The 60,948-nt window shown below is 32.9% G+C and overlaps 5 protein-coding genes across 5 annotated transcripts; 1 reads left to right on the forward strand and 4 right to left on the reverse strand.

Moving 5' to 3' along the window:
* Positions 1-17,048: 17,048 nt before the first annotated feature.
* LOC122578169 (ATP-citrate synthase alpha chain protein 1-like) lies at positions 17,049-21,226 on the reverse strand. Its single transcript, XM_043750072.1, has 12 exons — positions 21,050-21,226; positions 20,781-20,895; positions 20,072-20,248; positions 19,336-19,497; positions 19,159-19,239; positions 19,025-19,076; positions 18,824-18,938; positions 18,390-18,471; positions 18,005-18,202; positions 17,665-17,781; positions 17,445-17,561; positions 17,049-17,347 (listed from the first exon to the last, which is right to left on the reverse strand). Exons 2-12 carry the CDS (start codon positions 20,877-20,879, stop codon positions 17,276-17,278), a joined length of 1,272 nt encoding a protein of 423 aa, XP_043606007.1. The 5' UTR covers positions 20,880-20,895; positions 21,050-21,226; the 3' UTR covers positions 17,049-17,275.
* A 3,930-nt stretch (positions 21,227-25,156) lies between these two features.
* Positions 25,157-30,492, reverse strand: LOC122578431. The gene is made up of 9 exons (XM_043750392.1): positions 30,334-30,492; positions 28,347-28,709; positions 27,645-27,678; positions 27,227-27,454; positions 27,043-27,132; positions 26,862-26,927; positions 26,668-26,759; positions 26,492-26,539; positions 25,157-25,425 (listed from the first exon to the last, which is right to left on the reverse strand). Exons 2-9 carry the CDS (start codon positions 28,676-28,678, stop codon positions 25,317-25,319), a joined length of 999 nt encoding a protein of 332 aa, XP_043606327.1. The 5' UTR covers positions 28,679-28,709; positions 30,334-30,492; the 3' UTR covers positions 25,157-25,316.
* A 6,327-nt stretch (positions 30,493-36,819) lies between these two features.
* On the reverse strand, positions 36,820-37,350 carry LOC122610940 (ankyrin repeat-containing protein NPR4-like). Its single transcript, XM_043783890.1, has one exon. The coding sequence runs from the start codon at positions 37,348-37,350 to the stop codon at positions 36,820-36,822; it is 531 nt and encodes a 176-aa protein (XP_043639825.1).
* An 8,287-nt stretch (positions 37,351-45,637) lies between these two features.
* LOC122578726 (CRS2-associated factor 2, chloroplastic) lies at positions 45,638-54,813 on the reverse strand. Its single transcript, XM_043750746.1, has 6 exons — positions 54,119-54,813; positions 52,955-53,082; positions 47,479-47,704; positions 46,678-46,805; positions 46,437-46,581; positions 45,638-46,158 (listed from the first exon to the last, which is right to left on the reverse strand). Exons 1-6 carry the CDS (start codon positions 54,738-54,740, stop codon positions 45,758-45,760), a joined length of 1,650 nt encoding a protein of 549 aa, XP_043606681.1. The 5' UTR covers positions 54,741-54,813; the 3' UTR covers positions 45,638-45,757.
* A 3,667-nt stretch (positions 54,814-58,480) lies between these two features.
* LOC122580390 (axial regulator YABBY 4) lies at positions 58,481-60,018 on the forward strand. The gene is made up of 6 exons (XM_043752660.1): positions 58,481-58,599; positions 58,696-58,839; positions 58,950-59,124; positions 59,336-59,384; positions 59,528-59,603; positions 59,699-60,018. Exons 1-6 carry the CDS (start codon positions 58,498-58,500, stop codon positions 59,786-59,788), a joined length of 636 nt encoding a protein of 211 aa, XP_043608595.1. The 5' UTR covers positions 58,481-58,497; the 3' UTR covers positions 59,789-60,018.
* The last annotated feature ends 930 nt before the right edge of the window (positions 60,019-60,948 follow it).

Consider the following 60,948-nt stretch of genomic DNA (forward strand, 5'->3'; position numbering starts at 1 on the left):
TTTAAAAAGGATTCTTTATTTATATTTTTAATAAGGTGATAAAATGGAATATGTGGAAGAAAACGAGGAGTTAAAGGACAAAACATTCTGTTGTCAATTTGTCGATGCCTCACGCCTTTTTGGAATATTTATCATTATTATATTTATATTGATATTTTATAACGTTATAATATATAATATTTATATTCTATAGGTTTTTTATTTCGTTATATTGGCCCAAAACTAATTACGACTCCCACAACAGCAAAGGTATTTTTGTTCCTCGATTATTCTCCACTTTCTGTAAAGATAATAATAATATAGAATATTATTTAATCTTGATCAATAATAAATAATCCATGTCTTCCAAGTTTAATAAATTTAGGGTGTAAATCAGTGCATAACAAACATCATATTTTTATGTAAAATGTCAATTTTGTTTAAATAACATCTTCACTTTTGTTAATATCTGCATACCCGGCCCACATCTACAATTGTATAGTAGTAAAATTGATTCTGGTTAATTTAAAATGGATTATACTTCTTCACGAAATGATATATCAAAATAAGTGATGGATTTGTTAAATTTGGTCTTTATATTTGATGGATTTGACGATTTTTTCATATATATTGTTGGAAAATGCTAAATGAAACTCTTAAGGCTTCACTTAACGTGCATAAAAATGTTTTACAGTTTCATATCAAAAGTCCATCCCTGATTTTTATGGTAACTGTACAACTAATTAATGCACCTTAACAAAAGCCCGTAGAGCTTTGTTTAAGGGCTTTCGTTTAGCAAAGACCATTGTTTCACTCATTTTAAAAAACAAATAATTTGTTGATTAATTTAGTATGGAAAACCCTTTTTTTTCATTAATAAATTTATTTGACTTAAAAGATTTAGAGATATTACTTGTCATCAAGAACTTAGATTCGTTGTTCAGAAAATAACTAGAGGATTCTACTCCATATATCGGTGGAAAAAACCTACATAAGAGATGACATGGGAGACACATATTGATAAAACGACCACCACCATAATCATCTCCGACCACCACCATGATCCTCCGGCGACGACAACCATCTCTGGCGAGACTTACACATGTGTAATTTAAGTACAATTTTTTTTAGGTAGATCACTCATCACCGGTCACCCCCTATGACCTATCACCCTCAATGACCTATCACCTCCACCAGCTTTGGTTTATGAATATTCTTAAGGGTGAAGTCTGCTCCGAATTATAATTTTTATTCAACTTACACATGTGTAAGTTGTACTTACTTACACACGTGTAAGTCTCGCCCGAGATGTCGCCGGAGATGAATATGGCCGGAGATGTCGCCGAAGATGATCAGTGGTGATTAGATCTGATGAAAATGGACGGTCTAGATAAAGTCCCTAAAAGTCCTTAAAATAAGGAGTCCCTAATCTAACCTACCCCAAAGGCCATATAAGCATTTATATCACTTTGCAAATCAATCTTAATTTTACTTTACATATTTCTTTTTTTTCTTTTGTGTTACGCCCGTTTTATATATATAAAGAAAACTTCATTTAACTTATGATAGATAAATATGTATTCAGATGATACATATTTATTCGACAATGCCGAATAATAATTTATATCAAACGACACAATGGAAAAATTAGAAATTTCGGCATGACCTCATCGTAATATCAACAATCCATAACTGATATTTTAATCCAAAGAACCTGTTTATAAAGAACCAAATTACTTGACATGACTCAGATTAACGACCACATTACCAATTTAAAGTAATCGACACATTAAATTCGTAAAATATGGGCTAGTAATGTAACAAGCATAATATACTCGACTGTAATTTAAAGATAACACATGTGTAAACCTTCTACAAGTGCTCATTCATGGCCATGGCTTCTCTGGACTCATCCTTTAAGGTTGTTCGCCACTAAACGCTAAATGCATAAGCACCTACAGCATTATAATTAAAGGAATAAGCACATCACTTAGTGAATATATAGAATGTAAACATATTAATCTTCTGCATTATATAAACTGCGTGTATATATATTAACCTTCTGCATTATATAAACTGTGTGTATATCGTACTGCGTTAGATAAACTGCCGATAGTCTGCAACTATAATCTGCTAGCTATTCAGTTTTATGGACCAGACTACATATATATAGCCAACCTCCATATAACCAACTCTGACTCTGCCTGCTAAAATAGATTCATTGTAACAAACTATAAGAAAGTAAATAATGCAGCTCTTTGCATCAAGGATTAACTGCTTCTACATCGTCAAACCACATATATCCATAAAATCTGCACGTTAGCCTGACGTATCCAAATTAACAATACACAATCACATAACACTTAAAAGCATGTGTGATTACACAACAAACACACTTGCACAACCAAAACATCTACATACACATAACAACATGACTATACACAATTTTACGATCATATAACAATTAAAGCACGTGTGGTTGAATAACATACACACTTACACAACCAAAAAAAATATCTAGGAAACACATTATTAATCCAACAAACAACGTGGCTATCACCAATCTAGCCTCCTTAGCGCTCTAGCTCACAATTAAGTCGACTTAGCGCTATAATCATACCTCAATATATAACATCAACTGCCTAGATTCTGCCTTTGGCATGATCAATATCTAAGGCCAATAACAATGTTTAACTGCAAATACTGGCTATTAATCTTCAGGCTGCTTAATTATTGCCTAGAACTTGCAACTACAATAAGGCTTCTGTTCATTACATTATAAGCTTAATATTATCGATAACAACCAATTTTACTACTAAGTTCACTATTACCCTGCTAATTACCATGATCTTATAAAATGAGAAATCTCATTGTTATGACTTATTTATCTTCATAATTTTAACAAAAACCATATCACATAACTAAACAAGAATGCACAACTACTACTACTATATCAGTGCCAACTGCATTATTACATGAAATCGATCACACATATATAACCGAGTTCCATATAATTCAATGTTACGGCTCAATCCTGCATAATTTAACTAATAACGGCAATTTTAACATATATTTCCAACACTTAATACAACTAAACAATTACGACATTATATAAGTATATGATCATATGAGATCTCTTAAGCACAAGTAATCTGCCATAATATAATCAACCTGCCAGTTTAAATCTTATATAGTCACCTATGGTCCTGCTACAACATATACTTGTATTCCTCAAAATCCTTGGTTACCTATTAACCAAATTCATATAATTCATCTGCATCTATACATATTATCTTTTCTAACTTTTTCTTACCCAATACTTCACAGGTCAATTATTTTTATTTTTTTATCCTCAGTTTATCATTACATTACAAAATCATAGCTTTTCTTAAACTTTTTATGTCACATTACATGACACAAAAATTATCTCCAAATCTTACCAAATTTTAATATATGCTTCATAGCTAAACCCGGATACTAAGAAATTAATATGGACCCAAACAGCCACCTTTTTTTGACCTAAAATATTTTTATATAACTATTAATTAGACTAGAAAAGTAAGAGATAGTACCTTAAAAAGATGATAATCAAAGCCTATAATCGATTAGAAATGATCTGGCATATTTGGTTTAACCGAAACCCGCTATTTATTTTATTCTTTTTTTTCTTTCCTTCCAGCCGAATTTTCTTTCCATGTTTCTTCTTTCTGCCGACTTCTATTCATTTTCTTAACACTATATTCTTGAGTTTTTTTTTCATGGAGTAAGAAAATAAATTGTAAGAAAGTCCTTCAAATCTTCATTTTTGAGTTTATTTTATAAAAGAAAGGATAAGAAAAATGGGATGTTTTAAGCTTTAAAATTTTCTTGCCAATTTGGCATGATTTGGTAAGAAAGGAAAGGATAAATATATAAAATTACTACTTCACCCTTCACTTTACATCTAATGTTTGTTTCAAAAAGGCTATAATTGTAAAATTATATTATTTTTTCCTTTCATTTCTTTCCAATAAAACTCAAGAATATAATTAATTCTTTCTTTTCTTTCCATTTCTTTCATTTTTCATTAAACTCAAGAATGCATTATATGTATACACTTTCTTTCCCTCTCCTCCTCTATCCAATCTTATCCATTCTTTTCTTTTAATTATAAACTCAAGAATATAGTGTAAATGATCTAGATTCATCATCATATATGTATTATTATATAACAAGTGTTACATTTTGTAAAGTTAGTTTCGATTCAGACGTGCTGGGGGCAATTTTAACCAACAAATCGCTGGACCTCCAACCCCCTCCTCATGAAAAATACCTTGAGATGGGAAACCCAAGACTTGAACCCGAGACCTTGGAAAAAACTCACCTCTGGGGCCCACATAGTGGATTTAGAAGTTATGGATCAAAGTTTTTTAGCGGCTGAGATCACTTCTGGCAATTTTAAACACGTGCCTCCTATTATATGAGTTACGTAACCATAAACATACATAGATTTTCCCTCCAAGGCAATTCGTCATTTTCAATTGCCTTTATACTTTTTTTAGCGTGTTTCTCTCAAACGATCTTCTCTCTCCGTTCAAATCTCCAATCACCGTCCAGAACTCCGGCCAAATCTCTTCTTTTTTTTTTTCTCTGGCGTTGATTTCATCCCTCAAAACCTTCGGCGTTGACTTCCTCCATCAAAATATCGCCATTACTACGACTAAACAATATATAAAAGGAAATCCATGGCGAAAATGAAAACCAGATCTACATTTATTCGTAGTTTTTTTTATAAAAAATTATTTTAATATATGTTTTTTCCCCTTCTATTAACTATTCAGTTAATAATTATATGTGTTATTATCAATTTGGGAGAATCCAGCGATTGATTTATGTAAAAAAATAATAAAGATATTTCAATTGAAAATGCTATTGAAATTAGAAGTTCTTCATCCACCTTAGAAGAAGAAGAATCTAGAGGTATTTTTTCTTTCTCCACTCTATTTTTTGGTATTAATTTACAACATTTAGTTACAATGTTGCTATTAAATTAATGGAAACTACAAGGAAGTTACAAAATTTAGTTTCTACGCATAAAAAACATGAGTATAAAATTTAGTCGAAGAAGGTAATGTTAAGCAAAAGTGTTGGTGGTGTTTCTCACTGAAAAGAGCATTTTAGATGTGTGATATATATTTATATATATTCAAGTCTTGTAATTTATCTTGTAATTGCTGTTTGTCATTAATATTACTTTGGCATATATTGTTGATCATATTGGGATCCATTTATGTTTATATGTTTGTTTATTATTTATGTTTTGCAGGTACTTAACATGAATGTAGACATTACATGTAAACAGTCATTAAGTTAATATTGTTTATGCGTTTGACAGCAGTTGAAATATTAACTTAATGTAATCCAAAGGGAAGTTAAGTTAATGTGTTTCTGCGTATTAACAGCAGGAGAAACATTAACTTAATTAATACTTCCAATAAGTAATATAGACAATGTTGTTTCTGCGTATCACATCAGTGAAAACATTGTCGTAGCTAATGTTGGTTCTGCGTATATTTACAGCGGTATAAACATTGGCTGAGTTAATGTTGGTTTTGCATCTCGACAGCAGTGGAAACATTAACTCAAATATTCCTAGGTGTCATTTGAGGGTTATTGGGAACAAACAAATATTTGCTTGTGGAAAGAACACTCAAATGGTTTGAGAGTTCTTGGGAACAAGCAAAAGGTTTGCTTGTGAAAAGAACACTCAAACAGTTTGAGAGTTTATGTGGAAAAAAGCAAAAACATGCTTGACACAAGAACTCTCAAACAAGGCCAAACCCCAATGGGCTTTATGGGTTTGACATGAGAACACTCATATCCAATGGGATTTGAGAGTTCTTGGTCCTTGCTTATAAATAAAGGGTGTATGTTTGTGTTCTGACAAGAGCGTAGAAAGATAAACGAGCAAACCTAGAGAGAGAAAACCCATGAAACACGCACGGGTTGATCTTGTGGGTGGTACTCGACTTACGCACGAACCACAAGCACACACCCGGTTTGGACGACTCGTTGACAACAGATTACCACGTTGGTTGGTAAGGTGCGCCCGGAGAGCTGTTTCACTATAGTAACCAAACTCGAGTGTTTATATTCATGCAAAAAAGGTATATATATATTTATATATATAGTGATATATATATATATATATATATATATATATCAAAAAAGGTAGATATAAAAACCGTGCGTTATCTCGAGGTATTTCGTGCCTCGACATATCCTTAAGTCAATCTCGGTTCGATAGAAGAATAAGACCCAAATGACTTACAACTAGTATTAGAGCCATAGGTTTTTAACAACCTTGGTTAGAGATTGATCACGGTTTGGATATCCTGTTTTTTGCATGTTTCTTAGGTGAAGATTGTTTTTGGGTTCGTTTGAAAGAAAGGTTCAAACTTGATGCCAAAATAAGACATCTTTATCCTAAAATTTTTTTTTTCAAGGTTTCATTGATCAAGTAACAATATTGGGTTCTGGATCTAAGAAATATTGAAAAAATAGTGTTTTACGTTGCTTATAAGGGTGGGGGAGTACCTTGCCACTCCTCCCCGCTCTCCCTAATTTTCAATAGGTACATGTCCGCTTCCTATTTGCAGGGAATACCTCGCCACCCCTCCCCACCCTTTTCTATTTTATTCATTTTTTATGTATATTTATTCAACAATAATTAAAACTTTTATTTATTAAATTAGACAAATTAAAACTAATATTTTATAAAACATAAAACATTACATAATATGACTAAAATCATAAAACATTACATAATATTGCTAAAATCACAAAACACCACATAATCCTAACACTCTGAATGGTCTAAGTCCACAGTATTGTCGTTGTTTGTTACGATGAATGTATCGATATGGTTCAGGAGACCTTGCAGCGTCGCCGGGGTGAGGAGATACGTACTCCTCCCTTGGGTCCATATAGTAATCTACATCCTGACCACCACCAACACTGTCTTGCCAGAACAGTGCGTGTTCAAAAGTGGATGACAAAGTCGTAGACGCGGCGGTAAGTTGGAAAAGAACTTGATTCAGTCAATCCATCTTCTGACGAAGATACACAACATACTCATTTTCGTTGGGGTTTCGAACCCGATTGGGTGCTTCAAGTCGCTCGATCTCGACTTGGTAAGCCGTCTTCTCGTCGGATACACTCTGAATAACGGTGATCACTTGAGATCGGTTTCTGTCGTCGTTGACCATTTGAGCTTGCATCGATATCTTAACATCCTTTAGGTTTATTTTAGCCATGTATGAAAATCAAATAAAGAAAGTAAAGAAAAATATGGAGGGGAAAAAAAACAGAAGCAACTCAAATGAGAAAGGAGAAAAGAAAAAGAAAGAAGTTGGAGGAGGGATTCGACCGTTAGTGGGGCCCAAATTTTATTTTATTTTATAATTGTTCGTAACGTTCAAAAACATAGGCATGACAACCGGCACCACTATCCCCTTTCCACTCCCCACCTACCGGGACCGGAGGGTCGAATTGATATGCAAACCGGTACCGGTCGGGTGCCTATGCACTCCCGTCCACCCTAAACAATCTTTTATCTATTGTATTTAAATTTATTCTGTCATTTGAGTATCTAGGCCAAGCTAATAGATTTATAGAAGTTTTGGTCGACTGTCAGTATAAATAAATGAAAGGCACTGCAGTTGTTTAACTACGAAAGTTTGTCAAAGATAAAATAAAACCATGACTTACGTGTTTGATGGTTTATGTGGGGGAGATCAGCAGATACCTAAGGCCTTACCCAACCATAACCTCTTTCTCACCTCTTTCTCACTGCCATGTCAGCACCACATCATCTCTTTTCTCATTTTATATTTCAGAAAATACTACTACCAATCATACCTCTTTCTCACCTTTTTTTCTCAAAAAAAAAAAAAAACAATCTTATACTCACATTAGCCTCTCTCTCTCTATTTACTTTCTCTCTCTCTACTTTCTATTGTTTTCTCTTGAGAAAAAGTTGAAACCTTTTTCTCAGAAAAAGGCCCAGAAAAAGTGAGAAAAAAGGCGTTGGGAAGGGCCTAAGTATGTACATTAAGTTCAACACTTTTATCACTATTTGTAAAACGATACGTAGCAGCAGATGGAATCCAAAAAAACATGTTCAAACTTAATATACATGTTAACTATGTTTTACCAATCATTTGATGATGTAAACTTTCATTTGATGAATCCGTGAGTTTTTTTTTATGTTTAGTTGTTTTAAGTTTTGATTGTTGTTAAAAAAATGGTGTTTTAGTAAATAATTTGGTATACATTATTAGTTGTAAATAAAAGTTAAAGTATGAGCCAAAAATAAATCGTATCGTATTATAACTGGTGTTGAAATCGATATTATTGGCACCAAATCGGTTAGGTATCAAAATGAGTTATTATCGTAAGTAAAAGCTAAACACCAAACAATATCGATATCTTTAGATTTTTGTTCATTCCTAAATGACTATATTGGGTGCTAGGGGTGAGCTTGAGTCGGTTTTGACCGAAATTCAAACTGAATGTTTCGGTTTTTTATCTTTTGAAATTGAAAACCAATTCAAACCAATGGTTTCCATTTGTAGGTTTTTGCCTGTTTGAGTTGGTTTGGGGTTTGAATTCGGTTTCTTTATATCATTATTTTTCAAAACATTTGTAGCTTATTAAATATTAAATTATAAATAAAACATTTCAGTTAAATATAAACTAAAATATGAAGTTCACTTTTAATTAACTAAACCCTAAATCTTTATCTTCTAAAAAATATTCACGTAACATTTTTATATCAACCTACAATAATCGACGCCACGACCACCACTCATCGCCGCCACCGGCGTCGTATTACGCGGATATCCTTCTAGCTTCTTCTAACAATTTTAGAGACAAAATTATCGAATAAATCTAAATTTTAAATTTAAAAAAATACTTATCAAGTAAAAAAGTCTTCAACATCGAAAATAAAGGTCAGACTTCAAACTCCATTCTTTACAAGTTAAAGATCTTTTTCCGAAAACAACTTTGTTGATTTAAACAGAGATAAAATTATCTACATCTTTGTCTCCCTTATATACATATCGTCGAGAATAATATTGGATATCATAACTTGTTAAAAACGGTATTTGGTGCTTCTACTTTTCAGTTTATCACTATTGACTAAAAGCGGCAATTAGATCAAGTTTGACACGTGGTGAATTGTAAATGGCAATTGTGAGCTGTACACATATGCTTGCAAATGCTGAGCAGCATGGGATTATATACTAGAAAAAGGTGGAAAAAATGAAGGTAAAGTTAGAAATTTAGGGGGAAAATGAACTTTAAGTCATGTTAATTTGTGCGATAAGTCAAATAATTGCAAAAGTGGAGGGTCATGTGTTTTCTGAGTCGATTTATTCACAACTTGATTTCACACCTTAAACTAATTCAATTATATAAATACAAACACATACAACGTATGTGTGCTTTAAATTGCAAAGATCTTTCATTTAACTTAGAAAAATTCATTCATAAGTTTTTTATTGGATGTTAAAGACATGTGGCAGTTGAGACGCACATCGATTATTAGACATTTAGACTTATATGGTTGTTTGCAAAAAAAAATTTTTCATGTGTTCTTATTTTTTTTTTCTCAAAAATTTTGTCAATTTTTCTGTAAGTGTTTTTTCAAGAGTTCTCGTGAGAAAACACTTGGAAATGGACAAAAGTCATTTGCAACTAATAATAAATAAAGGATTTGTTTATTTTTAGAATATAATGATAGATTTCGAAAAAAAGTAAGAAAAATATGAGAAAATGTATGGTTGATTGTGAAATATTATCTAATATGAAATAAGAAAGAGGTGATACATTGAGTGGCAATGAAAAAAAGGTGAGTAATATCAAGTTTTCGTTTGAACTTGTTAAATATTCTATCTTTTAAAGTTACTAATAATGTAAAGATGCACAATAAGCCCGTAGACGCACAACCTTTCTCTCTAATAATAAATTTAGGTTCAACGACATTATTTCTTCATATACCCAACTCTAATTCCAAAAGAACCCAATTTTACCGGAAAAAACCCTATCTCCATCCTGAAAAACATTTTGCTCACATCCAGATTTAAACCCATAACCTAAAGATGGCAAGTAACCCTAAATACCAATCCATATTTTATTATTCCATTCGATAACACTTCTCAATACATATATCGGGATGGGACCAAAACATGGAAAATTATGGTAACTCATTGAAAACACTTAGAAAAAATTTCCATATTTTTAGTATTTAATTTAGTATCATTAGCGAAACTATACATTGTACGGTTTGTGTAATAGAATTTACTTATCTGATTGTTTAATGGTAATGTTCTCACTTTAAGGTGTCAGTATTACATCATCACCACATCATAACAATATTATTTTTATAAACAATAATTCTAGAACTACACTCTATGATACTTCGATGACCAATAAAAACAAATTAAACGGAAAAAAATTATATAAAACACATCACAACTACACCCAAATCTTCCCAAAATGGACACACAATTACCCACCTCATTGTGAGGCTTCCATACTACTACCACACCAACTCGTATAAGAGAACTATGGGTGTAAAACATGAATCAAAAAACAAAAAAATTTCAGACCGAACCGCGTGATTCGAAACCGAAAAACCGAAACCCAAAAAAACCAAAAACTAAAAAGCCGATATATAACGGTTCGGTTACGGTTCTTAATATTCATTACCAGTGGTTGACCGAACTGAACCGAATTTTGATATATGCCTACATATAATCATATATATGTAAAAGAAAATGGTAATTGGATAGAAACCCCCTGATCCCATGTACGATGTACCATTTGGTACCTACTAATCCCTCAGCCAGGCTATACTTCAGGTAAATAATCATATATATGTATATTTATACATATATGTATTACATGAATACATCATTTATATATCTATTTAGCTAATTTCCTATATTAGTTACCTAAAATTCTAACAATTTTACTAACTTTCTTTCACAATCTATGATTAGCTTGGATATTCTAAGTAATTTTCTTATATATACAACATCTTTTTTAGAAAAGTTATTAACTTTGTTTATAATATTTCTCAAATATATTAGTAATATTATATAAATAACATTATATATATATATATATTGTCGGTAGAGCAGTGAGAAAAAAATAAAGTTTTAAACTTGATCTCAACCATCCAAATTCATCTCCAATTTAATCTAAACCATTTAAATTCAAAGTCAAATTTTGAAGGTAAAAGTCAACGTGCAGGTAAACCTTTCCAACATAATGTAGTACAGCCTTTTAGTTTTTCAAATTCAAATATATAAGATTTAATGTGAATTTGGTACATTTGATAGTAAAAAGCTGTCGTCAACACCATTAACATATTTATCCATTTTCTTATTTTCTAAATTATTTAATTAGTTGTATATATATATTTTCCACCTTATCTGACTTAAATTAGTGTTTTCTACACTATTATATATATAGCACAAACATTTTACTTCCATTGTACACATCACAATTCCATCCAAGCAACAAAATGAATCAAGTAATACTTTTCCTCTATGTTTACTTCAGATGCAAAATGTCTATATCCAATTTTTTATTTTTTGGTTATACGAATGACCATGTTTGTATGTCTAAATATTATTTAGTATCACGATTCAAAACTATTAATTAACAAATCTTTATATATAGATTGATGTTATGTTATTAGTTATATGTATATATACACATTTGCGTATTTTTCTTTCACTTTACGTTTGTATATTTTTTTAAGATTTTGAAGCCATAACTCCTTTGAATGATAAGAAGAAAAAGCTTGCAAATGATGTGCATGCGTATATCAATTTTGATGAGATTGTCACCTATGAAGAGGCTATTTTGATGTGTATTTTTACAGGCAATAAACATCACAACACATTGCAATAGTGTTATTGTTTTCACATGGTTAGTGTTTCTCTACATAAAATTTGTTACTCTACATTGTTATTAGGACAAGTAATGCTACAAAAATATTTCCGATTGGTTGTCATTTGTGAAGCCAATGATTCCAAGGTTTAAGATCCTATAGAAGTCGTCAAATAATTATTTTGAACATTTATCGTTGATTTTTTTTATACTATTTTATGTTTGGTTTTGTGACGTTTCATGTTATGTCTTTATAGTTCACTCTATCTTTATAGACAAACTTGACATGTTTCAAGTACTTTAAACATACTTGGACTTTTGTTAATTTATCAGGATACTTGCACTTTTGCCAATTCGTTGTTCTAACCCGGTCAATGACCGGGTATTGTTCTAGTTTTAGGTAATCATGATACTCTTAAATAGAAACTTGCAATGCATAAATATAACTTAAAAAAAAAACATTTCAATATTAGACGTAATGTATATTTATCTATAAAATAAGATATTAATGTAGTTAAATGACTATTATACATATAAATATTAATTAAAATGTAAATTCACTATTATAATTGAAAAGTTGAACTTTATATTAGCATGAATTTAATAAATGGTTAACCGAAAATCAAACCAAAATTAACCGACTTTTTTGGGTAACCGATTTGCGGGTAAACGAATGTAACGGTCCAAATTTTATAGTGAACCGAACCAAACCTGAAAAAACGGTTCGGAATTTTTTTACTAACCAAGTCGTTTACAACCGTAAAGAGAACCCTCACAGCTCGGGAGTAAAAGCCTTCCCCCTTATTTACCCCACAATGGTCGCGTTTGGTTCGTAGATTATGCTGGAATCTGATGAAACTGGAATTGAATTTTAATCCTTAGTGCGTTTGATTCTTCAATGATAAAGGAATATAATTTCTTTGGAATGTAAACATTCCCTTATTTGATGGAATCTCCATTCTGTGCGGAGGGGAGAAGGAATCTCATTCCTTTCGTCACTTAGATCTTCAAAAAATGAAAAACATTCCGTGAAATTCCATTCCATCAGATTCCAATTCCTTTAAAAAATTTCATTCATTTCAAAAACATTATGTGAACCGAAAGTGCCCTTATATTTTTTTTCCTTCAAAAAAATAAATCATGGCGGATGATCACTTGAAAAGGCCCACTATGATGGGCTACTACAATAATGATAAGGCTTGTAGGGCCTGTAAGAGAATCAATGATTCAATTCTGAATTCAAGTGATATATCCTAATTACTTTTCCTGGCTGCATTATATTGATTTATATGTTCAAAAAGTTACTTTTGAATAATAAATAAATGAAACATGTATAGTAAACTATAAAAGTTCTTAATATTTACTTTAAAAGATAATAACTACTATATAAAAATTTCAACTAGGTAGTTCGGGTCGTGCATTATGTGGCCTCAACTATTGTGATTACGTTTACCATTAACACAATGTTGTTATACTAGTTTACTTAAGCTGAATCCATAACTGCTAAATCAAAAACCAATACGATAATAATGAAAAACAGATTGTCATATTAAATACATATATTTATTTTATGAAAAAATAATTAAGAGTCCAACAAACTAAAAAAATGTCAAAACAAAACAAAAAATGAAATGACTAACACCTAAGCTAGGCGTAAGCATTTTTTTTCCCCGCTTATCAATTTCGGTGTTAAATGTACATAATAATATCTATATCTATATTTACCAATAAAATAAAACAGGATTGAAGAATCTATTAATCGACACATGGCATAATATTTACGCGACATGTGTATTTTAATCCAAGTTTTAATTACATAATAATAATAATAATTAATTATTATCACTTTCCTTATTGCAACTTAACACGAGTACTTATCAATCTCATTAAGTTAATACTTATCACTTTCCTACTACAATCTCATTAAGTTAATAGTTAAGGTTTATCTCTACGTGTTAATTTGGAATCTTCTTTTGCAAAAACAATTTGGAAACTTTCATCTTTTATCATATATACATGCATCAAATTTGTAAACTATATATATATATATATTTATCTATATCAATTAACAATTACTTTCTATTCGTATACATGTATCAGATTTTCTCCTTTATTCTGCATGAAATCAAAAAGATACTTCGGCTGCTGCGTTTTATGTTTGTAACCATATTCACAAAGATAAGTTTTTCATCCTTTAGTTTTAAATTATATAAAATCTGTTGATTATCCAACATCGCTATTTATATTTACTTATTTTTTTTATGTGTTATTATGATTGATATTGGATTTTTATCACAACACAGACTTTTGTATTCTTTTAATCATTTATAGATTGAATTAAAATAAAACAACGGGAGTATTGTTTATTCTTTTAATCATTTATAGATTGAATTAAAATAAAACAACTGGAGTATTGTTTTGGGGATTAAAGAATGTTTTCACAATATCTTATAAATAAAATGAAATATATATATATATATATAAACAAATATGAGTAGACCGTGTAACATACACGTGTATTAATATTAGTATATTTCTATATATAGAATATGTGTGAGGCTAACTCCAACATACGTTTAGTTAGCAGCAGTTATCTACCAATAAATAAAAAAACTAAAAAAGAAAGAAAAACCTAAATCTAAAATAAGCCGAAAAGGCAAATCCAAAATCGATCCAAAAAAATATCTTAAAATAGCCCAAACCAAAATATTGGGTCCTTTGGCTCATTACCATTTACAAGTAGATATCTATAATAATCTATAATATAAAAAAAAAAGAAGGTTAGGGTATACTTAGCCCCCATAATCCTCATTTTTTAGCTTAATACTCTTTCCTTATTAATTATTTTTTAAAAATATTTATTTAATAAAAAATGGCCTTTAAAAAAAAATACTTATAAGCCAACACATGTTAACCATTATCTACGATTTCGTGTTGTGAAAAACTCGAAGAAAATCAAAACGTTCGAGATGGTCTTTGTTGATGAATTGTTATGTATTTTTTAAATTATATATTATACACTTTTTGTTTCTCTTTTTATTTAGAGTAAATTACACTTTTCGTCCTTGAAGTTGACACGTTTTGCATTTCTCATCCCTAAAGTGAAAAAACTACAATTCTGACCTTAAAGTTGGCAGATTTTTGCAAGTGACGTCCTTCGCCAAACGGTGTTAAGTTTCAGCCGTTAATGTCCTCACGTTCAAAACACGTGAAGGACTGAAAGTGCAAAAAGTGACATGTTCAGGGACGAAAAATGAAATTTACTTTTCTGTTGTCATTAGCTTCATCTTCTCGGGCTAACTTTCGTCGAAAAACTCAACAACTCGCCGGAAAATTTGCTAGAAAACTTAAAATGCCGATATCTCACTCGTTTCTTCGAATTAGACCACGAAACCACCACCAAACTTCTCAAAAGTAATTTCTGCACGAATCCTAACCAAAAACTTTCAGATTCAACATAAATCTTGGATGTTGGAGGTTTTGAGTTTTCCACAAAAAATTTGTATCTTTCGTGACCTGGAAGCACAGGTCTAATCCGAGCAGCAGATGTACAGTTTGGGGAGCAACATCCTTTTAAATCACTAATACAGCTCGAACAACACTTGAAAATGAGATCAAGCGTATCGTATTTTTATGATCATATAAAATACACGGAGTAGGGTTTATGTTTACGAATTTACGACGGCCTCTGAAGGTCAAAATTTATACATTGTTGGTGCAGAAATCCCCGTGACCATCTCCTGGCCTTTCCTCTGCCTTGGATGTATACTGATTCGCAAATTGAGCCTCTGTTGATTGTTAGATTTTGTATATAATTTTATAAGAAGCAATTAAATGGTTGACACTATTATGCCGTTTAAAAAAAATGGTTGACACTTCGTTTTATATAAGCTAAATACTATACACTAACTGTTCAACAAAACATAAGAATTATTGACTGAAACAAACATAAAATAGATCATAATTTCACAACTCATCTTCAAACATCTTTAACATGTAGTATTTAGTACGAAGATAAATATAATACCACCCCTATTTGTGTTGCTGTCAACAAAAAGTTACAGAACCACCTACAAGAGAAACACTTCGACCGAGAGATGCACCAAACTAAACCTCGAGCTAAAAAACCTGACCTGACCATAATTAAGCTAAAGTTGAGTCGCTAATGCACAATGAAAATGAATCCTCTCAAGACATTTTGGTTAAGATTCGTGCGGAAATTAATTTTGAGAAGTTTGGTGGTGGTTTCATGATCTAATTCGAATAAACGAGTGAGATATCTGCATTTTAAATTTTCTGGCGATTTTCCGCCGAGTTGTTGAGTTTTCCGACGAAAGTTAGCCGGAGAAGAGGAAGATTATGCCAACAGAAAAGTAAATTTCATTTTTCGTCCCTGAACATGTCACTTTTTGCACTTTCAGTCCCTTACGTGTTTTGCACGTGAGGACATTAACGGCTGAAACTTAACACCGTTTGACGAAAGACGTCAATTGCAAAAATCTGCCAACTTTAAGGTCAAAATTGTAACTTTTTTACTTTAGGGATGAAAAGTGCAAAACGTGTCAACTTCAGGGACGAAAAGTGTAATGTACTCTTTTATTTAACTAAAGTTGGAAAAAAAAAGGTAAACTGAAATCAATATTTATATGGAGTTAACTTTCATATGTTTTTTCTTTAGCTTTCGTATTAATTAAGTTGTGATATTGGCCATACACTTTTTGTTTCTCTTTTAATTTAACTAAAGTTGGAAAAAAATGGTTAACTGGAATTAATATTTATATGGAGTTAATTTTCATATATTTCTTCTTTAGCTTTCGTATTAATTAAGTTGTGATATTAGTCATACACTTTTTCTTTCACAATTATTGTAAGATTTATATATCTTGAAACTACCCATCCAATAAACGGGTCTGAGCGCCAATCCATCTATACTACTCGTTAACTCGTATGATATCTATTACTTTGTATTTGGCCCCCCTTCATATTTCTGTTTAGAAACTAGAAATCACACGTTAGCTTAAATTTTTTGTTGAGTACAATTTTTTTTTGTTGAGTACATATATCGAGAATACACAACTGAATTCAATCCCGGCATAAAAGAGGTGTATTGATCGAGAATATAGTTACATAAAATTATTGAAAAGTTAAATTTAGTTATTTTAATATATTCTTTTACAATATCATCAAAATTTGGAAATCAATTATGCACAACAAAGGGATTCTACTTATTTCAGCACTTTTAAAATTTATTTTCTTGAACATACTTATTAATGTTTGAATTGAAATAACATCACAAAAAAATAACATCATCAGCCTTGCGCGTTCTATAATATGGACCTATCGATCAAATTTAAGCAGCAATTGTGATGCAGTCTATTGCTTGTTTGCATATTCCTGTCATTGTTGCCTCCGGCCCATATACCTACAAGAAAACTCAAAGTGAATTGCCTATTTTACCTTTGAAAATGATCCAAAAGTACATTCAAGAAGTGCAATGAAAAAAAAAGGGTCTAATGAACCTCAATAGGGATGCCAAGTTCAGCTCCGAGCGCACGCATTTTTGCAAGTCCTCTTTGGTAATTTGGACCTCCTCGTCGCACATAGATGTGCATGTTTGCTGCTTTGAGCTTGGATTCCTACAAAGATGATTTAAGCATCAAGAGCAAAAAGTTAGTTTTGGCCTTTGAGGTTTAAAAAGGTAGCATTTTGGTTATTGGAATGAGTAAATTAATCGATCACCTTTTCCTTCATCGCACGAATAATGCCATTGAAGGTGGCTGCAACATCAGTGAAGTTGGCAATTCCTCCACCAACTACAAGTGCCCTCCTTTGGCCATCAGGATCAGCAGTTGCGCACTGAAATTTCAACAACAGAAGTTTAATATTTAATGCCAATAAAGCCCAAAAGCGAGCCTTTTGTTGTTGTATTCCAGAAAATGAAAATGAAGAAGGAAACAAACACACAAAGATTTCTAATCCTTCGTTTTCAGGCGTAGAAAGGTTAAATGGTATCTTTGGTGTTGTATTTCTCTTATTATGAAAGAGGATCAATAAAATGCAAATAGAGAGAGTCACTTACATCAATGACAACTCGAGCATATTGCAGAACTTCCTCTTCATTAGGTGCACCGCTGTATTCTGCATAGTTTCCAAGCTCTGAAGCATAGCCCAGATCTCCAACGGTGTCTGCATAGATGACGCTCGCACCACCACCAGCAACCATGGTCCAAATACGTCCTTTTGGGTTTAGAACAGTAAATTTTAAAGATGCACTAGTCTGCAAGAAAGAAGTAAAACAGTTGAACTAAATTAAAATGTTAAGATAGAAATTCCATATAAATTATGCTGAAGCTCTCAGATATAGTGTTTTTCTGAGATTATTGCACGTATAATGGCCTAATGGGTAGTGTGAAAGAAATGAGCATTAATCAGGTTCGTGTAGTTAGTTGTATCCTCATATGTACCTTTTCATCGAGTCCGTGAATAAACTTTTCAGTAGGACTCATCACTCTTCCAAACGGCATTGGGAACTCGATATTGCCCCACCTGTGAAATTAGATGGGAGGTTAGACAGGGCTGTCATGTACCACAACAGTCATAATAAGGAATCAAACTGGATGGGGCAGAATGACACAAAAACGTTTTTATGTATTCTAAAAATACATTTTGGGTGACTTTCACCCGTTCGACCATTCAACCCATCTTCATCCTGGTCACCATTTGAAACTTTACCCATTTGACCCATTCGAGTCAAAGTGATAATCTAAATCAATTGTCAATGCATTAATGATGGACCTCTAGTTGTGCTTATATTCTATTAGAGTATTGACTGCTGTTAATAAAGAAAGACCAAAAGCAAACGATGACAATGGGAATCAAGAAGAAAAAAAAGGTGTACTTCTTAAAGTTCTTGAAAGCTGCAGTGTCATCAAGCTCGCCTCTCATATCAAGGGGATAAGGCTTCCCATTTACCAGGGTGAAAGGATTCATTTCTAGGAAGGTGAAGTCGAGATCTAAATGCAAGAAAACACAAAAATTAATAATTTTCTTTAATAAGATTTTAGATATAATTTTAAGACAGGAAAAACATTTTTTGTACCTATAAATAGGGAATATATGTGCATGATGAATTCCTCGATGACAGATTTGAACTGCATCATAAAAGAAATGCTTATTAGGGATTAAAAAGCACAACTCACCTCATATACAAATGAAATTGTGTTCTAATCTCACCTCCAATGGGAGGGTAGCAACAAGTGGAGCACAAATTTCTTGACTTAAAGACACTCCTGTGGGTAAAAAGATTGTTTTCACCTATACATCCCCGAAAAAAGTGTGAAACAGGCAGCTTTATATGCAAATAGAAAAGCAATGACTAAAGAAGCATAATGAATATACACATCCATTTACCTTTTCCCAGTTCTCTTCAATATCGATACCTCCACATTCTGAAAAACTTATGCTACAACCTAACCGCTCTGAAACAATATTGATATAATACTCTTCGTTGTGTGGAACAAATGGTTCCACAATGAATGTTGTAATGGGGCCTTTGCATTCTCCCATCACAACCTATCAAGCAGAGAGAAGTTTTTATCAGAAAGCAGATTCCAGGTTCTAATATGTCAATTGTCAAGTAAGGAGTATTTACAAATACTCAAAACAAGTACCACCCTTATCCAATGAAAGATCTACATTTGGTTTTATATGTAGGGCGTGTTTGGATGTGCATTTTAAAATTGATCTGGTGATGAATGAATAACTAGAATCAGATAATCATCTGCAATAGAATAGGCTGTTAGAGTCTGTCACATTAAGTTAAGAGAAGCCCAGAAGGGTTACCCAAAGAACTTTCTTATATCCTTCGATAACTAGTATCTATGCAACTAGTATGAAAAAGATAACTTAAACGGGTAATCATAGAATCTGTTTGGCGTAACATTAAAAACTATATATAGTGATAGATTGACAACCTGTCCCGATATCAGGAGTCAGGACAGAATAATGATCTAATGTAGTTTTCATGTCATTTTCTTTATAAATACCACTATATCAAGGTTCAACTTGTGAATTAGTTAATTGTCTCTCAGGAATCATACATGAACTCTTTTCCTAAAACTGGAATATCTCAAGTTGTAAAAACTACCTCTTTGCCAAGTCGTTCCTTTACAAATTCAGCAACTTGAGCCAAATCAAGATTTAAGGCAACAAGTCCACTTTTGCCACGCTTTCCAAACAACATGTCGGGTTTCACAACCAGCTTGGATGAAGATAGCCATGGTTCCCTCTCTACCAGCTCATTGAAGTCAGTCGACTCTGTAACCTAACAAATAACAACGGTTCACTGGTCAACTTTATATTTCATGTCAGAAAGCTGTTTTAACCGTATTAGCGAATCTATGCCCAACTTGCAACCTTTGCATCAGTAGTTCCTATAACATAACTTTAAATTATTAACAATTTAGTGCACAGAGATCATCCACAAGAAATTACTTACCCAGGTTCAGTTATTTAAACTTATGTTCAAGTGTAGCACAGTATATGCTAATTCACATAACCAAGATTAATGTCAGCTAGAAATTGAACCAAAATGGTTTTTTTTTTCTCAATATAGAAAAAATGAGTTGTTAACAACCACCCAGTCGGTTCACTGGTTAGGTGTCCTGATGTTCAAAGCTCAGTAGTTTACATCTTGGGGTGGCCATTGAAAATGTTAGGAAACGGTCACGAGAATATCTTCAGGTAGGCCGCATACATTTGAGTTAAAAGAATAGTCTTCCCCGGGTGAATTAATAAGAACTGGGTTACCAAATAAAAAACTACAGATCCAAAAAAGGAACAATTCTTGATTATACCTGAGCAGATTTGATGGGCAATTCATAACCAGAAATCCTCTTGAAATGCTGCTTAACCAATCTCTTTGAATCATACTCTCTGATCTTCTTGCGTGCCATTAAAACCCTGATCTTTCTACAAGATTTACAACTCAAATTATTCGAATTTAGATCCACATTGCCCACATCAAATTTCTCATAAAGATCAAAACTTTTGGAATATTTGGATTGATTTAACAAAAACCCAGATCATAAGTTACCAACTATTCATATAAAGATTGAAACTTTACCTGTGAGAGATGGGATAGAAAAAGGGTATGTGTTTGTTTTGAAAGACACAATGCAACTGATGGATGTTGAACTAAACTGACCCCTGATAACTTATAGTCGAGTTTTTTGGGGATTTTTATATTTATATTTATTTATTTATTTATTGATATACAACACACATATATTGATTTATCTATTAAATTATGCATATTAACTCCATTTTTGGACAAATTTATTTAAGCGGGAAGAAAGGATGAGTAATCTGGACTCTTTATTAGATTATTCCACTGGCCAACTTACACCTCAACACACAGAAGTCAAGTTTCAAGTTTGGTAAAACTTGTATCGCAACCAATATATTATTTAATTATATTTTCATGAAGGCCGCAAGCCTGCAAAAACAGAAAATGAAACAAACTATTATTTTAATAGAATCAAATTTCGAAAAGTTTAAACATAGATTTTTAGTAATTGTTTGTTTTGTCTAAGCTACGACGAGTACTATTTTATTTGAAGTTTTATTTAGGTCATCATACCTTTATTAATTTCAATTTACATATGTTCAAGTTTGCTTGACGAAAAGTGGTTGATATGTTGAGAAAATCTTAACATTGAGTTATGGTATGAAACCATCGCAATGTACAAGACTTGTCACTCATGGTCGCATGGGCGTTTAATGTGGGTTTATATACCAAGTTGACATTCTCACATATTAGACTAGTCTTTTGAGTTACTATATGTTTCTATGCTAGTAAGTAACAATGATATTAGAGCCAGGTAGGAGTGTTAGGCCAACCACCGAGAACATCAGCCTTTAAAAATGGGGTCATTGTCATTGATTGAAACAATTGCAAGGTATCAGACCTATTCTACATTGGCTATGTGGATGGTCAATGTGAGGTTTATACACACATGAGATTTGTAACATTGTGTAGGTGGTCAATGTAACAACAACAACAATAAGAAGACCCAATTTTTGAGTGGAGTATATGGGAGGTGAGCTGTAGACAGTTTTATCTCTACCCGAAGGTAGAGAAACTGCTTCCATAAAAACATCCGACCACCAAGAGGTTCCTGTTTAATATGTCACGTTATACAAGTATAAGTTAAAAACATGATAGATTAGTGGCGGCCCAAAAGACACAACAAATATGTAGGTGCTTATATCTTAAAACAGGCTTAGGCAAGAAAGAGACGTTAAATCAAAAAAAAAATTTATAGTTTAACTCAACAACTTCTAATATTTTTCAGTTTTTTCAACCATAGAAACAAAACGATTACTATAAATCTCACATTAAAAAGAACATTATATAAATGATTTCATTAAACAAACTATGGCTAATGGACAAGCTATATATATAGGATTAATCCAATAAAGTTTTCAAAAGAAATTGAATAACAATTCAGGATAACTAAGATCATTCGTAACCATTCACCACTTCACCTATACTTTTCCCTGCCACATCAACATCACCTTCTTACATTTTTCACTTTCTCTTTTCTCCTTAACCATTCACTTTCAAATTGAATACCTCATAATACCCCACTATACCCAACAATACCCTATAATATAACTAATCAAAATAAAATAAAACATAAAAAAATAATAAAAACAAAAGAAATGGACCCACTGAAACATATCACTTATCTCCTTTCACCTTTCTATTTCACCTATAGCTCTTAACCATTCACCTACATGCCATATCATTTCACCCTCCTCTATCACCTAGCTCTTAAAGATGGTCTAAGAGATACTTGTCTCGATTTCTTATGTTTGCAAGTTTGTGACAAAGGGGCCGTAGAGTGGATTTCTTTATTATCATTAGACACGTAATAATTGTTTGTTCTAAAGCTTAGAGGGTCAAATTCAGGATAACTAAGAGATACTTGTCTCGATTTCTTATGTTTGCAAGTTTGTGACAAAGGGGTCGTAGAGTGGATTTCTTTATCATCATTAGACACGTAATAATTGCTTGTTTTAAAGCTTAGAGGGTCATTATGTTAGATATATATGTTTCTAGTGGCTTTTTTATTAATATTCTGTTGGTATTAATATCGGGGGACACCTTACCATACAATGGTAAAACCCTTGTACGTACTCTAAAATACGATATTGAGTCAGTGCAGGTGATTCGGATAAAAACCTCACACGCTTGTTACTTCAGGAAGTGGAATCCAAAACCTATAAAAAAAAAACCCCAGGATGCATTTATACGAAATTTTTAACCGTGCCTTGAATTTTGGGGAGCCACGACCCTTCTTGGGCCCTTAAAAGTGTTCTAGACTTGGGCCTCTTATTATAAAAAAGCGTCATAAACGAAAGACTTTTGCTGATGAGCGACTACGTATGTAAGCTTTATACGAAAGTAAAATATTGCTCTTAGTCATTTGCTATGCGCTTTGTATTGACATTTTCTTGTATTACTGGCTAGTTGAAAGAAGTCAAGAAGAGGCCACAACATGTTTTAAAAATAGGTTAAACCGGTAGCAGTAGGTTGCAGATAAATACGACAGTTTTTTAGTTAAACCGGTTGAAGGTTGGATCGACTAGTTTTCCGGTCGAACCAGTTTTTTTATTTTATCTACATCTGTATCTATAATACACAACAACCCCTTTTTTTAAAATCTCAATTAAGAAATTGAAATACCTAATATATCTCACTTCTTTATTCATTAATTTAAACATCTCTACCTAATACACATATAATATATTTAATGAAATAATTTACAACATAAATCCCTCAATTCTTAGATACACTACCTCCTCAAATACCAATTACTTTTACATTCACCACCGTTGCCATCCCCACCACCCGTCACCACCGTTGCCGCCACCCGTCGCTGCCACCACCACCACCCCGCACCACTACCACCATCGTCGCCGCATTGTATGGACATATGACTCATTTTATTTTATGTTTTGAAGTTTTTTTAAAAAGTTTTATGATGATTTGTGTACTCATGTAATTTTGGGTTCTTTGTAGACGACTATAAAACTTAGATATATAAACCATTGGGTAATAGCCCAGTGGCCACCAACCGTCACTTTCCAATCAGGGGATGATTAAGTGGTTGAGAATCACGTGGACATTAGCCTGACTGAGAGATTAGTGGGTATTAAATGGTACATAGAATCCGGGGTTTCCATCCAATTACATTTTTTAAAACTTAGATATATATATATATATATAGGGATAGGGTATTGTAAAACAAGTATTAAAGTAAAAAAAATAAGACAAGATTTTGACCCTTAGATCATGATTAAATTGATACGCGAAGATTCACGAAGCTGAAGCAATTGATTCACGATGATTTTTATAATGCACGGTGATTTTCAGTGAAGAGAAATATATTGTTTTACATGTTTTACTTTAATACTTGTTTTATTTTACCTAAAACCTATATATATATATATTATATTTTATTATAATATAATGATATTATTTTGAATGAGTTTTAACTTTTAAGTGTATTTTGTTAGACAGTAACCATCTTTAACATATTTATGTACATGTAGGTTGAGTTGAACCATGATTTTAAGCTCCGACTGATCCAATTAACAAATCGACTTTTAAACATTGGGTCACAACTTTTTAAGAGAAAAACGAGACAATATCACCCTATTTTACTACTTTTGACATTTCTAAATAAAACTCATTATTAATGGTATACATTTTTGTCGAAAAAGTTTTTTTAAAAATAAAACTTATTTGCAATAAAACAATCATATATAGGAGGCGTCTAAGAAAGGTCGCTTCGATAACACAATATGTCTATTTTAATATTCATGAAAAACATAGAATCTATAGTCAAAATTTATGGGTCACATTCTGTCAATCGAAGTTGATAAAAGGGGAATAAATTGACACATGAATGATACAGAAAACGTCTTAGGGATGGTCCTGTATGCACTTCGTAATGTTTAGAGTAAATCATGTATCACGTTCTAAGCCTTGCTAACTTACTCTTAGTACGAATTAATTAATTAAAACTTCCAGTCTCTACAAACAACTATATTAAATTTTATATGTGCGTGAATGTATCTATGTATGTATGTATGTCTAAAAACACGTAATTCAGTCCGTACCGGTTTGGGTTTTTTTGGCTTTCTCACCTATAGCAAGACATCACATTAAAGACATCATTGAATCATGTACAAGTCATTAACAAAAACATTACCAAAAATCATAATGCATATTCAACATAACATAATCTAACCTATAGGATTGTTTAAAATTCTTCTATTTTATCAGTAAAAAATGGTTGAGTTCCTGCTACATCATGGCATCATGCTCCATGTGTCTCAGAATATCTTGACAACATAAGTTGCTTTCCCCTAACAATGAGTGCAAAGATTCCAAAGGCAGGGAGATGAATCAATCCCACTCCTAAATACCTGCAAGTAATCACCAATTCCATGACTTCCAAGAGTTTAAAACATATCTAGAGGAGCCAAATTAACCATTATTATTGATAACAGTTACTGTCACTCCTACATGACTGAGTACATTATTCAACACCAATAGGGTACAAAAACCTGAGTCTTCAACATTAAATACTTGAATTTGTCAGTAAATTCAATATTGATAATGAGATAAGCACAGCACCAACCAACATGCCTCTCCTAGGAGTATCCTAGATGTAACTAAGGTGCCCCTTAATCAAGTGGTTGAGGGTACATCAGTATAGAGCAGAGGGTGTGTGGCTTTGCCGCTCAAAGTTGGGAGCAAACAAGAAAGACAAGCATAAATGGGTTGTTTTGGGTTATTTTTAATATCCAATGTATCAATCAGTTGAGCCGAATTCAAACGGGTTGAAAGTCATCATTAACATGTCCAAATACCTTTGGGAGTGCTTTAATCTGTGTGAATTTTTGTGGCAGTGGACTCGGAACCCAGGGATTTAGACGGCCAAAGGTCGGCTATCAGGGCCACCAAAACAAAAATGTATAGAGACACCCTTGATCATTTCATTCAAAATGGCTAAATAATTTTTGTATTAACATAGTTTCTTAATAACCACAATTTTTTGCACCGAATAAAAAGGATAGAAAAAGTTTTGTGAGCTTCGGGCCAACCGATTCATGTTTGACTAGTTACCTAATGCCCCCATATTGCTACCTCAGCCAAAATAAACTGATCAAACTCATTTTTGGGATGTGGAGGACATATGTAACATATTCATTTTCTGGCAGAATCCCATACCAAATGATATCTTTGATGGGATGGGTTTCGACCTACAAGATTCTCCTACAAAAGTATAAATCATTATTGAGGATTTGAGGGATATTTATATTTGATGAACAGTCGAACAATTTTGTCAAACCAGGTGTTCAAACATCACTGTGCATATAATGAGATTATGAAGGGATATAGTAATTCATTATCGTTTTACACGAGATGCATGAAGTTTGAGAGTAGGCATACAACAGATAACATATTCAAATTCACACAGGAACATACCAAATAGGAGCATATGGAGATGATAGATCCAGGAAAGGATAAGGCCACCTGCAATATCAGGAACCATGTAAATATGTATATACGAACTGGCTAACAAATATAAACGTCCATAGACCATTTGTGTTATCTGTTCCCTTGTAAATTAGTATATGATATCCATACAAAGCTCAGCTTACCACATTGATACACATGCGTGCACAATCCACTGGAAAATGACAAATACACATGTCCACAGACCAAAATAAGCCAAACGAAAAAAAGGGAACCACTGATAAGAAAACTAAAGTCAGTCAAGTCAATAGCATACAGTAAAATTGGATAACACAAAATACAGTATCGAGACAGGAGACAAGTTGTTGATGCAACATACCATGCGATTCAGAAACAAATCGCCAAGGAGAAGAATAGCATTGACAGAATGCATGCTAACATCCAACTAGATTGAAACAGACAAACGCATCCATCACTTATATAATTATAATTGAGAAAATTAACATATAAGGTCATTGAAAATGAATTCATATCCGTAACTTGAATCCTTAAATGCTTACAAAGCTTAAATTGTACTCTGCAGGAGTAAGAAATGGATAAATTATGAACCAAAACACACTATCAGTGAGTCCAACAGCTCCTGCGCATATCTGTTTATTGAGAAAGTGAGGAATAATCTTAACAAAACCTGTTGAAAATATATATATGATACCAAAGGCAACTCTTTTTTTGTAAGAAACTTGCCTGGAAGACTATTTGAAAGAAATAGCCCCATATAGCAGCAGTTTTTCTAGCATGAGTTTCTCTGTGATTGTTTGGGATAATGGGCATGCTGTGGGAGCTCAACCCCTCTGCTTCTGAGGGAGCCATGTAAGTGCCTCGTTCTGGGTCTAAAGTAGCACTATTGACAGTATGATCACCAACTTCATTCCAATATTTGTAACACCCAAAAATTGAAAATAAAGAAGCAAGCTACAGAGAGTGGACAAAAAACAGTTACAAAAAGAACTTTTCATTTGTTGTATTTTGTAAAAGGTAAGCATTTTAATCAACTTTGTAGCCCTCTGAAGACAAAAATTAAAATATGGTGACCACAAGTCCACAAGCGTCTTGATGATGTTTAAGGAAATAACAACTGTAGATGCATAGCAACATTTTGTACCGCAAAATAGAAAGTGACCAAAGTGAATGTCCACCTGTTCATCACCAGAAACATCCCAACATAAGATTTTATAAATTTGACAAGTCTGCCAAGTCAAAACAGGGAAAAATGCTTAGAAATGTAACGTGCTTCAAGCGGATTTCTATTTTACGTAACATACTTTTTTTTTCAAGCAGTGAACTTTCCAGATTTTCTGATTAAAGGTATCTAATTGTCATATTTTTGATTTAAGCCAACCTGACATTCTGACCCAGTTACCTGGTCAGAATGATGAAGTGGAAGCTGACAAGTCTTTAATTGATTTTTCAGAGCCGGTACTGGCGTGGGATCTTGAAACTGGTCCGTTTACAAGATCACCTTAAAGTTAATTATTTGAAAACTGAATGGGTTTATAAGATGAAAACAAGGCTCCATTCTTGGAACAGAAATCAACCTAAAGTGCGGTTACCTTATTATGCAACTTTCAAAATAAAGTATAGCTAACGGGCTAGTGATAATTATACAACAAATACTAGCAATCCGCAACAAATACAAGTAGCTATTGCATATTGTACAAGTGTGTCAAGCATACACTTGTTGTGAATGGCTAAATTGTGTTGTGTAAATATCATTACCCTAACCAACGACTAATTTATCAGCTATAACCAGCAGTTACTACATATAAATCAGATATAGTACCTTAACATGGTTTGAAATACTTACTGGGTGTAAAAGTAAAAGATGTCACCTCCATCAATAATAAGATTAGCAATAAGCAATGCCAACATCACACCGAATGCAAACAATCTGAAAACAAGCAGCCAGGCAGGATGCAGTGCTTTCAAAGAGGTCCTCCAAGTTTCATCCTCATACAAAATCCCAATAGGTTCCACATCATGTTCATCATCTTTTTTGTTACTTGTCTTCTTGTTGAACAATTTTTCATATTTGATTATTATGATCACTGCTGCTATCATAGTACAGAAGATCCATAATGCACAGAGGAAGAACCTCCAGTTGAGCCAGTAACTTAGCGCGGTGGTATCATCGGCCATCAGTTGACCTCACCAACTAAGTTGCCTGCTCCTATAAGCAAAGCTTCACTGTTACTATATTGTTAAGATTGAAGCTACGCATAACACGATTCCATCAAAGAAAACTATTCCAGATTTTGTTCCGTTTCCGTTGTACTGTTTTAACTAGGGGCGGAGCTAGAAATTTTGGTTGACGGGGACCGAATGACGACATATATTATCCTAACATTTTTAATAATGTTGGTTTGTGGGTAGAAAATGTAGACACTTATTTAGCCACTTCAATCTAAATGTTTACACGCTTTAAATTATTATATTAATAGGTAAAATATTTTAAACTTTCTTTATACTGAAAAAAATCCAAATATATGTATATATATATACTACTAACACATATTTTTTCTAATTGCTGCATCACATCTTTAGCTAAAAGTGTTCTGCAAAGACTTATAAATACTTTTCCTTAAATTTTGACATGACAAATAAATAAATAAAAAAATCCAACAAAAACATTCATTTTAAACTGTAGGGGCTATAATGAAAAATTTAAAACCAATGTATAACTTAAATAAAAGTTAAAACCAACTGTGGTAAACACCCTTGCCTCTAGAGACAGAGGTCATGGGTTCGATCCTCATCCCATGCAAAGGTTGGAGGGCCTTTTCTACCATTTAGGTAGAAACTGGAAGCAGTCTCTCTACTTAGGTAGAGGTAAGGTCTGCCTACATAACTGGAAGCAGCCTCTCTACTTAGGTAGAGGTAAAGTCTGCCTACATCTTAACCTTCCCCATACACCGTCGAGGTATTGGGGCTCAAAACCCGCGGGAGGCGGCACTGAGCAGTTACTTACTTACTTTTAACAGTTTCAAAACTCCAGGGGCTTTAAGTAACAAATATATAACTGAAAACAATAAAGTCGTCTTCAACCTTCCCACCTGCAACATACTACCCCCAAATTTTTAAGTTAATTTTTTTTCTACAAATCTCTGAAATCACTGGATCGAACGAAATTTGTAATGGAAAATATTACTCATTGGGGGTGACCAAGCACCCGTTAGTCACCCCATTGGCTCCGCCCCTGGTACTTTTAACTAATTCAATGGACTTCAACTTTAGTAAGTATTCATCAAACATATTTGGGTTATTTGCATACTAAAGGAACGAATTTTGCATGAAATATCAAATTTAGAAATCGAGTATAAGAATTATCCAAAATAGAAAGCAGTTTTTATCGATTACATAATCAACTTTCGACATAAGAACTATCCAAGAGAAAAGCCTAATTGGATGTTAATAGTGTAAAGAGTTTCTATAGCTGATAAAATTCAAAAGTTGTTTTCTACCTGGGATGATTCTTATACTGGATTTCTAGATTTGAGAATACATTCAAAATTCATTACTAATTTATGCAAATAACCCAACATGATAGTATTAGTAACAGACATAAATCACGATTAATTTAAGTTGCCTAACTTAATAATAATAATAATAAGAATAAGAATAGTTGGAAAAACATAGATATATGAAGCTGAAATAGTTACCTGTTGTGTACAGTAAGTATTTTGGAGCAAACACAAAGATAGGAAAAAAAACAATTGATACCGATAATAATAATAATAATAATAATAATAATAATAATAATAATAATAATAAAATAGAGTGATAAGATTTGCTACTTGTAAAAAGAAAGCAGAGTTTGAATTCAGTGGAAGAAACCAGCCCCTCAACTTGATCTATTCGTGTCAACCATCTTCTTCTTCATTTTCGACTTTTACTTTCTTATTATTATATTATTATTAGTCTAACTGTATCGATCCATCCAAGACTTTTTGAGATGATGCACATGAGTTATAATGTTAACCTTTACTTAACAAACCCGCGGGTATATAACGGATGAGGATTCCTTTACGTGAAACTTCAACTTGAATCAAATTGAGGGGATCTTAACCATTGAATGAAAATTAAGGATTAAGATTAAAAGATCATCTTTGCATCTTAACTATTGAATTTTATTTAAGGGCTAAGAAACTTTTAACTTGACCTCTCAAGTTGAAAGTAACTTGAATCAAGTTGAGGGGATCTTAACCATTGAATGAAAATCAAGAACCAAGATTAAAAGATCATCTTTGCATCTTAACTTTTGAATTTCATTTAAGGGCTAAGAAACTTTTAACTTGACCCCTCAAGTTGAAAGTAACTTGAGGGGATCTCTATCCATATATAATAAGGGAAAGAAAGTGAGCAACATTTTACAGTAATTGTTTTAGTTTTTTTTAAAAAAAATAAATTAAGGGTCCTTTATCTCTATAAAATAAAGCATGTGATTATATATATATATATATATATAGTATATAGCACAGTACCCGCGCAATGCATCAGTGGTTGTAACGGTAACGGTGTGGTAGTGGGGGCGACTGTTGGTAGTGGAAGCGGCGTCGACTGGTGTTGATAATTGATGTAAAGGTAATTGATGTAAAAGGTTAATGAAGATATTTTAGATAAATGACCGATATTGTAATTTAATTATTAATGGTATTTTAGATAATTCATCCATAACTTTTAAAGAGAGAGTTGTTTTATTTATTAAATAGTATAAAAATATAGATTAGGTGTATAGGTGGATTAGGATTAAGAAATAAGGGTATTTTGGGTATAAAAAAATGTTGAATTTTCAAAAATAGGAGAAGTTAATATGTTTTATAAGGGGTTACATATATATATATATATATATATGGGAAAGGAATTTTTAGGCTGTTAGGCACATAAGTTAGGTGAAAAACCTCTCACATACATTTTTTTCAAACCATAAAAATCATGGGGGCCAAACATTTATTCAAAATATTAAAATATCGGTCTGTGGGGAGTTTTTCACTCAAATTGGATGCATAACAGCCTCATACTTACTTTTTTCTCTCTCTATATATAATATATATATATATATATATATATATTTATAATAAAAGATAAAATGAGAACTATATATCTTGTCAGCAACTATCAGAACTATTATATAAAAGGGTATATCCGTATTTTAATAATTTTTAATTTAATTAATAAAATTGTCATATATATCTATATATATATATATATTATATATATATATATATATATCTTTATATTTATTTATAAAAAAAATAAAATGAGAACCATATTTTCTGTCAAGAACTATGAGTATAAAAGGTTTTTTTGTATTTTAATAATTTTTAATTTAATTAATAAAATTGTAAAACTAAATAGACCATAAATGTCTCATGCGGTTACATTAAAAAAGGAGTCATGAACATTTAAGTGACCTATATTTTCTCTTTTTAATCGTACATATGATATCACCATCATCAAAATTTATTTATTTTACATGTTATCATCATGATTTAGTTATGGACACATTTCTTTTAGTAGCCAAAACTAACTTCTTATTTTGACAAGGTTATTATGTGAAAATGCGAATAGTTTATAGCTTTTTATTATATTTTTACAATTCATATATTAACAAGTTAAATGAAATCACATACCCACAAATTATTAAAACATGTGTACCGGTTAAAAAGTATTATACATGTGTACTAATAATAACATGTGTACTAGTTAAAAAAAAGTTTATAGTTAAAATTATTGTATACTTATGAATATGATCATTCACATGTGTACCACATACATGTATCAGTTAAAACACATGTATCTGTCAAAATGTTTATAGTTAAAGCTATTGTACACTTGTGAATAACATTATTAACATGTGTACCGATTAAAAAGTTTATAGCTTTTAAAATTATTATACATGTGTATTAATTAAAACACGTGGACCAAATAAAAAAAATTATAGTGAACAAGATTTTTATTTATAGCTTTTAAAATTATTATTATTAAGAAAAATTTAATCACAAAATCTTATATTAGTATAAGACTAGCTTATAAACCCGGGTGATACCCAGACATATTAGAGATATTAAGGGTATGAGATACAAAAACAACACTACTTACATCTTTATAAAAAGTGACGATAAAAATAAAGAACCATATGATTGTGGACATGCTATGATTTGAATTTTTTTTAGAAAAAGTGACTAACACTCTGATGAAAATGTATTTATGTAATACAAAAACGTAAAGATGTTGACCAGATTGATGGTCATTCTACATATTATTTCGTTTACTATACGCATGTCTAACTGTTATTACTGAATTCATACTAATAAATGATAATAACGAAACACAATTATGAAAACAAAAGTAAATTGGGTATAATCAATAATGTACCAATGGTTTTTTGAAATTATACTTAAATTGTAAAAACTGATAATGAGTAAGTTAAAAAGAAAATGATAATATAATTAGCGAGACATCATTGATAAATTATGACATATGGTTGGATAAAAAAAAAATGTTTTGCATTAGACTTGGTTAGGTTTTAGAAAAACTTCATAGTAAAAGGATTATAAATAAAAAGTTAGAAGATGATGTCATAAAACAATTAAATAAAAAAAGATATTTATTAAAAAAAAATTGTGAAACAATGTTTTACATTAGACTTGGTTAGGTTTTAGAAAAAAACTTCATAGTAAAAGGATTATAAATAAAAAGTTAGAAGATAATGTCATAAAATAATTAAATAAAAAAAGTTAATTATTAAAAAAAATTATAAGGTTGCCATGTAAGATATTTTTAGAAAATAATTATTCATGTAAGATATTTTAGAAAATAATTATTCCATGTAGATAGATATCAATGTACCATTAAATTTAAAAAGAAAAAAGGAAGGCCATGGCCTTGCGTTTTTATCAATATGTTTTGAATTGCGCGTGAAACTTTCAAATATTAAAGTCCATGAAACATGAACGTACATTTCGGCTTATTTTATTTTTACGAATATTACTATTATGCCCTTTCAATGATTATATTCATTAAATAAATAAATCTATTTACAAAAATGCGATTGCTTTTTATTAACCTTGATCATTTTAATTTAATGGTCTTAATTGATTCTCACTTGACAATTTTTTAGTTCTCACAATAACTCAACTCTTTATCTATATATCCAAGTTAATAATGCTTACTAAAAAAAACAACCCTGTTTCTTTTGAAAGTACTTAATTTTTATAAATTTTTTTTAAAGGTGAATTTCGCTTGAAACTTCGTGTCGCGATTCGACAGTGAGAGGTCTAGCATACGTTGTCTTATCGGGTCCGCGCTAGAGAGCTCTCTCGAAGTAAAAATGTCTATTTCAAATACCCAATGGTGGAAAACCTCATACTAATCCGCCCGAAAGCACGGCGATTAATAAGGTTAAACCATGTCCCATCAGACTTGAACCTGGGTATACCCAAGTCAAGCCCTTATAAAAGAACTACCTTATATCTCAAAGTTGGCTGAGTAGAGATTCGAACCTGGGACTTAAAAGTCCTTAATTAATTGATTGCTCATTTATACAGTCTTCATTTGTGACACCATGTTAATGGTATCCAGTACAACACGCAAGTACGAAGTTAATATTTTTTAAAGGTAAATAAACATGTGATTTTGTTCTATGCTTTTTGCTTATTACTCGTACAAAATTATTACACAGTTGTAACAAAACTATGAATTATCCGTTGAAATGGCACAGATGGTAGTATCATACTATGCTATACAAACAGATAATAACCCAAGTTTACATATTTATAAACCAACTTTTGCTTTTTCCAAAAGAAATTTTCAAGAATCAAACCGTATTTTCATTCCTCTCGCATGAATTACAATGGCGTAAAAAACGTAAACATGTCAAAAGTGCCAATAAGCAAAATACTAAGGCGGTTATACTTTTCTCAAGAATGAAAGTTTTGGACAAAACATGTTCTTATTCAATGGTAGTTCTTTTTAGTTTTTACATCTACATTTTAAAATTTTTATAAACATATTTATTATTCTAATTCAGTTATAATGAACAAATATTAATTTGGATAACTTTTCATTCTTCATTCGATATAAAACAAATTTTTTTTTTCTTATTTGGCTTAAATAAAGATATTTTCAAAATGAAGATTACATTGGTAGAGCTAGTGGATATTCTTCGAATCATAAAAATGTCCATACAACTGGAGTTCTAGTTAATTACAAAGATTCCCACACCATTCTTACCAATTACTATGGAACCGCAAAAACATCATATCTAATCTAAAAATTAATGTGATTATTTGAAAGACTAATTATCCCAGAAGTCAAGAAACATTTTTAGATAAAAGGACTAATTTAACATTGTATCTCAATAGTTTGACATTATAAAAAGTCAATTGTTAAGTTCAACCTTTTACTTTTGTATGATATAGACCATATATAATTCTTGCTTAGAATTAATAACCTTAAAAAAAAAAAAAAATTCCCTTCCAGGTATAATATTCGAAATATATATAGTACTGATACTCAACCGGTGTCTATCAAGTATTAAGAGACCCTTGGGGTTGACTGCAGAAAGTCAAACTGTTGAGTTTCTTATTACATTGTTGAGTATAATTGAGATGTGTGGTACTCGATCTAATTTACTGCATTTAGGCTACAACACATTCTATTACATAAAATCAAATTAGAAGCTAAAAAAAGTGATATGATGTAGTGTATGGTTTCTAAATATCTTCATTGAAATATTGTGACGGAGCCACTTGGAAATGACAAGCTTCTACAAATTTTAAAAGTAGAAGTTTAATTTACAGCGGAATTACTATCCTATCACGCGCAGAGTAGAATCACAAGAAAACCAAAGATTTTTCTGTCAACTCTACAAGCAATTTTTGAAAGTTAAGTATTTTATTTCCTGATATGTATGGTGTTTGATGATCAAGTGGATATCCCTAAATTTGGAATCTTTTAGTTGTTCTAAACCACTTTCAAACACCCACATGAAACTCCTAGAAAGTCATTTTTTTCAAATTGAAGCTCGATCTTAAGGCTCAATTTAGAGCAACCCCTTAATTGACCAAGGTTGTAGCCATTAGCATGATGTGAAACTAAATATATAGGAGGTCACAAGTTGGGTATGGATTTGTGCAAGAAGTTGATACATTTGAATTCAGAAAAATGCGTTAGTGCCTCAGGTCAATCACTCAAAACAGTTAGAAAATCAAGCTATTACGGTTCTAAAATCAAAATTTGAAGCAGCCCAAAAGCTCGTTGTTACATTAGTAACAGTTAATTAGTCTTGAAATGCAAAGAAAAAGATTAAATCATCAAGTTCAGATCGGCATGATCATTGCTAATTAATGAAGAAATGATGAGTAATGGTTTGAACTTTTGCTAGCTGTTGTGATTTTTTGGAAAATTTATGTGATTTCTGGTACGTACGTAATTAATTTCATGGGTTTTCAATGTTGTTTTTAGGGAACTAGCTAGCAATCTCGTTGATAGTTAGGTTCAATCTGAGAAGATTAATTAGTGGATGAATATACTATTTAGAGCATTAGATTTGGCATCAAACAGCTAAACATACGACAGTCGAGGTTTTTTTTTTTATCACATGTACACTCAGCTCAAATGCCTCCATGACGAGATCACCAACCACAAGACGTACAAGTTCATTTTTGTTTACAACAAGAAAGATTGAACACGAGGTGCAGTTTGACCCAAGAAAATAAATTCTTGTTCACAGAGGACTATGCACCACTGCGCGCTAATTAGGAGTTACAAAGGTGAGAAATATAATTTATGACCCTGCTATCAATTAAAGGTGGCAATATGAACGCGTTACAGTGGTTTTATACTCGAGACGCATGATGTATTGGATGCAATATATAGTAGTTATGGTACATTTTAAGTGTTTAATTTGGAGACGGAACACATCAACGACTAATATCATCAACTAATCAAATACCCCTTATTTTCAATGTCAAATTCCGAGATAGTTCTGACGGGTATACTCTTTCTTACAAGTGTTTCTTATATGTGTAGCCGGCATAGTACTAAAGACTCTAAGTTAGTCACTAATCGTTAGCTTGCATACTTATCCACAAAAGTCTAAATAAGACTTTTGATTTAGTGAAATTTAAACAACTAGTCATATTAAACCATTAATTTCACATGTAGTGCTCGTTAAACTGGCTGTCATACGGGTTAACAACTTAACACAACAACAATTAGGTGAACAAAACAATGACAACAAGGTGAACAAAATGTTTAAATATCATAATCCACAAAAGCTATTCATATGCCAACGTAGGGTGGTTTGAAATAAATTTACCACTAGCTATGTACTTTTGCTTACCAAAGATGGGGATATATGTTGAATTGAACAAGTCAACCAGGAGGGGCAATTGCAGAGTAACCATAACTGCAATAGGCATACAAGTTAACCCACCAATAGGTGCCAACATCCATGGTCTTTGATCACAAAAGACTAGAAACAAGATTGCACTAAACGCTACCATCATGGAAGCTGTAGAGATGAATAGCGCGGAAAGACCAATAATCAACCGTCTCGGTAAACTGACCAGGAAATCTATTTCAGCGAAACGTGTAGTGAGGATTGATAAGAACACCAACAGTGCACTAGCAGCTGAAAATAGCGATATTGCATCGCTTATTGCAAAGACAATGAAGGCGATTTCTTTTTTATACAAAGGGGTGCCCCTTTCTTGATCGTTTCCACCAGGTACAGTAATAGCTGCTGCAAATACGATTGTTACAATTAATGCAGCAGTAATGCTACATGCTTCTGAAGTTGTTTTCATCCACTGTTCCCCTTCCTTCACCAGATGCTCGTGCTCCTTTGTAAACACCATACTTGGTGTCTCCATTTTGGCGTTCTTCTTCACAAGATCTCCGGGTAACATGAGCTTCTCCACTTCCTGTGGAAACTGACTTGGTTCTTTATGAAACTCATGAGAAAAATAGCATGACAAATACCTTTCTTATTATTGATGTACCTCAAACCATTGAAGCTCTCGTTGTAGTTGCAATGCTGCACCTGTAGCACGACTAAGTATATGTGGAGGTGCCAACCTTCCGGCCAGGTGTAAGATGTTGTTCTCAGAGGAATCTTCAAGTTCTCTATAGCGGTCTTTTCTAAAGTTCAAGTGATAAATAAGGTTGTAGATTTTGTCTGAACGATTTGTTATTGCTAATTCAATAAAAGTACGATCCTCTTCCCTCGAATCATTTATCAACTTTGATGACCTAGACAGAATCTCATCAACAACCTCATAAGCACCTTGACGTACTGCCTCCAGAAAAGGTTTGACGTAACATGGATTTTTATCATCAAAAGGACCTAAATTATCGATATGATTACATATTATATTCACAAGTTCTTTAGCTTCTTCATATATCTTTCTTCTCTTCTCTATACGCCTCATCATTGGCATCCCTGAGATTTTGACAACTAGATTAAAACACAAGCATGAATATTTGGTGAAAATTAGAGGTACGTACACAAAGGTCTCACCCAATATATATGAAAGTTAAATTAGATATGCATATGTCTGTAAACATGAAAGTTTGATTTGTATCATTTTCAATAACACACCTCAAAAAGTATATTCACATTTAATGGCTTAGTCCTTTGCTAAATATTGTTATACATATATAAGTTAGATTCTTCTTAAGCTAAAGAATAGGCTTTCCGGAAGTGGGACGATTTGAGTCATGTGGCGCGATGTCACATTTCAAGAAAATGTGGTATCTTGGTTGGTTGTATCACTATATTTTTTAAAGATAAAAACTTAACAATAACGAATAAAACAAATTAAGGTATTAGTTTTGTTTTTCTAACTTTAATAACAATTAAAACATCCAAAAATACTAAATCAAATTCACTACTTTAATATTATAATAATTTTAGTTTTACATTCTGAAATATAAATGGAAAAGAATGGATATTCTATATTAATAACTCAGGGCGTTGGGATCGAATTTTGTATTGACCTCGGGCATTTACCTCTTTAGCATAAAATAGGCTCCTTTAGGGGTACCAGCGGTGTAAGGGGTCTCAAACCCTGAGCATACTGCCTGTTTGGATGTCACTGCTCAGCTCGATGAAATGACCTTCCTATCCGCCGTTCAAAAAAAAGAATTTTACTTAAAATGGGAGAGAGAGAGGGGGACTCTGGTGAACCCACTTCACCGACCGGCACCGAACGACTTTGAAGAAAAAAGGGGGAGGTTTTAGAAGAAGTTTGCCGAAGAGAGAGTGATGATAAAGCATTCATGGGCCCATTAACGGTCAAAATATGCCCCATGTGACAATGGAAGAAAATATATATAGTCTATATTGGGATATGTATCTACAGTCACACGCACATTTTTCTTTTTATTTTTTTTAAATATTTTTATTTGTTATTAACTACAGTTCAATATCTGTAGTTTGTTAATATATAAAATTTGAAACTAATTGCCTTTATGTATAAGGTGCCTATGAAAGCGGTCTCTTTACCTTTAGGTAAAAGCAAGATTTTCTACAGCTTACCTCCCATGTAACCCACGTTAGCAGAGATTAGGTATTATTATTGTTGTTGTTGTTGTTTATTATTAATTATATTTTTACTTATATATAAGTTTTAATTTTAATATAGTTTTTGATTTTATGTATTAAAAATAAATGAAATAAAATAGATGATGTGGAAATTGGGAAAGTTTGGTAAAAGTGATGCCACCATAGGTAAACTTTGGTGTAAAATGAGGTGGAATGTTTTTATTGGATGATAGTGATGTGAAACCTTGGTAAGTAAAAGAGTGGTGAAACCACTCCCTCGCCCTTAAAGAGGTTTAAATTAGGGGCGTAAAAAATAACGGGAAAACCGAAAAACCGGCCCGAACCGAGTGATCCGTAACCGAAAAAATTGAAACCTGAAGAAACCAAAAAACCGGTGTATAGCGGTTGGGTTACGGCTTTTAATTTTTATTACCCGCGGTTAACGGAACCGAATTTTGGTATATGTCTACATATGATCATATATGTATATAGACACACATATGTATTACCAGAATACGTCATTTACATATTTATTTAGTTAATTTGCTACATTTGTTGTCTAAAGTTATGATAGTTATACTTACTTTCTTTCGCAATCGATGATTAACTTCAAATATTCGAAATAGTAACTTATTTATGTATACATCTTTTCAAGAAAATATGTTAACTTTGTCTAAAATATTATAACTAAAAACTTGAACTTTATATTAGCATGATTTTTATAAATGGTTAATCAAAAACCGAGGCTTTAAAAAGGCCTAAAACTTAAAAAGCCTTAAAAAGAATTTAAATTTTATAATAAAATAATACTTGTAAAAGCTAGGCTTAGATTAAGATTTAGCCGGGCCACACTTATTCAGGCTTTCAAAAGGCCTAAAACTTTGTCTAGCCCCAAACCCCCAATAAAAGCCTAGGCCTGTTTCGGTCCAGGCTTGGTGCACTTGAGTGAAAATTATCTTCAAGACTAGGTTAATTTAATTGGTAAGCTCTGACGTACCTGCAAGTGCTAAAACCGTCCACGAGAGGAAATACAACATAATGAAGGGATAAAGAATCAGTAGAATGAGGAGATGAATCAACTCATATAGTGGATAAAGTACAGCTACCGGGACTACTGCAATATTACAGAGAACGTTAATTAATTAGATGCTAATATCATATCGTCTTGAATTTTTTTTTTTGGAATACAAAACGGCTTGCAAAACTAGGGAGTCAATGAGATTATTTGTAAAACTAGTAATCCCAAGTTTCCCACGGACATTTTAAAACTAGGTATTCCCAAACTCGGGTTGTAAGCGGTCCTCTAAAACTGCCACTCGGGAGATAGACACACATGGATTAAAGGCTGAGTTCATGAAACTCGGGTCAGCTTTTACCCACAAGTACAAATCTTTTCATTTTGAAAGTTGATCCAATCTATTTTTTCGTAGAGAGTCTGTTCTCTTTCTTGATTTTTCTTTTTAAAATATGAGGAGGCTGGCCATCTCCCGAGTTTCCCAAGCTTAACAACATTCCATAATCTGGTTTGTTAATCCCGGATTTACTACTTTCATAAATCACTTATTTGACGCTCCTAGTTTTGCCATTTTTTTGGATAGAAATTACTATTCTATTGTAGAAATTGCTTTTCAGTAACTCACCAAGTAATATCAAAATAGTTTCTTGCAACAACCACATGGCCTCCTTCAAGCTTCTCGTTGCCCATAAAACATGGTCAGCCCATGCGTACAGAACTCTAGGTGCTTTAAAAAGCGAAGAACTCCTCTTTATAATTCTAAGATGAAAATTGTTTAAAGCTCCAAGATATATATGGAGTACATGCATGTTAGTAACACCATCAGCTAGTGGATATATATATATATATATATACAGAGGCGGTACTAGAAAAAATTTTTAGAGGGGGCAAAATAATAAAAATCACCTAAAAGGGGTAAAATGTTAAAAACCTATAGGAAAATTTTAAAAATTTATGAAAAATTAAAAAATACATGACAAAATTTAAATTTTGGAAGGGGGCATTAGCCCCTCTTGCCCCCCATTTAGGTATGCCCCTGTGTGTATATATATATATAGTAGGATAGTGATCAAAAGAGAAGGTACCTTAAGAAGAGAGGCAAAGGTCCGTTTTTGATTTTTTTTTTTTTAGCTTGTTTTTTTTCCCACTTTTATCATTCTCTCTTTAATTAACGAATACCAAAAAAATTGTTAAAAAAATATTCTTTTTCAAAAGACGTAGCCCGCAATTAAGCTATATGTGAAGTCTCTCAGTCTACGGCGTATCCATGATGGCTAAGGGCGGAGCCTGTTAGGTAGATAACCCAATCACCGATTACATTTTATGACCTATCACTCCCACCAGCTACCCTTTATTAATATCATCAAAGGGGAAGCCCGTATTGTATTATTATATGTATAGTTTACTAACTTGGATTAGAGATTTATTTTTTAGATTTTTTTATAATTTTTTTAATGGAATGAGTGAATTTAAAAAAATGAAAAAAGTGAAAATAATCAAAAATATTGAAAAAACAAGCTAAAAAGAAAAAAAATTTAAAAGCGAACCTTATTTCCTTGGATCTCTACCCTACAAGAGTATAGGACGGACGTAGTATATATTACTAGATAGGTACGTAGGTACATAACATACATGGACATATCAATGATTCTCCAAAGGAAAGGTCACTGGGAAAGGTTCTAGCCATAGCCATCAACAGCCGATCATCTCGTACAGCCACTCGAGGAAATGTGTTGACCAATCTCCATGCTATATCTGCAAGAGTTTGACCAAAAAAAAGAAAAATATATACTCGTAAAAAAGAGTCTAATAATCCTTAAAACCCAAACCGGCCGGATTCAAGTCGGTAAGGTTATTGGTGTTCGGGTATAGTATCAACTACTGATCACTCACCGTATTGTTTTTTGGAAATAGCTTCTTCGAGAATATCAAAATCAATATGTTCACGAATTCTGAATTCAATACGATTGATCTGACGAGCAGGTTCTTTGCCTTGCTTATCATCATTAAAAGCTTCCCACAAATATAAAAAGGTATCGAGGTTATTGACTTCATAAACATTCTCTAATGGTGTCCGCCCGAGAAAGTTCACACAGAATGATAAACTTTTACATTTTTTAACCAAGAGTTGGGCAGCACGTTTGTTGTTGAAGATTCCGGCCACGTGTAGGGCAGTACGCCCATGATCGTCTTTTACGTTGATGATTATACTTTCATCACCTATGAAGTCAAGCAACCTTTCAAGAAAATTATTGTGGCCTTCTATCACAGCTATGTGGAGCAATGGAACTCCTTTATTATTAGAAATTGCTTCTGTGACAGCATCTTTGTTCATGCTTTTTAGCATGAGTTTTGCTTCCAACCATCGCCCATCAACAGCCGCTTTGACCAACTTATCGTTGCGGATGGTGGCGTTGTCTGGTGGTGGTGTCTCATCTGTTTCAGTGATGGTGGTTACATCCACTCTTCCCACCGGGAAAACCACATCCACCCGCTTCTTAAGATCCTTCCAGCTTGCAGCATATACACCTGGAACAAACTAGCAATAATATATAAAGCAATCAAAACTTCCTTTACTTAAAGAGAATTGGTATTGTTATCACTCTGTCTTATTAATTTATCATTACTGTATAGTAAACATTTGTAAAGTATCATACAATATTAATTTATACACAGTGATAATTAAAGGTATCGCCATTATTTAGAGGATCTCTAGCCGCTAGAGATCAATATACAAAAAATACAATCTAAAATACACAAAATAACATATCTGGATGTATCCCGGAAATCCAACAACTAAGATTGCAAAATGTTTAAAAAAAAACTTGTGCCAATTACAGAATGAAGTGTTAAAACCAAGGGGCAGACAGTCTTGTCTCTACCCAGAGGTAGAGAGACTGCTTCCAAAAAACCTTACGGCCAAAAGTGTTAAAACCAAGGGGGTGGAAAGATTGTAGTAACCATATGTGTCTGTCGGGTATCACGTGGCTACATTAAGAGTAAGGAAGAATAACAAACATGCGACCTAACATACTTTAGTACAAGTTCAACAATACATATACAATGAAAACCACATTGAACATATTAAAACAACATAAAAGCATAAATACATAATAACATAGTCTCCTATGTGGTATGAAACAACCATGCATACATACATATAAATAAGAATTAACTAAGAATTTCTCGGGCCTAATGGGCCCAAGAAAAAGAACAAGTGCTAATCTCTACGACACAAAGTAACTTAGGATGCCTATCTAAACTAATCCTAGCTCTCTCACTTATATCTCAAATTCCGCTAAACTCATCCTAGTCCTCAAAAGTATTTTCTCATTGTTCATGTCCTCCGACAGGTGCAATGAAAATGATAATTCTTAAATAAAAAAATGTGATAATTTACCGTCTGCAAGATCTTCTTCTGGTTCGGGATCTTGTAAGCGTTCTAGTGCTTTCCAAAGAGACCAGGGGCTATGCCATCTTACCTTCTGCTGCATATCTTGATTTAGCGAACGAAGAATCCAACCTTCGACAAGTCCTTCGTATTGTTTCTTGATGTTAGGGCTCTTAATCTCCGGGGGATGATCAACTGTATCATCAACAAAGCCACGCAAGTTCTCACTATCTAGGAGACAGAGCATCTGTTTCCTCCAGGTAGCATAGTTGCTTTCAGTCAAAATACTCACTGAAACGAAGTTGGAGACGTTAACATTTGATGCATACAGATACCTCCACTCTTCTTCGTTCATTATTGGCTGATAATTAAAAACATTACTTGGTCTGGTTGAGGTACCAGCTGTTGGAGCTTCTTGGGGATGACATATTGTTTCTAGTGCTGACCAAACATATCGGGGGCCTTGATCAATGTACACGAAAACCTTGAGCATATGTTCATTTAGCGAACCATAAATCCAACCTTCGACTAGACTTTTGTATTGTTGCATGATGTCAGAGCTCTTAACCTCTGGTAGTTTATATCTGGCATCAACGAAGCCAAGCAAGTTCTGGCTACGTAGGAGGCAAATCATCTGTTTTCTCCAGACAGTATGGTTGCTTTTATCCAAAAGCTTCACCGACACAAAGTTTGAAACGTTCACATTTGATACATACAGATACCTCAACTCCTCTCCGGTTATTATTGGCTCATCACCAGAAACATGATGATCACCCGCTGTTGGAGCTTGACATGTCATTTCTAGGGCGGACCAAATCTCTTGGGGTCCTCCACTGTTGATTACACACTTGAGCATATCTTCATTTAGCGAGCGGAAAATCCAACCTTTGACAAGACTTTTGTATTGTTCCATGATTGTAGAGCTCTTATTAACCTCTGGTAGTTTAAACTTGGCATCAACCAAGCCACGCATTTTCTGACTATCTAGGAGGCAAATCATCTGTTCCTTCCAGAGATTATAGTTGCTTTCATCCAAAAGCTTCACCGACACAAAATTTGAGACTTTAACATTTGATACATACAAATACCTCAACTCTTCTTCCTTTATTATTACTGGCTGCTGCTCAGAGCCCGCTTTGGGTGAGGAACTACTTGACATACTATATCAACCACGACAATCTCACTCGAGTTATTTTATATCCTGTAGCAGAAGATGTATACATATATAGTAATTCAGCATTTTTAATTTCACAAGTTGATTTTTTCTAGTATTATACATATATAGCTCTCATGGATCGACTCGCTGTAGGTGGGAGCCAGAAACGAAAATTTCGCACCTTCCCCATTTAGATGCCACAAATTCATTAATATAATACGGATTATAATATAATCAGGAGACTTCGCCCTCCCCACATATATAAAGTAATAACATAATACTACAATAATTCATACACATAATCTTAAAAAACAGAGTCACTGTTATTACTATTATAAAATTCTTATACTCGAAATATATCTTAATTAGATCTCGAATCTCGATGTATACAACTTTTAGGGTGTTTGGCTACTGGTTAGAGTGTTAAAAAGTAAAAATGTTATAGTCACAATAAACTTGAGACATCATACATTCATACTGGTACTTAATGTAGTGGTCTAGTTAGTTTAGTAGTAAAAGTTACTAGGCTAGAAGTGTTCATATATTTGACCGAGTAGTATGTAGTATTTTATACTATGGGCTAGTGCCTTATTGGTTCCTATTTCTTAGCTAGTCTTTAGGTTGTTTTTGCCTACATATTTCCTTGTATTTTGAGTTTAGAAATCAACCAGAAACGTCGAGTAAACCACTTGTGTGTTCAATCAGTATATCCATGAATTCCACTTCCTAAAATAAATATTTCCATTAGCAAAATCTCTGAAACATGCAACTTAATCACTCCCAACCACCACTTAAACCACTGTGGCAGCTACAATCCCCTGAATCAGTTTTCTGTTCAAAAGCATCGGGGCATCGGGCAAATTAAATCATATGTTGATAAAAGATGAATAATAGGTTGAACAACTTGTCGAAATTTATTTTATCTACCATCTCTATCAGACATGAAGATGACTGATCTTTGAAACATAAAACAATGACAAGTTGCCTTTGCTTGATCAAAACATGTATGCATTCCCATAGTTATTCTTTTTACAGCTACATTCTCATAACTTTAATAAACATATTCATTGTTAGAACAAATATATACAACAGAGTCGGCATCTTCCTCATCTACGAGTTCGGTTTGGACGCCATTCGTCACCGTCACTGAACTGCTCTGCAATAAGATCAACTGGTAACGTTCCAGGAGGGGCTGACTTCTCACTAAAATCACCATAATCGTCGTCTAAGTCTTCATCGTCAAAGTAGTCGTCGCCGTGGCTATAATCCTCCTTTTCACTTTGACTTTCGTCATTTGACACAATTACCGCAGGATATGAATGGTCTGTTACCTGTGAAACTGTCTCAAATCCCTCAACCACCTTCAAAAGATCATCAGGTCCCAGACAAGTGTCTTCCAGCAACATTGCCTTGTTCAACTCAATGGCTCTCCTCCACAATGATGTCATTTTTGGACTTGAAATCGATGTTCTAATTTCTGACTTGTAAAAGGCAACATTTGTGTTTTCTGATGCGAGAAAGAGAATGAATGAATTACTGACGGACAAACCAAAATTTCCACAAACCCTAAACTAGATATGATCTTTTGACCCACGGTAAAATTTATCCCTTTGACTGTTATCCAACCCACCTATTTTGCCACCTATTCTAAAATGACACAAATACTCTACAATCTATATACGTATATGAGGTCATAAAGTCAAAACAAATCTTCTAATGGAAACAAGATAAAGGTGTTGCACAATAGCAAGAACTTAAGAGTAAAAAAGCTAATTTCATACATACCGGAATTAGGATCCTTCTGAATGTTATCATGAGTGCTCGGCGAGGAAAATATAGGTTCACCATGGTACATGGACTTCCACCCATGACCTCTCCAAATCAAGATTTGTTCATCATCAAAGGAGAGTAGCACACAAGGGACCAATTCCTGGAAAACACAAACTTACTACTTTCATTACAGATAAATTAAATTAAATTGCAGAAATGTACTATATCAGATCAAATTGAGAAACGATGTATGAACCTTTAACTTCGCCCCTATCTTCTTGTAATCACTTGCATGCATCCCTCTGCAGTCGATCTTCACCAAGGTAGATTCTTCGAAAGCATGTCTCACATCTTTCACTAAAGTCAGGTAGACTCCGTTTTTCGCTGTAAAATTATAAATCATATTGTTAAAACCTAACAAAGATGGATTAAAAATAATACTAGTACTCCGTAACAAACTAGAGCTATTCAATGTTAGCTCAAGCATAAGAAGTTTCTTGACTTAGATTCACCAAGGAAAACAATAATACAAATGGCATATCTTCCATCTATAAAACGAATAAAAACCTCGCGAGTAACTCATATTTCACTTATATACACAATTTTTAACTTCTTTTGTTGCAAAGTTTGACAAGATACATAGATTCAAAGTTTGTGTCAGAGTAATAGCACATCTTTTGTTGCAAAGGTAAATATTTCATTTAATTTTGATAATATATCACATGCCATTAATACAAAAATTGGAATTTTAGTTGGACGTAAAAAATGTAATGTTCTACAATATCATGGACAGTAGAGTATCATCAACTCCATATAGGGTCAAGGAATGAATAAATGAGTTAAACAATACTATTTCTCTGACGTGTAATACTTTGCAAAATTGCCTTTATAGTTTACACATAATCCGAAAACTGGTTGACACTTTTAATAGTTGATTGCAAGCATAACCTTTAATTGCAACAGACTCAGGGAATGCTTTTGGACCAAAAAGTAACCAACAACCTGTAACAATAAGAATCTAATGGACAGATAAGTAAACTTAACTATAAAGGTTTACCAAGTTTACAAATTGGCGGAAGATTTTTCCCTTTCATTCTCATTTCATCAGCTTCTTCTTTAGTTAGACCTTCTGGTGCTGATTGTATAAGCTTAGGGTAAACTGGAGTTGCAGGTTTCCATAGCATTATCGGGTATTTTGGACGATTATGGGGATCATAGTGTCTACCACGAAAGAGATAAAGCACACCACCCGTTCTAAGAATGATCTTACCACCTGTCTTCTCCTGCCATTCAAACTAACCTTTAGCATATAGCCCGTCAGAAGATAGCTACACTACAGATATAGACTCTCTCTCTCTCTCTCTCTCTATCTATCTATATATATATATAAAAATATATGGCGATTTGGAAAGAAAATTAGTTATTTCCGCCATAGCTATTTTCTTCGATTCTCTATCAAATCATTACCAGTTCCACTCAAATCTACAAACATTATACTCAGTTTTTACTTCCACACAATCTTATCAGCTTAAATTTCTGAATTTTGAGTACATCTGAATCTGAGAAAACCCTAGAATTTGGGGTTTAACTCAAATACGATTTAAACCACATTTGTATGAAATTGATACTGCAATCATGTCTATTAAATGTAGATCATCCTCAAGAAGAGCTGGAATACCAAGGAAGTTCGTTGATTCTGTACATACATTGAATCATGAAAAAGGGTAATTAGTGATGATGGAAAGGAGGTACGGGAAAGCATTCAGAGCTGTGCAGAGAAAAATTTGGATATTACTGATAATACTCGCAGAATTCCCCCATCGCTGAGGTGAATAAAGAGCAGAGTAAGAAAGTTTCTGTATCAGAGGAGGCTTCTAATAACAATGTAAGTAGTATGGAAAATGTTAATAAGAATGTAAATAGCCAAAATGACACTGCTAGTGGAAATAAGGATGATATGAATGATAATAGTAAGAAAGGAATAGATGATAATGTGGATAAAAGTATTTATAAAAGTACTTTTGCAAATATTTTAAGTAAAGGTAAAATAATGGAACAAAAAAGGCTCAAATTCATACCCACTGTATTGATAGAGGAGGGTAATGAGGTGGTAATATTTGATGAAGAAATGGTGAATATGGGGAATAAAAAGTGGCAATTAACCTTGTGTGGGTACTTAGTGGGGTATAAGATGATCTTGCCAGAACTAAGATACCACTTGAGGAGAATGTGGGGAAAATCTGGAATAGAAGACATTGTTAATAATGGTCAAGGAAATAGGTTGTTTAAATTAAAAAAAATGAAAAAGGATTGAATAGTGTCTTAAGAAAAGCAAATTAGTTGTTGATGAGTTCTTAAACAAGAGAATTAAGCCAAATGCTGATGTAATAAAAAAAAATTGGACAAAGGAGATGGTGAGTTACTTTCAACAGCAATTGAATGATATTGAACTTGATAGTATGGAAGGAAAAATAGAGGATGTAATGGAAGATGATTCTGGGGCTGCTCAGTTTTTGACAGCCAATGAGGTTGAAGGAATAGGAGTTATCCTCAAGAATCAGAGGGATGTTAATGTTTCCATGCAGTGTGGAACATTAGAAGTATGAATAGAGAAAAAGCAAATAGAAGTTAGAGATTTTCTTCAAAATGAGCAAATCAAAATTTGTGCTATATTGGAAACTCATGTCAAAGCACATATGACAGAAGACATCTGTTATAATTTATTCAATAGATGGGATTGGACGTCTAATACTAATCATAGTAAAGAGAGATTGTGGAATGGAATAGTAGTTTTGTCAGGTTGGAAGTTGTACATAACTCAAGGCAGAGCATGTTGTGTAACATTGAGAATATTCAAATTAAAGAGAGCTTATATTGTAGTTTATTCTGGTAAAGAAAAAAGGGAATTGTGGCAGAGCATTGAGATCTATGATAAAATCATTTATGGTAAACCTTGGGTGCTTATGAGGGACTTTAATGTCCCTATGAAAATTGAGGAACACTCTGTTGGTGGATCATACATCACTCAAGCTATGCAGGATCTGATTGACTGTGCCAATAATGTGAAAGTAGAGGATGTGTGTTACACTATATCTCGATTTACTTGGATATAATCCCCATCTAAACCCCATACTAGTACACTTAATAAGCTGGATAGAGTTTTGGCTAATGAAGAATTTCTGACCAAATACAATGGTGGTTCAGTAAGGTTTCATCCATTTATGGTTTCTGATAACTGCCCTACTTCACTTGCTATGCCAAAAAGACTTCAAAGGAAGACTAAATCTTTTAGATTTGCAAACTATATAGCTGACAAGGAAGATTTTATTCCTTTAGTCAAGAATGATCGGGATCAGGACTATATAGGATGCTCGATGTTCAAAGTTGTAAAGAAATTAAGAAGTTTTAAAAGGCCTCTGAATGAGATGCATTGGAAGAATGGGGACTTTAGTTAGAGAGTTGCCAAGCTAAAAAAGGGTGAATAAAAAATCCACATGATAAAATCATTAAGAAAACAACTACCATAATGCTAGAGCAGTACAATGAAGCAGTCATTATGAAAAAAAGCTAATGTCCCAAAAAGCAAGAATTAATTGGCTTAAATAAGGTGACATAAATAGTGCTTATTTCCACAAGGTTCTTAAGAGCAGAAGACAACAGGATAGGATACTCAATAGAATAGGATACTGAGCATAACTAAGAATGATGGCAGTGTTATAGAAGGGGATGAGATCAATGAATAGTTTGTGAAACATTTTAAAAGTTTCTTAGGAGATGCAAAACCTGCTGAGGGTCTGGACAAGATTGATAAGATTTATACCAGATTATTATCTAGTGAAGAGGTTGAAGCAATGATTGGTAAAGGTTACCGATGCAGTATCAAAACAGCTATGTTTGATATAGATGCGGTCTTGATAGATACTCTGCTTGCTTCTTCATGAAGTCATGAGATGTAGTTGGTCTCGCATCTGCTTGGACTGCTGGAAAGCTTTTTCCTCGCAGTTGGAAGAAGTCGTAACTAAGTATGTATCCACGCCTGTGAAGTCACTTCCGCTTCCGACAATCATTCTATTTGAGTTGAAGGATCTTTAAAGAAAACCAATAGCGATGACCAAGTCCACTCTTTTTTCTTTTGCCTATAAGTCATTGATACCGAGAAAAAGCTCTTCCTTTTGTGGTTCGCCTTTTGTAATAAGTAGCACTTGACTTCCTTTTCTCCTCCCCGGAATAAAAACCTTTAGCTCGATCAATAGAGATAGATGCCCCTCTTCGAGCTGCTCCGCCCGGCTACCGATTCTATAGGTAGCTGTCTGTCCGTTGCACCGCCTTAATCAGGTATCTTTACCTCATAGATAGAGTCCGCCCTTAAGTGGTATTACCAGCCATTCTGGAGGAGCAGTTGATTTAGCAATTTTTAGTCTTCATCTATCTGGTATTTCCTCCATTTTCGGTTATATCAATTTTATAACAACTATCTTCAACATGTGTAGACCTGGAATGACTTCAGTCAAATATGAGAAAGAGAGATACGAAATCCGGATCAAAAACTAAGTTGACTTCGTTGGAAGTACCAATACCCACTGCTACTAAGAACCTAACTTCTTTCTCCCTTTAGGACAAAGGACGTATGCAAAGCAGTAAAAGAGTTCTTCCAGAATGGGAAACTACTGAGGGAGGTGAATGCCACTCTAATTACACTAATACCAAAAATTCAAAGTGCAAAGATGGTCACTGATTTCAGACCAATTGCTTATTGAAATGTGTTGTACAAGTGTTTTAGCATATTATTGACAAATAGAATTAACGGAGGTCCGAGGATGTGTTGGTTGACAAGAATCAACACGCTTGGGGAGTTCCTTGAAGTAATTATGATCAAGTGTGGCTCTCTAAAAATCGATATTGCCAAAGCTTATGACACTATCAATTGGGAGTTCCTTGAAGTAATTATGATCAAGTGCGGCTTTCATGAGAAGATGCTTAAGTGGATTATTACTTGTGTAACCTCATCAGTCTTTTCAGTTTGTGTAAATGGGGGTATCTATGGGTCTTTTATAGATGAAAGAGGATTAAGAAAAGGTATCTATGGGTCTTTTATAGGTGAAAGAGTCTCCCGTTGTAAGCAATGGGTAGACAAAGTTAAATTAAGAGTAGGGAACTAGAAGAATAAATTTCTTTCCTACACAGGTATGCAGTGCTTGCCTTATGTTTACTGAGCGTCAGTATTCTTCATCCCCAAACATATAGTTAAAGACATAGAGTGGGTGCTTAAAGGATTCTTAAGGTGCCAAGGAGAGTTGACTAGGCGAAATGCTAAAGTAGCCTAGAAAACTGTGTGTAGGTCTAAAGAAGAAGGATTGGGCCTGAAAAATCTTGGTGATTGGAATAAATCACTTCTAGTGAAGCACATTTGGAACATTGCAAACAATAAAAATAATTTTTGGATAAACCAATTTCCATTTTTGACGGATATTCATATTCATGTAGAAATAAATGGGAAAGTGAAGTAGTTTGAAGAAGGAACAGTGGACAAGATGTGGATTTTACTGTCAAGAATGCTTAGAAAGATACAAAAAGTAGTAAAGTTAAGGTGCAGTGCTACAAAGTTGTATGGTTACCCAAGGCATTCCTAGCCAAATGTTTGTGTTGTGGATGGCAATCCAAGGTAAGCTTCAGACTCGGGAAAGAATAATGGTATGTAAAAACGATCCAGAAATGAAGTGTTCGTTATGTAAAGAGTGTGCAGATTCACATGAACACTTATTCGTCAAGTGTAAATACTCTAAGGAAGTATGGGGGTAAATGAGGAAGAAAAGCTCATTGAAAGGCATATCTGAACTGGCGAGATGTTATTAGTACTATACTACTATGTCATCTAACTGCACCAATAATGCAGTGGGAAGACTAATGCTCGGTGCTACAGTTTATTATATTTGGCAAGAAAGGAACAAGAGAAACCTTCAGTAATGAAACCAGAAATGTGAATGTTCTTATCGAATGTATTAGTGATACCATCAAAATGAGACTTGTGGGGTTAAAGGTTTATGATAACAGGGTATAAAATGTGGGATGTTCAACCTAGCTTTGTTGAGGTCTGCACATGCAAATAAAAGTATAGAGTGCGTGAAAAATGAGCCTTTTTGGGCCCATTCTAGTGCATGACTTGGGTTGCTAGTATTAGAACTCTGAATGATTAGTTTGAGGTTTTAAGGTCTTTAGTCATTGGTTGGAGTTAGTATTAAGGTTGAGGCTGTTTAGAAATTCTGTCTGAATTAGATGTATGCGGAAATTGGGTGTGTCCAATTTCTTGCCTTGTGTAGTATGTACAACAAAAGTTCTAATATATACATTCACCTTTTGGAGAAAAAAACTTTAACATATAGCTACATAATACAGTAACAATAAACAGCTATCCTTTGTGCTCAGAAATTATAACTTTTTCAAAATGGTTTACTTAAATCAACTTAAGGATCCTGAAATCATGATAAAAATTGAAACTTGCAAAAGAGTTGCTAGAATTAAGTTGATAAATGAACCTGAAGAACACGAGAAACGTTTCTCATATCAACAGTGGGAACGCCAAGACATCGAACTTTACAAACAGGATCCCTCCTCCAATGAGAATGTATCAATTCCAACATATTGTGTGTCAATCCATCCCTTCCTACATAATAACCCAAATCACAACTTTATTACTTTAAACCACAATCCACTTTCCTTACACATACTCCCATCATCTCAAAATAGCCATCAGTAGACAAAAGCACATTGTTAACAAAATTATCAATATTACAGCTTACATTTTAGTCAAATAGCATTATAGCAGTTTTCCACTATATAGTTAATGCTTATTTGAATTTTGTATGGAAAGATAGGAATATTAGATCAATTATGTATATATCTACTCACTTTTAAGTCAAAGGCATATGTCCTAGCAGGCGTCATTCCCTTCGGCCAAAAGGGGGGACTTTGTTAAAACTAGCCCCCCTTCTAAAGCAGCTTGAAGCTGCTCATTGCTTGTGCATTTGTCCTTGGGAAGGGTGGTACGGGTTCTAAAATAAAACCGGATTAGGAGTTCCAACAAACCAATCTTTTGCAAGATATCTATCACTTCTAAGTGAAAAACGGTAGATTGATAGGAACCGTTTGATCCCATGTACCGAATTGGTACCCACATAACCCACAACAGGGATAGTGTCAAGGTAATTCAACCACTTAAATTCAATTCTGCCTCTGGCAAAATTTGAACCCAGGTTGCTCCTAGAAAGTGGCAGCTGGTGGCCAACTCTTCTATGAAGAGTTGGTTATCTACCACTTCTAAGTGAAAAATGGTAGAATGATAGGAACCGTTTGATCCCATGTACCGAATTGGTACCCACATAACCCCCGGTAGAGATAGTGTCAAGGTAATTCAACCACTTAAATTCATTGATCCCATGTACCGAATTGGTACCCACATAACCCAGTAGAGATAGTGTCAAGGTAATTCAACCACTTAAATTCAATTCTGCCTCTGGCAAGATTCGAACCCAAGTTGCTCCTAGAAAGTGGCAGCTGGTGGCCAACTCTTCTACGAAGAGTTGGTTATCTATCACTTCTAAGTGAACAATTATTTTAAAACATACTAATATAGTAAGCCCGAAGGGAGTAAATAACAACATACATTAACCGTAAGGTCGACAATTACATATAAACCTTACCAAGATTGACTTGCCTGTTACTAGAAACATGTCGTTTAACAAGCTCAAGCCGTTCAGCTCGGCTCAACGGCTTCCCAAGCACTTCTTCTCTCGATTTCACAACATAATCTCCAAGCTCATAAGGCTTCAACATTTCAAACTTGTTAACATCTTCATCACCACTCTCACCCAACGATTCAAAAAGCTTAACCTTTCTAGTAGATTTCTTCAAAGGGGCTTTACCGGTCCAAGGCCGGGGCATAGTGGGCGGCGCAAATGGCAAGAAAGCCGGCTCACGGATGGCAATCGGCTTGGCTCGTGGGGTTTCAGAGTAACTGTACTGGAACTCAAATGGGGCACCGGGGAGTTGGTAAGACACGCCGGAATCGCCGACCACGACGGCCCTGTCGTCGTCTGAGGTGGAAATGACGTCGCCGGAAGTGATGGGTTTGTAGTATTTGGTACGGCGGTGGAAGGTTTTGAAAGCTGGGTTTTGGAGGGGTTTGTTTTTGGAAGGAGGTGGTGGGTATTTGGGGATTGGGATTGGGGGTTTGATGGTGGTGGTTTGTGGTGGTGGTGGTGGTGACGGTGATGGGAGGGATGTGAAGAGATTGGGGTTTGGAAGAGATGATAAAATTGGCATTTTTTTTGAGTGGGTTTAGTTTAGTTGGAAATCGATATGATAAAAAGGGGGAGGAAGATAGTGTACCAGATTTTTCATTTTCACAAGACGATAGGATGAATAATATCATGCTCGTATAATTTATAATACCAAGTATTTTATTCGTGGAATATATAAATTTTTATAACACATAATATTTTATATCATTCTTTTATTTTAACCTTTTAAATTTTTTATCTTTTAACTTTTGTCTCACATTAAAGTTTCGTTTATATTTTTTATACTAAATTTTAGATTCTCATATTTTTATCAAACAACTTTCACACAGTGTGGTTTTACTTTAATTTTTATCCGCCTTTTTATATATCTAATGTTTTTAATATATTCCTAAAAGCATATGTAAATGTACAAGTTCTTTACGCATGAAATATACAAATTTCTATAATACATAATAATTTTTACCAGTTTTTAATTTAACCCCTTAAAGTTTCTATATTTTCACTTTGTCCCAAATCAAAAATTCATTTTTATTTTATTGACACTTAATTTTTTGGTTCTTATGTTTTTACCAAGAAAACTTTCACACAATTATGGTTTTACTTTTAACTTTTATCCGTTTTTTATATATATCTAATATTTTTAATATATAATAAGTTTTATCATCTTTACGTCTTACGTTCATGTAATAATTAAAGCGTTCATATAACGCATAATAATATTTACCAATTTGCATTTCTCCCTAAGGTTTCTATCTTTTAACTTTTGTTTAACATCAAAGTTTTCGTTTCATTTTGTTGACACTTAACTTTAGTTTCTCATGTTTTTATCAAACAACTTTTACACAGTTACGGTTCTACCTTTAAACATTTGATTTTTTATATTTTCATCCGTCTTTTTATATATAATATATTCATGTAACATTTAAAACATTAATATAGTTATTGTTTATATTTTTTTTATATCTTATTATTAATTTTTTACATTTTTTTTATTGTTATTGTTATATGTTTAATTGTCTTTTTTAAATTTTGGTTTAAATATTTGACATAAATCCGGGTCTAGAATATTGTCGTGTAAAAGCGTATCCCACAGCAACGTGCGGGTTAAAAAACTAGTTAAATCTATTTTTCAATAATAACAAATATAATTATTTATGGATTTATTAAACTTAAAAATACTACAAATAAACACATCGTAGTAGTTTTCACCTTTTTTTTAAATCCTGTAATAATTAGATTTTTATCCAAATGGTGAGTTTTGATTTTTGATTATTACTCCGTATACAACTAGCTAATTTATCATGGATTCAAATTGTTCACTTTTGTAAAAATAAATAAATAAATAAATAATTCCTAATAACTTACACTAAAAATAAATAAATAAATAAAATTTACTCTAATATAATAACTACTCTTATTTTATAAATTATTATTGTGTTAGTTAATTCATTAGCTTAATTTGTGTTAGTTGTTTTATATCAAGTTATAATGCATTAATAACAAACATTACATATATTTTTTAGTATATTTTGTATTTCAAAAATTTAATTAACATTTCCGGGTGGAATTGCTAGTATAAAGAAAGTGTTGCATTGAATGTATGAGATTCTAAGTTTTTTATTCGATTATCAAGTTCTTTATGCGATTCTGAAATCTTTATGCGATTTTTCAATGTTTTTTATGAGATTTTTAAAGTTCTTTATGCGATTTTCATTATCTTTATGCGATTTTCATAATCTTATTGCGATTTTAATAATCTCATTGTGATTTTTCAAAATTATTGCGATTTTCCAAAATTATTGCGATTTTTGTGGGTATTTTGTTAAAATCTAAAAAAACTTGGGTAAATTGATAAAAAAAAAAAAAAAAATTAAAAAATTGGGTGCTTAACAATAATGATAGAATGGGTTAGTATCAGGTGCGGGCTTCAATGGATGGGCTCAGAATTCATGAAGCAGATTCTGTAAAACAAATATATACACTAAAATGGCCCACTATATATGGTGGACAATTGGACATAGTGACATAGGTGATAAAACAACAAACAAAATTGAAATTTCCCAAACTGTTCATTATTATGATGTTCATATTCTAATCCCGACTCAAATTTTTGTACATGTGTGTTTAGAGTTAAGCTCAAACAAAAAGAAAAAAAAAAAAAAAAAGTTTTAAGGACTATATATATATATTCAAATTCTAAAAAAACCGAAAAACTAGAGTAGTTCATGTTGATGTTTATAAAACTTGTACCATGTTGATTTTCAAAGTCTATGGGCCGAAGTTCAATTGGTTTTACTACTTAAGTAAAAGAGTGTCAACACACGTACACGTGCGGGCACATGGGGTGACTGAAGTTGGCCTTGGCTTTAATTCGTAGTTAAGTAGGTGAGAAAGAGCATTAAAATCTTGGGGTTAAGGAAAGTGATGGCGGCCTTTGATCGAAACACTACTCACTCACTAAATGAAACCCACATGAAGAACTTGCCCTAAGTAACTTTCCTACATTTACTCCATCCAAATCCATGTTACTTTTCCTTTCACTATTAATTCTAGTGATATAAGATATGTGTATACATTAATTGTGACAAATATATATATATATATATATATATATTGGTTCTCAAAATAACTTTTCACAGGTAAAGTTATTTTGAGAAATTTTTTTTTTTGTGAAAACCTTTGAGAACTTTTCAAATCAAACCCAACCGATGATTGTTCTTTACATGAAAATTGTTTTTTGATTGTTTTCTGAATAACTTATGTGTAATTTTGAAGTTTATAATTGTATGAAGCATGGATTATCATCCATTATACAATTATGTGGAGATTTTGATTCTTGATCACATGTGCACGAATATTGCCTTCACACAATTATAAACTTCAAAATTACACATAAGTTATTCAGAAAACAATCAAAAAACAATTTTCATGTAAAAAATAATCATCGGTTGGGCTTAATTTGAAAAGTTTTCAAAGGTTCTCGTAAAAAAAAAGGTTCTCAAAATAACTTTTCACTATATATATATATATATAAAGAGTTTAGTATCTGGAAGTGTAAGTAACTTTTATATTTTTCATATTGTGTGAATGTAACTTTCATTTGGTTCATTGTATGTAACTAACTCGTTAAACATTTCACACGCCCATATATATTAACTTGTCCCTCTTTAAGGACTAATCACCCAAGAATAAGTTAATGACGAGTTCCACCCAATACTCTTCACTCGACAACGAATGGTGGACGGAGGCATTGTGTAGCCCCTTAACGCAATCAACTACTACTTTTTAAGCATATATATCGATCGCTTCACATTAATTGGTCCGGTAATTTCTTATTTCGTCTTCCCAATTAATCTCTTCAACCTTATCGGCCGTTAATGCTCATTAATTGGTATACATAAAAATACATATAACGACGTACCCTCAAGATGAAAAAAGTGAATTTATCCGTCAAATAACAATATATGAACAAGAAATAAACCCCGGCCAGATAAATACCAAGGTTCTCGGTAGTTGACTCTTTGACTAAATGTACTAGCTAGCTAGCTAACATAGATACCATGAAAAGGACCACGTACATATATATTGCTCCAATATTATATATTAAAAATTAATGTCAGAGGCATTGAATGCCTATATATATATGTTTCAATTCACACTTACTTAATTCTAGCTAGACCCTAATTGTGTACATATATATATATATATATATGTCAATATATATATGTTCGTATATATGTAAAGTACACTCTCCTCCAAGTTCACTTCTTTAATTATATATGTCTCTGATCGATATGTCAACAACTTTGAACCATCTTTTGAATCTCCATCAGGAACAAATTTGCTATGTGCAATGTGGTTTCTGCACCACAGTTTTACTGGTAAATATATATTTAAACCTTTTCAATTTGCATAATTTGTTTTCATTTCCCATTTGATCTTTAATGTCGTAATTATCTGTACGTACGTACGTGCAGGTTAGTGTACCATATAGCTACCTATCGACGGTGGTTACCGTGAAATGTGGGCATTGCACTAGTCTCCTTTCAGTAAACATGATGAGATCCGCGTTTCTCCCTCTCCGCATCTTTTCTTCTCCTCTTGATAACAACCAACAAGAGGTATATATATACTCCGTATATGTTATGGTGAAATGTGCGCGTACGTACTGCTAATTAATTTTATGTATGTATATATTTGTCCCTACCTTTTGATCACTTGGTGCGCGCAGCCAAGGATGGAAGCTTGTAAAGAGGATGAAGAAATTGTTGCTACAACACAGCTAGTAGTACCCTTGAGCAAACATAGCTCATCATCTTCGCCTCTTATCTCGTCATCCTCGTCATCAGATGAAACAAATGACGACGATGATGATCTTCAAGTCCTAAATCACGTTGTCAACAAGCGTACGTAATCCTTTATTTGATTCTTATTTACTCATTTTTTTATACATCCAACTCTATATCATTTGATAGTGTGTCCTACCTCTTAAACATGCATTACTACAATTTATACCGATTATATATATATATATATATATATATATATATCTTCTTAATTAATTAATGAACGCGTTTTTAATTACATACATACATATATATATATATATATTTGCAGCCCCACAGAAGAGGCAACGTGCCCCATCCGCGTATAACAGATTTATCAAGTAAGTAATTTTGCTTAATTATCTAAGCTTTGCATAATTCTAGCTAGTTGATTTATGTAATATAAGTAATTAATTTTTTTTTGAACATTAATGTAAGTAATTAATTAACTCGGATATATATACATAATTGTAATTATTGACAGAGAAGAGATCAGAAGGCTTAAGATCCAAAATCCCAACATGTCCCACAAGCAAGCCTTTAGTACAGCTGCCAAAAATGTACGTACGTATGTATCATTCTTTATAACGAAATAAACTATACACATCCGCATACGACGTGACACACACACACCAATTATCTGATTGTATTTCAGTGGGCCCATTCACCACCAATTAGTCAGCAGATGAGTGAAGAAGGAGAAAAGTCAAGGGATTCGGATGATGATGAATCTGCAGAAGTATAATATTGACCCAATTTTATAATAAGAGCTTAACTGGTTCAGATATCTAGCTACCTAGCTAGTTGCACGGATGTCGATCGAGAAGCTAAGTGTGGTAGTACTGACTACATAGTTAAAGTTCCGTACTGATTTATGTGGTCCAACCTTAATTTGATCATGCATTGTTGTTTGGTTCAAGTCTATTGTCTTTTTTTTTTTTTGTTAAATCTAGCTAGCTACTTACAATTAATTAACGTAGCATGCATTATATAATTATATATGTTTCGAGCTAGCTAGATGAGATACATTAATTTGTGATTAATTTATAATATGTGTTCATGTCACTTAATTGTTTAAAACTTAATGTGTGTATATATATAGAGAGAGAGGGGAATATATATATATGTTGCCTAGCTCGCAACAACATGGTCCATCGTCCATGACTTTGTTTCAGATTAAAATGTACGTTTCAATAACATATATGGTTGACGACTCATCATTGAGCCCAACAATGCATATGGCCGATCAACAAAATAATTAGCATGTTGAAGATTTGTCTGTGTATGACATTATGGCCTTGTTTCTTTTTATAAACTTAATTGTTAAAAATTTAATCATTCAGTCAAATTTTATGTTTATTTTTTGAGTTAATATCAAAAAATAACCATCAATTACTTATATTTTACTAAATACACACAGACATTCTTAATACATTCAGCCACTTAATACATTCAGCACTTAATGACTAAAAAAAAAACACCTTTGGTATCCCAACCACACTTTTTGGTATCCCAACCAAAAAGTGTGGGCCCCCATGTCTATAATGGTATATATGATATAGTAAAAAACGGTCCCCCTGTCATTAATAATCTGGTCGGGTTACCAAAATCATGGTCGGGATACCAGGTGGAAAAAAAAACGGACCCTATTTCTCACAACACTTCATGTACGTGTCTAGCTTATCTAAATAGTAAATAGTATGATTACGGGGTGACAAATTAAAGAGAGCTTAATTAAATTCGGTTACTTTGTAGCTAGTAAAATGGAAACTTAACTAATATGTTGATTGAAGAAAATAATAATAATAATAATAATAATAATAGTGTTTGATTGAATCATGAAAAACAAAGTCGTTAGTTTTCCAGTCACTAAATGTACAATAGCGTGGTACGAAAAGACGGAAA

This window comes from Erigeron canadensis, chromosome 8 (genome assembly GCF_010389155.1).
Source record: "Erigeron canadensis isolate Cc75 chromosome 8, C_canadensis_v1, whole genome shotgun sequence".
Lineage (NCBI taxonomy): Eukaryota > Viridiplantae > Streptophyta > Magnoliopsida > Asterales > Asteraceae > Erigeron > Erigeron canadensis.

Coding starts and splice junctions, on each gene's coding strand:
- LOC122578431 (XM_043750392.1), bottom strand. CDS start 28,678: ATGGCCGATGATACCACCGCGCTAAGTTACTGGCTCAACTGGAGGTTC. Junction 27,133..27,226: donor TCTTTCAAATAGTCTTCCAG/GCAAGTTTCTTA, acceptor CTCAATAAACAG/ATATGCGCAGGAGCTGTTGG. Junction 26,540..26,667: donor CACGCATGTGTATCAATGTG/GTAAGCTGAGCT, acceptor CTGATATTGCAG/GTGGCCTTATCCTTTCCTGG.
- LOC122580390 (XM_043752660.1), top strand. CDS start 58,498: ATGTCTCTGATCGATATGTCAACAACTTTGAACCATCTTTTGAATCTC. Junction 59,125..59,335: donor AAATCACGTTGTCAACAAGC/GTACGTAATCCT, acceptor ATATATTTGCAG/CCCCACAGAAGAGGCAACGT. Junction 59,604..59,698: donor TTAGTACAGCTGCCAAAAAT/GTACGTACGTAT, acceptor ATTGTATTTCAG/TGGGCCCATTCACCACCAAT.
- LOC122610940 (XM_043783890.1), bottom strand. CDS start 37,350: ATGAAAACAACTTCAGAAGCATGTAGCATTACTGCTGCATTAATTGTA.
- LOC122578169 (XM_043750072.1), bottom strand. CDS start 20,879: ATGGCACGCAAGAAGATCAGAGAGTATGATTCAAAGAGATTGGTTAAG. Junction 20,249..20,780: donor TGCCCATCAAATCTGCTCAG/GTATAATCAAGA, acceptor GTTATTTGTTAG/GTTACAGAGTCGACTGACTT. Junction 17,348..17,444: donor AACTTGGCATCCCTATTGAG/GTTCATTAGACC, acceptor GTTTTCTTGTAG/GTATATGGGCCGGAGGCAAC.
- LOC122578726 (XM_043750746.1), bottom strand. CDS start 54,740: ATGCCAATTTTATCATCTCTTCCAAACCCCAATCTCTTCACATCCCTC. Junction 53,083..54,118: donor TAACAGGCAAGTCAATCTTG/GTAAGGTTTATA, acceptor GTTATTATGTAG/GAAGGGATGGATTGACACAC. Junction 46,806..47,478: donor TCCGCCAATTTGTAAACTTG/GTAAACCTTTAT, acceptor ATAATTTTACAG/CGAAAAACGGAGTCTACCTG.